Genomic DNA, 60,705 nt, shown 5'->3' with positions numbered 1-60,705 from the left:
TGGCAAAGTGGGAGGATCTCCCTATTTTATTGAGGTAGAAATAGCACCCCTCAAAATAATCTAGGTACTTCTCCACAACGCTAGAGGAGATCTGAGCCCCCAGTTTTCTCCAACATTTCAAAGGCCTCAAATATTTGTTTAAGGATTGTGATGTTTCAAATCATTCATTTGGTTCTTGGCTTCATTCACTTTACTGTTGTTTTCCTATAAATTGTTCTTTATTTCAATTAGTGAATCCTTTGTTTCTGACTGGATCTTTTTTATGCTGTTGTGTTCTTCACTAAGTTCCTTGAGCATCCATATAAACAGTGTTTTGAACTCTGCATCTGATAGAGTGCTTATCTCCATTTTATTTAGTCCTTTTTTTGAATTTTGATCTGTTTTTTTCCTTTGGGTCATGTTTCTTTGTCTCCTCACTTTGGCAGTCTCCCTATGTTTGTTTCGATGTATTTGATAAAGATGCTATGGCTCCCTGTCTTCATAGAGTGACTTAATGTAGCATGTGTCCTGTAGGGTCCAGTGGCATAGCCTGCCCTATCACCCAAGCTGGGTACTGGAGGTATGCCCTTTTTGTGGGCTGAGTATACCCTTCTATTGTAGTTGAGCCTTGGTTGTTATTGGCATGTCAATCGGAGGTATTTACCCAGACCAGTCATCTGCAAGAAGTGGCTGGTACCATTGACCACCAACCTCACCCTCCGTGGAGGATCAGCTATGCAGGGCCAGGGTGATAGTGCTCTAGCGTGGTCTGTAGCTGTCCACTGGGTGCACAGGCTCTGGGGTTTCCTTGGCGGTGCAAGCCAAGGTCATCCCCTACCTGTGTTTTGTCCAGGGCCACCCTGTCTGGGCTAAAAGAAAAATGAGATGGTTGCTACTTGCGCTGGGCTTTGAGATTCCCTGGCAAAGCCAAATTGTAAGTCTAGTCTGGCTGCTGCTAGTGCCATGCCTAGGGTCACTTAACGAGAGGTACAGGAACAGGGGGCTCACTGACACTGGCTGTAGCTTGTTTGAAAGGATTTAGGAAGTTGTGAAACATGAGCCAAGATCAGCCATTCAAATGGAAAAGTCTGTTAACAGCTTGGGTGGGCCTGTGTGTTTGATGGAACGGAATCTCAGGGGATTTTCAGGGCAGGACAAACAGTGTTTGTCAGGTTAATGGAGTCTCAGATATGGCACCTGCCTGCTGGCTCTGCAGCTGTCTGAGAGGAGGAATCAGAAAAGGAACAGTGGCCTTTCTGTCTGGAAGAAAGCTGTCCCCCACCTCTTGCCTTGATGCCAGATTCTTCACTTCTTCCCTGTATGCCACTAGTGTCTTTCAAGCTGCTACCCTGGTGCTGGAGCTCAGAGGGAGTGAGTATGAGTAGGTGAGTCCATGTGTGGGTTCTTTAAGAGAAACTGCTTGGGACTCTAGCAGCTTCCAGAATACTTTCATTTAAAAAAATGAAAAGATCTCTTCTGGCCAAGATGGAGGCGTAGACAGACACACTGCGTCTCTCTCCACAACTAAGAAGGGACACAACTACCTCAAAACTAAAGAAAACCAGAAATTCCAGAAAATCAAGCTGCATGGAAGTCTAACAAACAAAGATATAAAGAAGAAATAATCATCCAGACAGGTAGGAGGGGCAGAGCCGGGCAAAGAGGATGCGGTGTGGTGGTGGCAGCAGATGCGGCAGTAGTGGCAGGCCAGTGGAAAATGCAGTCACATATTTTAAAAAGTTGGGAGGGACACTCAGAGAGCGTCCCCAGCCCCAGACCGGGCCACGCAGCTCACAATCCCAGCACCAGGGAAAATAAGAGCTTCGTTGCTTCTGACTGTACAAACCAGTGGGGGTTGGGGCAGAGAAAGAAACTGCCAGTCTCTAGCAGAGTCGGCTTGTTTGAAGAGCCCCCATGGTACTAGAATGTCCGCAGACCCACAAACTCTGGAAATGATGGCCAGGACAACAGCTAGAGAGGCGCCAGTCCCATATGGAGGTGGGAGAGGTGACTGGAAGACAGGAGAGTGCTGAGCGGGTGGCATTGTTCCCTCTCATACCCCTTCCCCACATACAGGGCCACAGCATGGTGAAACAGGTTGCCTTGTACTGATAAATACCTAAGGCTCCGCCCCTTACAATGTAACAGGAGTGACAGCTTACGTGAGACACAGAGTCAGACAAACACAGGAGCCTGTAAAGAGAAGGAGACAGAGAAGTATGGCCCAAAAGAGGGAACAAATCAAGGTTCCAGTGGGAGAACTAAGAGATGAGAAGATAGTCAACCTCACAGATGAGGAGATAGCCAACCTAACAGACATAGAGTTCAAAACACTTGTGATAAAGATGCTCAGAGGCTTGACAGATATGCTTGAGTATGGCAAATGCACAAGGGAAGAAGTAAAGGCTATGCTAAGTGAAATGAAGTAAAATCCACACAAAACCAATGATGAAGGGAAGAAAACAGGGGTTCAAATCAATGATTTGAAACATAAGGAAGAAAAAAACAGTCAATCAGTACAGAATGAGGAAGCAAGAATTGAAAAAAATGAGGAGAGGCTTAGGAACCTCTGGGAAAACTTTAAATGTGCCAACATCCAAATCATAGGGGTGCCAAAAGAAAAAGAGGAAGAGCAAATAATTGAAAACTTATGTGAAAAAATAATGAAGAAAAACTTCCCAAGTTTGGTGAAGGAAATAGACATAAAAGTCCAGGAAGTACAGAGAATCCCAAACAGGCTAGACCCTAAAAGGACCACACTAAGACACACTGTCATTAAAAAATCAAAGGTGAAAGATAAAGAGAGAATCTTAAAAGCAGCAAGAGAAAAGCAGAGAGTTACTTACAAAGGGTTGCCTATAAGACTATCAGCTGATTTCTCAAAAGAAACTTTGCAGGCAAGAAGTATTCAATGTGATGAAAAGCAAGGACCTACAACCAAGACTACTCTATCCAGTAAAGCTATCATTTAGAATGGAAGGACAGATAAAGTGCTTCCCAGACAAGGTAAAGTTAAAGGAGTTCATCATCACCAAGTCATTATTATATGAAATGTTAAAGGGACTTATTCAAGAAAAAGAAGATCAAAACTATGAACACTAAAATGACAATAAACTTACAACTATCAACAACTGAGTCAAAAAATAAAAACAAAATCCAATTAAGCAAACCAGAATAGGAACAGAATCATAGGTATGGGGATCATTTGGAGGGTTATCAGCTGGTAGATGTAAGGGGGAGAAATGGGGAAATGGTGCAGGGATTAAGCAGCATAATTGGTTGGTACAAAATAGACAGGGGGAAGTTAAGAATAATATAGGAAAGAATAAAGCTAAAGAACTTATATGTATGACCCATGGACAGGAACCAAAGGGTGTGGGATTGCTGGGGGGAAGCAGGGTACTCAGCAGAGGAGAGCAAAGAGAAAAAAAAATGGGACTACTGTAACAACATAATCAATAAAATATACTTTAAATAAAGACAAAATAATGAAAAGATCTTTTAAAAAAATTTAAAGCAACACTGAATTTTTATTATAAGTTACTCATTATTAACACATTATCTAGGGTATAAATGTGTTGAAATTCATTGTGTAAACCTAATTTCTTCTTCTTTCTCTTTTAGATCTCCTTGTCCATGGTATGTTTATTCTGTTCTAGGTTCCTTGTGTTTTAGGTACACATGTGTAAGGTTCATCCTATCCTGCCTTATGGAGGTAGATCTGGAAACCAGGTTCTCTTTCTCTACTAGTAATGACTAATGCTCAATTTATGTGAGGTTGTGATTCCCTCTGATCCTACTCAGGTAAGTATATACTTTGCAAACTGTGGTGGATAGGGTATCTTTTTGAGTTCTTGATGGGGAGAGAAGCATTAGAAATCTCAATTATGACTTCAGGTCAAGTAATTTTATTAGTCCAACTTCACTATAGACATAGCCAATATTTTGATTATCTGTTTGACTTTTCTGTCTATTTCTAAATCAACTCTAAACTCTGAAAGGGAAATGGTTGTTTTGTCCTTTTGAAGCTCAATACATTAAGTAGGGAACAATGTAAAATCATATTTTTGTATGTTCATGGAACGCCCCACTATTAGGGGGCTCTTATTAGCACTTGTTCCTACTTAATGTCTCACTTTCCCTTCCTTCACTCATTCTCTGCTTCTCACCTATTGCTTCCAGGATTGTTAAATTCCTGGAACTCCAAATACTTTCTTTTTAATCTACAAAGTAGTGCTTCATCTCTCTCCTGCCTCTACATGCAAACCCATTAAGAGGAGGGATTTATGATTAGATAGAGCTATATAGTGTTACATAAACAAAAGGAAATCTACCTCTTTATAGGTTTAATCTTTATACAGTATTGACCCAATGACAACAAACCCTCAATTTTCAAGGATTTTAAAAAATCTTACAACAAGGCTATTTAGCAGTCTTCAGATAATCTAAGAAGCAGCAACAAACAAGAAGAGTCACAAAAATGGGGAGACAGAGAAACTACCCCCCCCATTGAAAGGAAAGGAGGAATTCCCAGAAAGATGCTAAATGAAATAGAGGAAAGCAAGCTATCAGACATGGAATTCAAAACATGGATTACAGGGAAGTTCAAAGAGCTCAGTGAGCTCAAAGAAAACTACGAAGAACTCCAGGGAAATGACAAGGAACTTACTGAGAATCACACCAGCATGAGAAAAGACATAGAAGCTATCAATAAGAGCCAGGAGGAAATGAAGAATGCAATTTCTGAATTGAAGAACACAGTAGAAGGAATTAAAAGTAGGCTAGAGGAAGCAGAAAATTGGATCAGCCAGCTGGAAGACAACATAGAAAAAAATTCCCAGAGAGTGCAACAAAATGAAAAAAGACTGAAAAAGATTGAAGAGATTTTAAGAGAGCTGCAGGACAACATGAAACATAATAATATCCATATCATAGGAATAATAGGAATACCAGAAGGAGAAGAAAAGAAAGGGATAGAAAACCTGTTTGAAAAAGTAATGACAGAAAACTTCCCTAACTTGATGAGAGAAAAAGTCATGCAAGTCCAGGAAGCACAGAGGGTCCCAGTGAAGATGAACCCCAACAGGCCCACTCTAAGACACATCAAAATTAAAATGGCAACATGGAAAGACAAAGAGAGAATCCTAAAAGCAGCAAGAGAGAAACAGCTAATAACATACAAGGGAGTTCCAATAAGACTATCCACAGATTTCTCAACAGAAGCACTACAAGCCAGAAGGGAATGGCAAAAAATATTCCAAGCAATGAAAAACAAAGGCCTACAACCAAGAATACTCTACCCAGCATAGCTCTCATTCAAAATGCAAGGTGATATATGGAGTTTCCCAGACAAAAGAAGGCTAAAAGAATACATTTCCACCAAACCAGCATTTCAAGAAATGCTAAAGGGAATGCTTTAAGAAGATGAAGAAACAGAGAGAGACAGAGAGGAACACAAGAATAAAGGGGAAAAATCACAATGAATAAGTTCCTATCAATAATAACCTTAAATATAAATGGATTAAATGCACCAATCAAAAGACATAGGGTAACTGAATGGATTGGAAGCCATGACCCACATATATGCTGTCTACAAGAGACCCACCTCAGAACAAAAGATCTGCACAGACTGAAAGTAAAGGGATGGAAAAAAAATATTTCAAGCAAATGGACATGGAAAAAAAGCTGGGGTAGCAATACTTATATCAGACAAAATAGATTTCATAGCAAAGGCCTTAAAAAGAGAAAAGAAGGACACTTCATAATACTTAAGGTAACAATCCATCAAGATGATATAACCATTGTAAACATATATACACCCAATACAGGAGCACCCAAATATATAAGGAAAGTTTTGAAATACTTCAGGAAAGATATAGACAGCAACATACTCATAGTAGGGGACTTTAATACCCCATTGTCAACAATGAGTAGATCTTCAAAGCAAAGAAACCCAAAGGATATTGAGGCATTGAACAACACTTTAGATCAAATAAACTTAATTGATATATATAGAACTTTTCAGCCCAAAGAATCAAAATATACATTCCTTTCAAGTGCACATGGAACATTCTCAAAGATAGACCACATGGTAGGACACAAAAGAAGCCTCAACAAATTCAAGAAAATTGAAATTATATCAAGCATCTTCTCAGATCACAATGACTTGAAACTGGAAATCAACCTCAAGGAAAAAACTCAAGAACACTCACACTCATGGAGAATGAATAACATGCCAATAAATAATGAATGGGATAACAATGACATCAAGGAAGAAATCAAAAAGTTTCTGGAAACAAATGATAGTGAACATACAACAACCCAAAACCTATAGGATACAGTGAAAGCAGTCTTAAGAGGAAAGTTCATAGCAATACAGGCCTAACTAAAAGGTATAGAAGAATCTCAAATAAAAAATCTAGCCCTACAGCTACAAGAACTAGAGGAATAACAACAAACAAATCCCAGAGCGATTGGCAGGAAGGAAATCATCAAGATCAAAGCAAAATTAAACGACATAGAGACTAAACAGAAGATCAATAAAACCAGGAGCTGGTTCTTTGAAAAGATAAAAAAATTGACAAGCCTTTAACCAGGCTCATGAAGAAAAAAAGAGAGAGGACCCAAATAAACAAAATCAGATATGAAAGAGTTGAAATCACAACTGATACCACAGAAATACAAAGTATTGTAAGAAATTACTACAAACAAAGTATCATAAGACATTTGAAAACCTGGATGAAAAGGACAGATTTCTGGAAACATATAAACTTCCAAAACTGAATCAAGAAGAAGCAGAAAGCCTGAATAGACTGATAACAACTAGTGAAATTGAAGCAGTAATCAAAAACTTCCAGTACACAAAAGTCCTTAATGATGCATAATTCGTCCACTCTCTCTCTATATATCTTCCTCTCTATTGTCTTCGTACTCCAAAACTTTTCATATTAAATAAGAAAATACGGTAACATGGGTATAGTGTTTTACGCAGTGAACACTTTGGAGTACTTAATCTTACTTGACTTCTTTGTAATATTTGACGTTGAACATTACCTCTTCTTTGAAACTGCCTCTTTTGTTGGTTTACATGACATACCCCTGATTATCTTTGTAAATCTCTAGCTGTTCTTTCCAGTCTAGTTCACCATGCCTCTTTCTTTATGCCCTATTTTGTCAAAAGTTCATTTTTGGTTCTCTTCTCTTCTCTTCTCTTCTCTTCTCTTCTCTTCTCTTCTCTTCTCTTCTCTTCTCTTCTCTTCTCTTCTCTTCTCTTCTGCCTTTCTATGTTCCAGTTGGCAATCTCACTCTCACACATGGCTTCTGTTATCCTCTGTACACTGATGATGACCAACCACACGTCCAGTCAAGACTCCTAAACTACAACTCTAGGTTCAAGAAGAAATTGAATAATATGTTCAAATTGTTGAAAGAAAAAAAGTTAAACTTATATTTCAAATTATCACTTAAATATTAGAGTGAAGTAAAAATAATGTGAGAAGTTCGCGGCCTTAGACCACTTAATACTCTAAAAATATTCATGGAGGAAAATCTCCAGCAAGAAGCAAAAAAAAAAAGAATCAATAAGATATGAAAAATAAATAATTTAGTAAAACTCCTTGTCTAATAGGTAATGAACAAATACAACAAAAATTTATTAATTCACAATTTAAACTCTAGAAAACATCAACAAGATGGAGGTTAGTGTTAGAATCCAATGAGAGACAAGAGCCTGGTAAGCACTTCTGTTGGAAGTGAAGGGGATAAGGAGAATACAGATATTGATAAGTGTTTGAATTCTATTACTATACAAAATAAATAAATGAATAATAAATATAAGAATGGGTCTTAAAAAGTTGAGATAATGACCAGAAGATGAAAATCATAATGTGTAATTTTCAAACCAACAGCGTAAAATTTATCTATTCGGTGGAAGTTAGGAAAGGAGGGGAACAGAAGAAACAAAAGGAAATATATAAAGTAGAAAATATGGGAAAAGATAGCAAATAATTTCTAACACATCATTAAATCTATGTGAATTTGTTCAACACACTTGATAATACAGATTCTCAGCTTAGATCTTGAAAAGATACATTAATGTGCTTTCCACATAGATACATTTAAAATGGTAATGTTGTAACAATTCCTAAGTTATCACCGTGTAACAGAAAATGTAAGAGAGGTGGGATACTTGTAACAGCTAGTAATAAAAAAACCAGTTGAGCCTGAAAGATTTTATTTTGCCTCACCATAACTTTACGCAATAATTTACTAGCTCAAAGACTGCAATATCTGTGTTTACAGAACCTCATGTCTCTATCCTGATTCCTCCCAATATACTCATATTCTACAGCACAGTCTTATCCTGCTGAAGCTTTTTGTGACCATTTCCCCACTGCCTACAGGATAAAGTCCAAGGTCCTTTATTCAAGGCCTATCTTGCTTTGTAACTTAGCTACTTCCCTATTGCTGCCCCACTCAGCCTTCTGTCCTCTCCACTTCCTGCTTTAGGAAAACAGAAAGGTTGACACATTTCCAAATGGAACATTCTGCCTCTCATTTTCATGCCTTTGTCTATTTGGCTCTATCTGACTGGAGTTTCCTTCTTCCCTTTCTGCATGTCCTTCAAGACCTGGTTGAGGTGCCACCTCTTTCATGATACTTTCTCCCTTATTCCCCTGTAATTATATGATATCACATCACATCACATCACATTACATTACTTTGTCTATCTCCCTGACTAAACTGTTAGTCACTGGAAGAGCAGGGACTACGTGGTCCCAGCCTCCATCATGATGCCTATCATACAATACAAATTGTTCTCGATGAATAAGTGGATCCACATCAACAAATATGTTCTAGGTGCTAGATGATACTAGACTCAGATCAGTAGGTAGGAAACAAAACTTTAGAAAATAAGTTCTTTGCATAAGGTAACAATGAATGGTTTGTTTTTTCAGTTCAAAAAAGAGAATTAAATAAAACAAGTTATTTTTTAAAATATTTATTTTATTGTATGAATGTTTTAGGCAGCACTCTGCATGTGACAGAAAACCAACTCTGTTTGTTTGTTTGTTTGAAGGATATTGGGCAAATCTCACATAGCACTGCAAAGGTGAGGTTATCTCTAGATCTCAAGGTCAGTGCAGACTGAAGAAATTAGGGATGCAAATTTAGCCAGGTTTTTGCTCATTTTTTGGCCTGTTGGCCTCATCACCTCATACCAGCTTCCCTATTTCAGCAGGAAAAATTGGACAGAGACTAGTCCTGAGCCTTACAATACTTACTTTTGCTCCCAGAGAGACATTAATTATCTTCCCTACTTCTGATTCAAAACTCCTGGGGAAGAGCTCTGATAAACTTGTTCTGAGTCAAGTGGCCATCCAGATGCATCAACTGCAGCCAGGAGAACATGCTTATCTGCCTGAGTCAGGTCCCTGTCCTGGGTGAATCAGTGATAGCAAGGAGGGCAGGGTCACATAGCAAAGCTCTGAGAAGTGGGGGCAGTCTCTGTCCTTGCCACCCAAAGTAAGGTCCTCCAGGGTTATCTGGAGGTTGTTAGAAATTAAGATCTTGGGTCCCTGAACCCACTGAACCAGAATCTGCATTTTAACTAGCTCCCCATGTGACTTATGTACACAAGTTTGACAGGCACAGGATGCATTAACCAGGAACAAGTAAAGTTGGAGAATTTCTTCTGAGGTTGGAGAATTAGCATTGACTTTAAGTTGTAGCAGAATGTATTTCAAGGAAATGTTTGTGAGATTATTCTAAGTGTTTTAAATATAAAACAGTGTTTTGAACAGTTTTGGAATTTTCTCTTTTGAAGCAAATTTTACAGAGAAATATCATTAATTATTTTTCTTAGGGATAGTTTGTTACATATGCAAAGAAATAGACATTTCAACTTCCTTTACTGTTCCATCATTTTTATAACAAACTCATCTACTCTTATTTCACAGCCCAAAGACTGACTACTGGCACCTAGAAATCCCCATTTCATAAACGAGTGATTTGTTTCCCCCTCAGGCCGTATTTCTATATGTTTTCCCCAGATGGATTTTATTCAACAGTTTGATATTGAACATGATAACTCCTAACTCCTGTGGTGATGTCAATACACATTCTTGGACTGTTATTACTATTGTATGACCTGCCGTATTATTGACCTGGATTATTCTAGAGGTACAGTAATTTTAAGGAATATGGTTTGTCTATGTTGAAGAATTTCCCTTTAATTTTATGAACACGTGGTTGTACTGTTTCCAGAACAGCAACTATCCATTTAAATTGTAATGAAACTAAAGTAGCCAAAGGCTCTTTCCACTTGGTCCAAGATTTACTGAGGCAGCTGAATTGTTTCTCCTCCAGGAAATAGGTCCTTGAGAGAACTAGGAACTGGTCCTACTGCAGACTATCCAGGAATGAATACAGGTCAGTTTTCCTGGCAACTTTTTCCATCTAGATCAGATACAGAAACTATCTGGGGGATGATGTCCTAAAGAGTTAGACGGTCCCAAGTGAAAACACCTTGGTTGGCAGATACATTAGTCTGCTATAGGCTGTTCTGGAATAACCAGTCTCAGCCAAACTGGTATTCCTTGTTACTATTTGTATGGATTTATGGCAGCCTTGATTGTCTGTCATCAGTCAAGAATAAAAAATTGTCACTAAAATTTCTAGATAACTGAAGCCAAACTCATTTAGTTTGAAAACTTAATTTTAATTATTTTCATGCCTATCTTTCTGAAAGAGAATATATGGTGTAGGATACATTGAACATAACTTGTGTAAGTAATGGGACTTAAGAATGAGTACAGGTGGCAAGAGTCTTTATGAATGCTGTCCAGTAGGCACCAGGACCACATGTTTCAAATTTTTATCCAAAAGGATGAATTTTTATTGATATACACAAATATTTTCACAGAAGAGAAGTGCCAGATTTTTAATTTTTTTAGTAATCAATTTTAAGTAAATTCATACAACAATCAGTTACGGGGAAAGGGAGTGAAAAAAGCTCATTTACTTTACATCTTCTCAGAGAGATTCTTAAATTTGCCCCTTTGTGACAACTTCTATGTATTATTAGAATTAGTTTAGCTGAAAACGCAGAATCATCATTTTTTAAATCAACATTTGGAGTCTCTGGAGGCAAATACAATATTTTTGAAAATTTGTTAATCTCAGAGTTGTATGCTGTACCACATGTCTTTGGCATGACGCACGGGCCCCTGAAGGCACTGCTGAGATGTTTTCCTTATGCTGCAGAGCAGTATATTCTCCATGCTCCTCATTTAGTGTTCTTTTCTGTCTTCCCAGTGCCCATTTTTTGTTTCCATTTTGAATTTCTGGCATAACCCCCCCCCCCTTTTTTTCTCAACATGTTTTGGCTTTTTTACTATGTAGATTGTACTGCTTATAAATAATACATGATTATTGTTAAAAAATGGGAAGACATTGCAAGGTTTAAGGAAGGAAGTTTTAATTACCTATTATATATTCTTTTATGAATTATTAAGACATACTGTGTATTTATTTTAAAATAATTTTTATTTATCAATTATAGCTGATATAGAATACTATATACGTTTCTGGTGTACAACCCAGTGATTAGACATTTATAACTTACAAAGTGTTCCCCTGATAAATCTAGTTCCCATCTGACACAATATATGGTTATTACAATATTATTAACTATATTTCCTATGTTGTATTTTACATTTCCTTGACTATTCTGTAACTACCAATTTGTACTTCTTAATCTCTTCGTCTTTTTCACCTATCCTCCCAAACCCACTTCCATCTGGCAACTGTCAGAATATTCTTTGTAGCTATGAGTCTGTTTCTGGTCTGCTTGTTCACTTATACATATATAAGTTGAACTTGTATGGTATTTGTCTTTCTCTGTCTGACTTATTTCACTCAGCACAATAGCCTTTAGGTTCATCCATGTTGCAGGTGGCAAGATTTCATTTTTCATTTTTATGGGTTCCATATCTTAGCTAATGTAAATAATGCTGCAATGAACACATGAGTGCATATGTCTTTTTGATTTACAGTTTTGGGTTATCGTTTTTTAAATAAATACCCAGAAGTGGAATTGCTGGGTCTTTCTTTGTCTTTGGTTCGTCTAGTATAAGCATTGCTACACCATAATTTTTTTTCCATTTTCCTGAAATATCTTTTTCCATTTCTTTGCTTTCAGTCTGTGCATGTGTCTTTCGATATAAAATGAATTTCTTATAGCCAGCATATGTAAGTGTCCCATTTTATTATCCATTCAAGCCACCATATGACTTTTGATTGGAGCATTTAATCCATTGCTTTTAAAGTAGTTGTTGATATATATGTATTTATTACCATTTTATTATTTGTATTTTTGGTATATTTTACTGATTATATTGTTACAGTATCACATTTTTTCCCCCTTTGCTCCCCTCTGCCCAGTACCCCCCTTCTCTCCAGCAACACCACCACCCCTTAGTTCATGTCCATGAGTCATGCATCTAAGTTCTTTGGCTTCACCCTTTCCTATATTATTCTTAACTTCCCCCTGTCTATTTTGTACCAGCCAGTTATGCTTCTTAATCCCTGCACCATTTCCCCATTTCTCCCCCTTCATCTACCAGCTGATAACCCTCCAAATGATCCCCATACCTATGATTCTGTTCCTATTCTGGTTTGCTTAGTTAGATTTTGTTTTTATTTTTTAGACTTAGTTGTTGATAGTTGTGAGTTTGTTGTCATTTTAACGTTGATAATTTTGGTCTTCTTTTTCTTAAGTAAGTCCCTTTGACAGTTCATATAATAATAGCTTTGTGATGATAAGTTCCTTTAGCTTTACCTTGTCTGGGAAGCACTTTATCTATCCTTCCATTCTAAATGATAGCTTTGCTGGATAGAATAATCTTGGTTATAAGTCCTTGCTTTTCATCACCTTAAATACTTCTTGCCAGCCCTTTTTTGCCTGCAAAGTTCCTTTTGAGAAATCAGCTGAAACTCTTATAGGCACCCCTTTGTAGGCAACTCTCTGCTTTTCTCTTGCTGCTTTTAAGATTCTCTCTTTATCTCGAACCTTCGGCATTTTGATTATGATGTGTCTTAGTGTGGTCCTTTTTGGGTCTAGCTTGTTTGGGACTCTCTTGATTCTGAGACTTGTATATCTATTTACTTCACCAAATATGGGGAGTTTTCCTTCATTATTTTCTCACATAAGTTTTCAATTACTTGCTCTTTCCTCTTCTCCTTCTGGCATCCCTACGGTTTGAATGTTGTCATGTTTAAAGTTTTCCCAGAGGTTCCTAAGCCTCTCCTCATTTTTAAAAATTCTTGTTTTCTCATTCTGTACTGATTGACTGTTGTTTTCCTCCTTATGTTCCAAATCATTGATTAGAACCCCAGTTTTCTTCCCTTCACCACTGGTTTTGTGTGGGTTTTCCTTCACGTCATTTAGCATAGCTTTCACTTCTTCACTCATGTGTCTGCTGTACTTAAGCATATCTGTCAAGCCTGTGAGCACCTTTATCACCAGTGTTTTGAACTTTTCATCTATTAGGTTGGCTATCTCCTCATCTGCTAGGTTGGCTATCTCCTTATCACTTAGTTCTCTTACTGGAAACTTGATTCGTTTCCCCTTTTGGGTCATACTGCTCTATTGCTCATCTTGACAGACTCCTGTGTTTGTTTGTCTCTGTGTCTTAGGTAGAGCTGTTGCATCTGTTACATTGTAAGGGACAGAGCCTTAGGTATTCATCAGTAGAGGGCAACTGGTTTCACCACATTATGGTGTTGTTCATGAGGAGGGGTCTGAGAGTGAACAATGCTGCTTGCTCAGTACTTGCCTCTTTTCCAAGTACTTCTTCCACTTCGTATGGGACTGGCACCTCTCTAGCTGTTGCCCTGGCCATCATTCCCAGAGTAGGTTGGTCTGCAAACATTTTAGGACTATGAGGGCCCTTTAAACAAGTGGACTCTACTGAGAGACTGGCAGTTTTATCCTCTGCCCCACCCCTCACTGGTTTGCACAGTCAGAAGTAATGAGGCTTTATTTTCCCTGGTGCTGGGACCATGAGCTGCTGCAGGCTGGTGTGGTGCTAGGAATGCTCTCCAGATGTCTCTCCCAACTTTATAAAATGGGTGACTTGCACTTTCTTCTGGCCTGATGCTGCTGTCGCTGCTGCCACCACCACACTGCATTCTCTCCACCCTGGCTCAGCTCCTCCTACCCGTCTGGATGAGTATTTCTCCTTTATATCTTTGTTTGTTGCACTTCTATGCAGCTTGATTTTTTTGGAACTTATGGTTTTCTCTAGTTTTGAGGTAGTTGTAATTTTTCTTAGTTGTGGAGGGAGATGCAGCGTGTCTGTCTAGGCCTCCATCTTGGTTGAAAGTCCCATTTAGTATCTAATATTTTATAAATAGTATTAGTATAATTGCAACTATGTTCCTGGAGTCAGCCTTCCAGTAAATCAACCTAGAATTACTCCTTGGTTATGGCAAAAGAACACCTGAATATCTGAGACTTTCACAGTGTTGGGCCAGTTCATGCAACTGGGCTTCTGTTTTGAAGGAAGTATTGTCACTCATTAAAAAGGTTGGTTTCAAGATTTTGAGTAACTCCATTTTAAATACCACTTATATCAGACTGAAGGCTAATCACTTCACTCTGAGATGACTTTCTTTTAGAGGGCTCTGGTTTGGTCCCTCTCCTAGCCTGGCTTCATGGGCATGAGACCTGTGTTACATATAATCCTGTGCTTGGTTTAATTAATGCTCAGCTGTAGTTGTCCTGAAATTCTTAACGATTTTGTCTTTGGACTTAAGTTTGTAAGTGAAGTCTGATAGGATAATACATTACGCATTTAAGTAGAGGGGATATATGCAACATGTGTGTCTATCATTTATTGCCACTCCATTTGCATGTAACATTTATGATGTCCCATGGCTACAGAATTTAGTTGGACTCACAATTTATTGGAGTTCAGGAAGACTCCAAGTGAGTACAAAGTGAACAGGTTACATTTATGACTGAGTAAGCAGTTCCCTGTCAACCCAGAGAGGCTTTGATTTCAATTTGAACAAGAACTTCATTTGAATGCAAAAAAAAAAGCAGTGACAGTCTGAGAAACACAAATGACCTAGACACTATTATATCCTTTTTTTGTTTGTTATTTCCCTTTGTATCCAACTACTTGTGTTGAAAATGACGACCTAGAAGGAAAGAGAAAAATAAGGCAACCTGTAGTTTTAGTCTTTTAGTCCTTCCTTACTTATCAGAGAGCCTAAGTTAGATGACATGTAGCAAGATGTGAAATTAAAAACACTTGAGTCAGTTTTGTACAGTATTTTCATTGTTTTGGCAAGAATGAAATATATATGCATGAACAAGCTACAAATTACAAGTTGTGTATTCCATGTACATGTTCAATGTCTTATATTCATATTTAGAATTGGCATTGTATAATAAAAAGATAAATGATAAAAGTTATATGGATACTTACAAATAACAATTTAAAAAAATTTAGTACAACAACTTTAAATAACAAAACTACCATGACAAGCTGAGAAAGATTATGGAAGAAAGGAAAAACTATATTTTAGTAGCTTTAATAACATTTTTTCCTGCTGCTTGCACAAGGTTTTCCTGCATTTTCATTTTGCACAGGATCCACCTAAACTAATGAGCTGGCCCTATCCTCTTTCTACGTGGTGAGCGGTCCATAGCACAGGACCAGGGATTGTGCTCAGCTAGTGAGCAACATTCCCCATTTCTTCTAGAACACACTGCAAATACCTGAAACTTGATATTCCCTCATAAGATTCTTTTGTGGCCTCCATGGATGCCAAGGCTAGTCCTGTTTATGGCAGGTTGCTCAACTATGTGTAAACTCCCAGGCTGGAGAGATGAACGAAGGACAACCATTGATGTGGCATGTGGGTTGAAGGGGCCACGCCCGTGCACATGAGGTGCCTGAGGGTGAGTGAAGGTGAGGACTGAAGTCAGGGAGGATAGGAAGAAGAGGGTGCTCCATGGATTATCTGTTCCTTTGTCACTATGTTCCAGCATAATATGAGAGGGGTTCAAAGATTTTAAATCTGAACTTGGCTTCCCAAGTCATAATGAAGGTGTATTTGTCAAAATAGGAGATAACACATTTTAACAGCTTGTTAGCCTCATTTATAATATTTGTATATTTAGACCATGCTATGTAGATTTCCACTTGTACTTTTGCTCATGGGCTCCTCAAATATTAGGGGAGGAACTGGATATGAGTATGTAGAATAGTTATTGCCTAGCACTTAGTAAAAACCCAGTAAATGTTGGCTATTATCAATATCAGATTATATAACAAATAACAATGATGATGATAATAATGCAACACCATTCTCTTTTTTGGTCAGGGTCTTGAAACCCTGCTCACCTGTCTCTCCCCTTACATCTTTTTCTCACTTCCAGTCGGTAGGGTGATAGCGGTAGTGGTAATATACTGCTTTCCTATCCCCAGATATTAAGGCCTTGTTCTGTACTGCTTGCCTGGATCTTTAGAGAACTGCCCTGGGTCTCACAGCCAGGCCTTGTGAGTACAATTAGCTGTGGTGAGTCCTGTGCCTGCCTGGATCATGCATGAGCTTGGTACACCTTTAGCAGTTTGAATTGTGCTGTCCACTCTGCAGCTAATCACGTGCTCCCCACCCCCTAATGAATTTGGAATTACTTTTGAAATTTAGGAAAAGTTTATCTCTATGATAGTTAAAATAGACTTAAGAACCATTTATCATATTTCACTTTTTTTATTGGGTGCCAGGAACTGAGTTAAAAAATTTTTTCTCAGTGACAATAACTATGAATTGCTTAGGCTTTGCAATTCAATGAATTTCCTGTCCTTATTATTTAATTCTTACCTAGATTGCCATCTTGGAAGGTTTCTGTGAAAATTTAATGTAAACCTCCTTGAACACTCTTGTTGATTTGTCCTCTCTTTGTTTTAATGAATCCCTCCAACAAACATACTTGGAAAGTATGTTCTTTGTAGAATCCATTGAGGCAGTATGTCAGGTAGTTTTTTAAAGTATAATTTAAAAAACAGAGTGCTTATATTATCTCTCCCATTCTTCTGCTGATGTGGATATCACCAGATTATTATTGAGTGAAAGAAAAGAATTAGACCCCTAGGTCACCCCAGAGTGCATCTAGTAGTAGATTTTGCCCAATATGTGAGATGTAGTAATATTTGGAGAGGTGGAGTTTTGATTAGAATCATTTTGTTTCTTTTCTTTCACTTGGTTTTCCCTCCTTATTTTATACTTACAGCCAGACATCATGAAAGTGGAAGCATCACTTCCCCTGGTAGACACCACATGTAAAAAAGCCTACCAAACTGTGGACTCTTGAAATAGATGTTTCTCCTAGTGCCTACATATGATGCACTGGTCATTGCCTGCTTGCTTATTTACAGGTCAATTGACTATAAACTCCGTGAGAACAGAAACCATCCCTGGCTTGATGGGTATCCTTGGCACCTAACACAGCAATTGCAATAAACATGGGTACTTAAAAATTTGCTGATAAATAAATGAAATCCTCGAGTACACAGCCAATATGCCTAATGCAAAGCTAGGGATTTTTTTGACAGGTGTAATAATAAGACAAGTTTATGAGGGAGTTGAAAGAACTTGAAATGACACACCAAGATATGCAAGGGCATTATGCAGGAAATAATGAACAGGGTAAGAAAAGGCAATCAGATGATGAGACATCATCATGAGATTACACAGCCAATTCAGGGAGGTAGTAAGCGAACAACTCAGAGGAGGTTGTGATGAGAGTAAGATACTGGATTTTAAGATTTCACTAGTGGAGCTATTTTAGGTTATTACTATGTCTAGATTGTGGCCTTGAAAGTATTAGATCAAACCATATGGATTTGCTAATACTCTCTAATTTTTACTTATAAAAGGTATTTTCATGGCCCAATCCAATAGTTTGCTAAAGTTTAGTGTGGATGGGGTATCATGAATTTTGAGGCTAAGATGTTGATAAACTTATTTATATAGATTCTGACACCAGATGGAGTGAATTTAGGAGGTGAAGTGGGGAGGAGTGTTGTGACTCAGGTGCCTATCTTGGGTGAGACTGGCAGATGACAGTGAGGAGAGGGAATGAAGGTTAGCATAGATCAATGGCATGGAAACTTGAAACAACCCCAACAAAGCCATGAGACCGTAAGAGTATGGCCTAATTTGTAAGTTGTAAAGGGGAGCTTGGAATATTGGGAGAAGCAGCAGAATCTTCTGGAAGAAAAGGAATATGTATTCCAATGAAAATTCAGGCCCAGTTAAGTAAAGGAGGCAGAGAAGACATTCTCAGAGGAAAGAGGATAAAGCTGTGTTTCCAGAAGAGAAAGCCTAGGTAGGAGAGAGGCTTTTATTTGAAAATTTTAAGTTACCAGTGCCTAGGATCTATTCACCAGATTTACTCACTAAATTGACCTATCAGAAAGTAAAAAGAAGCTAAGGTCATTGTGACGTAATGATGGCATAAAGCAAAATTGTGGTTATTTTATCACATATGACAATCCATATCTATTTTGTAACAAGCTGGCCTATAACCTAGAGGACATAAGAATGTTTTCTTTGCTGTTATCTACCTTCTGTCTTGTCTGTATGCTGACATTTACCTTATTTCTCTGAAGTAACATCATACATCCCTAAGCAGTTCCTCAAAGACACATTCCATTGAGTTTACCCAAATGGGAAGTTAAACATCTCAGTAGTGACTCAGAAATTTTCAAGGTAAAACCTATGGCAGCTATATTCTATGGGTGAGTTTGGGTCTCAGACTTATTTGTCCACATGGGGCAGGTGAATGGCTCTCTAGTCAGGCGTATGGCTCTCTAGTTAGGCACATGCTCTTCTTTGGTTTTGTAACTTTCAGAAGGTTTCAGTCTGACCCTCTGTCTATTTGGTTGGCAAAGCACCTGAATGTGTTCTCAATAAACAACACTAAATTTTGGGATATCAGTGTCTTCATAGCCTCAGAACTCTCTGCTGTTCAATTATTAAAATAAACCTGTACATAAGAAAAACTAGATGGGGGACTCATGTCACAAAGCCCACCTCCCTGGGAAGATGGGGGACTCATGTCACAAAGCCCACCTCCCTGGGAAGATGAGGGGCTCATGTCTCAAAGCCATCCTCCCTGGGAAGATAGGGGACACATATCACAAAGCCTACCTCCCTGGGAAGATGAGGGACTCATGTCTCAAAGCCTACCTCCCTGGGAAGATGGGGGACTCATGTCACAAAGCCCACCTCCCTGGGAAGATGGGGGATTCATGTCACAAAGCCTACCTCCCTGGGAAGATGAGGGACCCATGTCTCAAAGCCTACCTCCCTGGGAAGATGGGGGACTCATGTCTCAAAGCCTATCTCCACATCTTAGTGGAGGCAGAAGTTTTTATAAGGAGGGAGAGGGGAACAGAACAAAGAGATCAATGGAGTTGGTTGGAAAGTTCTCTATGCAGGCGAGTACAGTCCATTCCGATAAGTGATGGTTGGTGTGCGTCATCCAGGTTTAGTCACCCTGGCTTAGTCATCCTGGCTTCATGTCATCCTGGTTTCATGGCCAAAGGTCAGCAAATATCCTGGAGACCGGATGCCTGAAAGTTGGAGTTCGTATTTTTTGAAGTTAGTTTCTAAGATTCTTATACAAACATGGTGTTTATCTACAAGCTATGTATTAGTCAGAGTCTGCACTTACAGAAACAATGTAGTTGGGGTGGATTATAATTCCCCACTTTTATAAACATGTAATCTGTTCACTACAGATTTTATCTTTGGAGCAGACACAAGAGCTACTTGCTAGACTTACATTGTTTGGGCTCCTGTATAATTGTCTTTCCTGAACAATGCTGTGGTGTCACACTGCAGTGAAGTGTGGTTACAATGAAAGATGTTGCCATCAGCACATTATATTAAACTTGTGATTATTATTAAGGATGTTGCTCAGGCTACAGTCCTTAACACCCAGCACCCTAGTTTATTGAGGATCTGTAGATGAAACTTCACATGGGTCTCAATTAGAAAAAACCATTCTCCTGAGCCTCTGGTTTGTTTTTCATTGCAGTCTTTGTTAATCTTGTTACTCGTTTTGTCTCCTTTGTTATGCCAGCTGGGAAACTCAAAATGAAATGTGTGGTGTGGCTGTAGCAATTGTACAGAACATTATATTAAGCATTGGATGTGATGAACTTTTCTTTAGCTTTTATTATATATTCATTTCACTACTTTTTTTCTTAATTTTTTATTATGTTTATTGTGTATCTCTAAGGTGCCTCAAATCCTGTTTTGGAATAAGGATGATCTATAAATAAAGTAAAAAATTTGGAGTCTAAATAGAAATAATCTATTTTGTTTTCAATCAGCGAGCTCCTTATGCTAATGGAACAGAGAATTTGAAACACCTTTCATCTAAATCCTTTCTCTTGGAGGCACTGGTGTCTGTGATTAGTCCTTGGGGGGGGACTGCCATATTGTTAAGTCTGTTTGGCTCCGTTTTTCCTTTTCTTCTCCTTCTTCTTTTTTTTTTTTTTTTTTAATTGTTAAATTGTTTTATTTATTAATTTATTATTTATTTCTGATTTATTTATTATTTTTTTTTATAATTTTTTTATTTTGGTTTTTCAATTACAGTTGTCCCCTTTTCCCCCAATTTCTCTCTCCCACCCAACCCACCCCCTCTCCCGCAATCATATCCCTCCCCGTTGTCCATGTCCATGAGTCTTTTATACAGGCTCTTTAATTAAACCCTTCCCTTACTTATCCCCCTTCTCTCCCTCCCCCCTCCCCCCTATTGACTGCTATTCTGCTCTTTGTTCTATTTAGTTCCTTTGTTTGTGTTGTTCTTTAGTTTCCTGTATTAGGTGATTCTCCTTCTTCTTTAATCTGTCATGCCCCTAGCCTCTCCCACCCTTATTCAGTCCTTCATGTGGTCCTCAAAGTTCCCTTTCCCAAGCATAGTTCTGATTATATCTGCCCCCTGGTTTTTAAAAAAATAATCCTCAAAGTTTTTCTATTGCCTACGAGAAAAATAAAACAGATTTTCTCATCTTTCTGTACTCTGGACCTAGCATAGGCCTGGAATATAGTACGCAGCTGATGAATGTTTGTTAAATGAACTGAATTGTATTACATAAAATAATGCATATGGACATTAGTAGAGCACTTGGCACAAAAAAAAAATGTTTAATTCTCAATCACTTTCTCTTCATGCCTGGCATGGATTTACCTTTCCCACCTCATCTCCCAACACTGTGACTTTAATCATCACTGATTCATAATTTTATGCATATAACATACATTTCTATGCTCAGGGAGCCTTCATCATGGTGTTCTTTCTACAGTGTAATCTCTTCCTTAAATGCATCATCCTTGCTCAAATCCAGAGAAAATAATACATATTCCTAGTGATGCTGGTTCAAATCTTCTTTATAACAAGCTATGCATTTTATATTTAAATTGTTTGATCTGGTTGAGCAATTCTGGCATCTTTCATATGCAATTGCATGTCCTTTGTAGCCAGCAAAGCTCTTTAAAATGAATTAAAACTTGCTTCCATTTATCAATGCAAGCACCCCTTCTTTCTAGTATTCAAAATCATTAGTAAATAAGTGATTATTAAACTCTTGGATTTGAGTGGATAGTTTTTATTTTTAGATGTTATTTATTTATTTTTGGAGAGAAAGGAAGGGTTGAGAGAGAGGGAGAGAAATATCGATGTGCAAAAGAAACATTGATAGGTGGCCTCTTGCATGCCCCCAACCAGGGACCTGGCCCGCAACCCAGGCATGTGCCTTGACCCGGAATCAAAATGATGACCCTTTGGTTTGCAGGACGATGTCCAGCTTACTGAACCACATTAGTCAGGCTGAATGGATAGTTTTTATACATATCTATTGAGTTGTTCAGCATTTTATTCCATTAACTCACTCCTTTCAGGTAGTCTAAAATATATTTTAGAAAATATTGTGATCAAAGATGGATGATTTATTTAGCTCATGAAAACTCAACCCAAGGCTACTGACAACTGCAATTCTCCTAGCCACTTCCACATAATTTTTAAAATGTGAATGCCAGGGATGGTGCTGTTGATATTAATATCAGGACAAGGAAGAGAAGGACTAGGTGTCTCTGGAGGAGTCTGTGGGGGAATAAACAAAGATACTCGTGCAATGTTGGAGATTTCTGATATTAGATTGGCCTTATCAACAGCCTGAACAGCAATGAAGAGATCTGTGCCATTTTCAAAAGTGATGCCTTCTGGTGTAAACACAAAGACTTCCTCAGAGTTGGCCTCCTTTGGAAGAAGACTACTAGTGTTCACTTGAAATGATTCATTGAACTTGTCTCTGAGATCAAGGATACTTGTGCTTATTCCAATGATATACTTGTGAGCTGGAAAAAAAAAAAGACATGATTTGCAATTTGCAAGTTTTAAAAGGCTGTTAGAAACTATATCACCATCCATAAAGTTCCAATGAATAAATGTAATTGATGCTTCATTTTTACAAGTGTTAATATCTTTTTACATTCTTGTTTCTGTATCTCGACAGTCTGATACATGTAAAAGTGGATCAGTCTTGGTCAGTACCTCTGGGCATAGTACCTGGCTAAGAGAGGAATGTTCTTTTAATTTTACTATCTGTAGAGAAGTTTTGGTACTAGTGCTTCTCAAACTTGAACATACACACAAAGCACCCAGAGATCTTAAAATGCAGATTCTGGTTTGGTAGGTTTGGTGGGGCCTGAAGTTCTGTCTCTCACAAGTATTCACGTGGTGCCCCTGCTGCAGTCGATAGACCAGACCTTGAAAGGTTTCTTCCAAAGGAAAACTCTGCTCCATAGATATCTCTCCTTTATTCTCAATCCTCTCCAGGAGTCATTACTAAACATGGGGTTTATTAAAGGACACTTTGGCAAGATTTCAGGAAAATAAAAATAAAACCGAGGTTTGTCTTTCCCCAGTTGAAACCTCTTACACCTAAAGTCAGCCAGTTTTTCAGATTCTAAACCTCTTATCTTAAAATATTTTTTAAAATAATTTTTAAAATTGAGGTAACATTGGTTAATCATATTATATAAATTTCAGGTGTACAACATTCTAATTCTCTATCTGTATACTCTATTGCATGCTCACCACCAAAAGTCTAGTTTCCATTTGTTATCTTATTATGTGACCCACTTTACCGATTTTGTCCTCATCCACCCCCTTCATTTCAGAAGACATTCAAGATCTGTCCTGCCTTCTGCCTTACACATGCATCACAAAATGCTTGCCCACCTCACTCCCTTCTGCACCTCTGCTTGGCTGCTCAACTTCTTTACAAGGTCTACACAACATTCAGCTTACCTCTCCCTTGATCATAATCGTCCCCAGGAGCTGTCCATGTCAGACCAATAAGATTGTCCCCTTGGAGTTTTGCCTTCAGGTCAGTGATCTGACAAGGTGGAAAGAGATCAGGTATGGGAGCCTTTGGGACATTGGAGGCCACAAATGAACCCCCTGAGGATGTTCTGCTGAAACACACTTGCTTGCCTTGAAGGTCATCCTTATTAATTTCAGGTCTCGGTGGATTCCATTTTACTTCACCTGCATTAAAATATTTCTTAGTACGTGGTAAGCCGCACAAAATGGCCATACTTCCCTCTGTTTTGTTATTGGAGCACCCTTTTTCTACTCCTCCCTTCCCCTTCTTTCCTCCCACATGCAAAGTTCATTTTAACTATTTGGTGTAAAGATCCCAAACCAGATTACATCAGGGAGAAAAAAACAAAGAGAGAATCACAGTTCTTTATTTCACAGATATTTAGTGAAATAACTTTCATAACTTATTTTCATGACATTTGTCCTAGAATTGTTTTCTTTTCCATCTTTTATTCTATCCTGATAGTACCCTTTCACAACGTTGGTCTAAATACTCCTGTTTTAAACCTCCACAGAATGCCACAAGACATCTCTTCCACCTAAACAATACTGTGGGTTCCATTATCTTCACTTTATTTTCTAATTAATCACTTGGACCTTTAAGAATTGCCTTGATTATTCTGCACATTTTTCTCTTTCTCCATGTTTGTGTTTTATCTTTTTATTAGATTGTAGCTTCTCATGAAATGTTCTATGTTAAGGGTTCTAAAATTTTATGCTTTTGAAAACTTCTGATTTTCTCAATGAATGTAGGGAAACCTAGTTCTTGTTGCAGATTGACTTTCTCATAAATTCTACTTCCTTAACCCTTGAAATTTTTGCCTGTAAAGACAGATTTGTCTTCATACTCATTAATTTGGTCTTGGGCAAACATGAAGTAGGACACATTAGTAGGTTAAAGGTTACTATTAGATTTACCAGTAAAGACAATCTCTATTGGTACTAAGGTTCAACAGATATGGAGGGAACAAGATAGCTTCCCAATGCCAAGCCAGGTGCTATCATTATTAGTTACGTGAACCAAAAACTTCTCTATCTGTTAAATGGGATAATTAGGAGAATGTAATGTAATAATGCAATTAAAACACTGGCATAGGTCAGATACAGCCACTAAAGCAGTCCCCTCCTGCCTTCTTCCCCAAATCAAAAAGAAGGACAAGTGGGAATAAAATAAAATATAATATTTGATGGAGCTTTTTAAGCAATGGTGTCTTTTAAAGGCTTTTTTCCTATGATCACATTTGTATGAGAGGCACCATATGCCTCAGAATCCCCCCTTTACTAAGCATACACCTAAGTAAAGAGAACAGTGGAAAGCTTCTTGGTGGAGCTATTCTTACTACACCCTAGTGCTAGGAAAAGACCTGCCCAGGACAGGGTCATTTGATGAAGAACAAGTCCTGGAATCCACCATAACTCAGTCTTGGTTCCTGTTCGAGCTCTAGTATGGGGCAACTGTTCATAATTGAATGGTGTGGGACTCCCTGTTTCTTGGAGCATAATTTTCCCACCTGCTTACATATGGGCTCAGTGTGCTGGCTTGTCTGAGCAGGAGAAGAAAGGGAAAAAGGAAGAAGGTGGGCTTATGGTGATAATGATTTAGATAAGAAGCTCTAAATTGCTATTTTTTGATCCTATGGAAATGCCTATGTCAGTAGAAAAAACTTCATTACAAATAGTAACAAACATTTATTGAATGCTTACTGTTTACCAGCAATAGCTCATTAAGTATTGTTCCTTATTTATTCCCCATAACCATTGTGTCTATTTTACAACTGAGGAAAGCAAGGAATGAAGAGATTACCTAAAATAATTTATTTGACAGAGGGCTAGAATTTGAACCAAGGTTGTCAAAAGTACATTCAATCTGGTGTCTTAAACTGAGGGCTACTTTGCCCCCAGAGGATAGTGAAAGATATCTGGAGACATTTTGAATTGTTATGACTGTGAAGGATGTTTTGTTTCCTAGTGAGTAGAGGCCAGAAATGCTGCTAAACACCCTGCAAAGCACAGGACAACCTCTACAACAAATAATTATGTGGCTCAAAAGGTCAATAATACCAAGGCTGAGAAACCCTGATTTAACCTTGCACTATTCTCCCCAAAGGCTAAATGGTTTCTTCTTGATCCCAAACCTTTTTCTCAAGTCAGGTGTGTTATTACAGGTTACTTACCATCCTCAATCCAGCCAGGTATGTACATGGCTCCATTCTGCTGGGGTATAACTCTCCGCCTGGCTGCGTTCACTCCTCCCAGAGCCCGCACTTTTACACTATATCTACCATTTGTATCATAAGCTGTAAAATACCTTGAATAGATACCATCATCCTTAGTAGCATCAGCACCTTGATAAGGAAATGAAGGAATTAATGAATATCCTAAAGGTAACTAGGCATTTGTATATTTCCAAATCACATGTGGGTTAAAAAGTTTTAAAGCAAAGAGAATTCAGCATTGTCTCCAAGGGAGTTTAGGATTTGACTATGTAAAGGATGATGTCTTCTTTTACAAGTGTATATGTGTGTGTTATGTGTATATGTGTTAGTTTGATGTGTATATCTTATTCTCCTGAATTGTAGTCTTTATTTTTGAAATCAGAGATCATGTCATGTATCTCAGTACAACAGTAAGTATCTGTTGCACTGAATCGAATTGCTGTATGTTACCGAGGAGGAAAAAAGTTATGTGATTATTTTTCAAAAACTCATGATTTCTCCACAGGGTAGATTTAAGAAGGAAATACATTTACAAAATTTGTTCTAATAAGATTACTTGCATCACAGTAAGCCATCAAGTTCCTCCTAAAAAAAGAAATGCGTAATTCTCTTTCTCTTTCTCCCTGATAGATTTCTTAAACATAAAAATAATGGGCAGGATTTTCATTTTGGGAACAAGATAATAGAGACTCTGCATAAATATAGGACTCACATATAACTGTACTTGAACCTGCCTCTGCTGCTTTCTAAATGTGAAAGCTTCGGTTTCTTCATTTGTAATGTAGGGCTAATAATATCTCAAAAGTGTGTGGTGAAGATAAAAATGAGAATCTATATATCCCTAATACAAGACAGGTATTAATTTTTCAGAGAGTGGAATACTCTCTGACAACTCCCTAAATTCTCTGAGCTATTGAGCTTGAGCCACCAATATATTTGGGCTTTGCAGAAGCTAAAGGTAGACCTTTTTTAATGTTTTTCAACATTTTAAAATATAGAAATTGGGGGCAAAGCAGAAAATTCTCCCAACAAGACCCCCAGGGCTGGACTCCCTGCTTCTAAGTGTCCTTCCCAGGTCATGCCATCCTGCTATTTTCAAATTTCTTGGGTGGTTACCTGCTCCATTGTCCAATAAGTCCAAGGTAACTGTTTTTCCATTCACTGATTCAATCAGGGCTGTGACACTGGCCCTGAGAATCGGAAAGGCTCCTTGGTGAATCTTTGCATAAACGACCATAGGGCTAGGGAATTTGCCCATGTCTTTGTTCATTTTTGAGGTCACTGTAACTGGAATCAAGGCAGCACTTGATGCGCGGGAGGTTACAGTCAAAGTCAGGGTCTGTGAGCTTGCTTGTAGACTGTAATTCCAAATGCCAAACTGACCATAACAAATGGAGACATCCAGTTAGTATCTATATGGCACATTAACTGACTTCATTGCCACCTAGAGGAGGATCCTCTCTGATACAAGCAAGTTAGAAGCATATCTCAGATGGTCTTTGATACTCTCAGCCAAGCGAAAGTTTGGTATGTTTGAGCTAACTACGTGGTTCTTACTGTTAAGAAAATCCTAGTTGGGGAAAATGAAGTCTGAAAACCTGGTTTTTCAAGGGCAGGATCATATTAGTGAGTTCCTGAAGTATCTGAAATAGTTTTCATGATCCTGAAACTTCAAGGATTATGTTTCATCTTGACCGCTATGTAATTTGAAGGTTCTCCTTTTAGTACCTGGAGAAAATAACACCAATGTCTTTTCTTTTGATTTGCTGTAATACTGAGTGATTTCCTTTTGATGGAGATATTTTCTTGTTTTCTCTTTCATTCAATACTGACTTTCCTTTTAGCAACTACCCACAAATAGCAAGCTATGATTATTCTATAAAAACTTTATCTTATCAAATTGTGAGAAGGAAAAAAGGCTGACTCCATACCATGGCAGTGCCTGGGATTTGGAGGTAGGCCACTTTGGTGTGTGTGTCCACTAAGAAGCCATCTTGTCTCTTCCCACTGGGATCCCAGAGAAAGATTTGGGGAGGCTGTATTGTCCAGGTGACGAGAAACAAAGTGTCGTTTCCCACAGTGCTGTCCACAATCACTGTGCCATTCATCCACTGACTGTTCTGGAGAGTTAATCCCCTACTCTCAAGCTGTTGAGAAAAAAACAACTCTTTAATTTCTGGAGAATACAGCTCCCATCACTGAGTCTCTTCCATTCTTCCCCCCAACTTTCTGTTGCCCCATTAAGAAGCTCTTATTGCCTAAGTTCTTGGTTTGGTATTTAGCACCTATTATGATCTCATTGTAAATTACCTTTCCAGCGTTAGCTTCCACAATGTTGATTTCTACACCCAAACCAGACCACTTCCCCAAATGACTCTCATGACTATCATACTCTCATTTTTCTTGGAAGTCTGCATGCTCCTCTCTATTTGTTTAAGCTTTACTTATCCTTCAAAAATCATTTCAAAACTCACTTTATCAATGAAGCTTTCTCTGCTGTCCATCTCACTTGCCAGCTGAGAGTAATCTCTTCCTCCTTTGACCTCCCATAGAATCTTATTTCTGTCAGTACTTTGACATTCTCACATTGTGTTTTGCTTTAAACCTATGAGTATACAGAGCTCATTTTGTTTATTAGACTGTAAACCTTTAAGGGGAGTGATTGAGATGTAGTTCCACCTATATATGGATTGTTTGAATTGCAAATAATTGGTAGGTTGAATGTTATGCAGTCCCTGTGAAGATAAATAAGTCAAAGGCCAGCGCTGATTTGTTGTTTGGAGTAGAATGGAAGAGCCGAGGGGCAGATATTGAGATGGGGAAGGCTAGTAAGACTTTTGTAGAAAGTGGGATTTTGAGGATTATGGCCTAGATAATTACTTATTGTCTTTAAATTGAAATCTATTAGAAGATAAGGTGGTCTGGTCATGGAGCCAGACTTTCTAGTTGCATGGGGAGATCGTGTTCTTGGATATGAAGAAAGTGAGAGGCTCTTAGTTCTGATTCTCATGGCAGGTGGGTAAGTGAATCATACTCATTTCTCTATCTCTCTTCCTATTTCTTAGATACAAAACTAATGAGCAGAAATTGCTTGATTGTGAACTTGTCCTTTCATCATTCCTCCCATTTCTCAACCAGGTTCTTAATTTTCTGAATTTGAACTAGGACAACCCAAATGAGTATAATTGCTTTCTTCTTTGACTTAATAAATTTTATATTGGTAGACCAGAGAGCCTGTTGTTTTGAAATCTGTCAGTATTTGGCTTTGACATCATGTGTTCCTTTTCCTTTATCCAAACTTAAAAGTTACAATTCACACAGGTATGAGTACTGATTGTTTACTCCCTCTATTTTAAAAATTATGTGAGTAATTTTTACAACTATTAGATAAGAGAACTTTAAAATGTTTGTTCTATTTTTTAATAGTGCTGTAATTTTTTAAAAGAAAATTTGCTTTTCTTCAAAGTTTAGAATCAGAAGGGTCTATGGACATTTTCTGGTTCATATCTGACTGAGAAACTGAGGCCCAGAGGGCTAAAGTTCTTAGCCCATGGTCACAGAGTTAATGACAGACCCAAAACAAGGATCCAGCTGCCTGGACTGACAGTATGGGCTTTTCATGGTACAAAGCACTTTTCATCCATTATATGAAAATCTTGGCCAGTATCAGAGATTGAGGTAATGGAAAAACAGAGCAAGTAATTCCTGAACACTTGCCCCAGAAAATTTGTATTGAGATGATCTACTCTGAAGAAAATTCTGAGCCAATTATATTGCTATGGGTGTTTGTTAACAGATGTTAAAAAAACGAGTTCTTGGACCCATTATATTTTATGTTGCTGGTTTTTATGAGGACGTCACTTAGTACTTTTCCCAAACAAGTAAACATTATTGCCTTGTTTAAATGAGTAGTGTTGTAGTTTAGGAATAATGTTTAATATCAGCCCGAAACTTCTATTTTTACTCATAACTAGAAGAATGTAGAACTTAAAACGTTTAACCATTAAACTCTCCATCTTTGCAATAATTATTTAAAAACATGAAAAGTTGAAGAGAAAGAAGTCTGACCTGGATGGAGCGCTGGGAGGGAGCTCCATTTCCTGATGAAAGGGCCCCAAAAGCATCAATGAGGCCATTGTTCTGAGCCTGGTCTGAAGCATATGTCTGTAGACCTCCTAAGAAGCAAATTACATTATCAGAAGTTATTTTGTAGAAAGCAAGTATTTGCAACATTTTTGCTATTCTTAAGGTAGCAGAATACACAAAATGAATATCCTACTGTGTTATTAAAATCTTAATAGATCATCATCAAATGGTATCCAGATTAACTCAGAAGTTGATACTAATTTTTTGATCTTAGTAAGTAATAGTGTCAGCAACATCTCCATTTGTATGTTTACTTCAACTACCTACCTGCAAAGCGGCCATGAATTTCTGACAGGCCCAAACTGATATCATAAGATTTATGTTTTATGTTTTAATGGCCATGCACTTTCATATAAGAGAATCCATGAAGCCTTACTCTAAGCCTGTTGATTTATTCTTATTTTGAACATAATCCTAATGAGGTTGACTTTTGAGTTTTCTCCTAAATCAGAAGAGTTATGCATGTAACAAAAGCAAGAAATGAAATCTGACAAGGATCAATCATAGAAAAGTACAATATGTAATAAAAATGATATTATACCCCATTCCCCCTGGCTGGTTTGGCTCAGTGGATTGAGCGTCGGCCTGCGAGCTAAGTGTCGCTGGTTCGATCTTCCAGTCAGGGCACATCAGAGAAGGAAAACTCTGACTCCAAAAAACCTCCGCTGCCTTGCGGCATACCTCTTCAGGGGAAAGGCTAAGGGAGTAAACCCCGACAGAAAATCCGGAGCCGGAGTCCCTAAGGCGGTTTGACGTTGTAGTCAACACCGGCAACTCCTGCGGCGCACCTGAAGCCAAGCTGTATTGACTCCGTCTTTCCCTTGGATCCTTCAGCTGCGAAGAGAGGGGGGGTCTGCTGCATGGGCAACAGCAGACCCTCCATATCACCCTGCCCAGGCTCTGTAGCTTTAGCTTCACTGGAGAGGACACTCCAGCATCATCGCAAGATGTCGATTCAACACGGGAGGAGACAGATACCGTGTCACTCCCGAGTCGGACTGCACAGCCATTCTCGGCGGTGCAGATAGACTCTTAAGAAGCTACACCATCATCTCTCGAGACGGACGGCTGCCGACGACCCCAAGCCTAGCAGTCTTAGGCTATTTAGAACAGGTGTAACTAAGATAGTTGATATGAAAGTACTTTTAAACTATTAATACCATCCGAAGTCTAGGGAAAGTATTTTGATAATACTGTTGGTGCCCTCCCTAGATCCCCTTATCTAGGCAAGTACATCTCTTCTCAGCTATGCTGATAGCTGCTCATGATATACAGCTATCTCCTTTTCCAGAGAATTGCCTTAACAAAAGGGGACACCCAAGCTAGAGAAATAACATGCCCTCTCACCTCTGCCCTGCCCTGACAGTCCAGAACCAATGACTGATGGACACAGTGGCACAAAAGGCCAGTCCTTTTGCTTTAAAATTGGACCAAGTTTGTGATGCAGTTTCAGACCCAGAGTCCCCCGTGGAATCAGACTTCAGCTGGACTCTAAGTCCAGTCAGACCCATGTCTAGCTTCTTCCCCTGCCCTATCCTACTTTTTTCCCCTCCATTCTCCTGACAACTCTCCTCCCTCTATAAGTCACATGCATCCAAATCCCTGTTTCAATCTCTGCTTCTAGGAAACACAGCCTACTACAGCTAGTATTAGGAGCAAACAGGCTTGTCATTTTAGCAGCCTCAGAAGGCAACTCAGCATAGTAATTGATATCCATACACTGGCCCTAAGTAAAACAAATAAATAGAAATAAATTGTGCCCACTTATTCTATTTTAACCACCTGTTGTGTATGCGAGTTAAAGGCACAATATATTAATGTTCTACAGAGAAAGTGCATTGTATTCTACATTTTCAGAGTGACCTTCCACCTGGTGTAGCAGGCCCTTTGCTCTCCTACTGCTACTCTTTGTTAAAAGTCCCAACTCAGATGTCATCTTTCTGGACCATTCTCCTTATCTTCTTTGTGCCTTATACCTTTTATTGCCAATAGAGCACTTGTATCATGGTGTTGTGTAGTTAGTGGCTTGTCCTCTGTCCTTCCTGTATCTCTTTGACCAGCTGCCAACTAGAAGTGAATGGTTTCTGGCTAACCTATTAGATTCTTTTCAGTCCTTATAAAGTTCCTAGGAAGAGAGTCCCAAGTACTCATTAGAGTGGCATGCTGGACCCATATTCTCCATACTACCCTAATCCCAGAACAAAGGCCTTAAAATAAATGGGTGGAAAAGGTTATAATGGTTATTGGGGTAAGGCAGTTGTTTGGCTGATAAGATTACCTCTACCTCTTCTTTGGAACATCCTTTCTCTGCCTGTTTCATAAAATTTCACAAAAATTTAATATAGATCGTACAGGAAAATTTCTTGGTTAAATCTTAAAGACAAGAATAAAACAAATCTATACTACTTCACTTTCAGGTGTTTTTCTCCCTAGGTTTCTTAGGTAGTCTGTAAATTTATGTATAGTTTATTTTACTTAGTGATTAGTGTTCAACTTCAGCATCCTATGGAAGTAGTATGTGTAGTGGGAACAGGGTTATTTAAACTGCTTCCGCATTTTCCTCCCTCTCAGGGCAAGTAGTCAAGTTTATTTAAAGGTAAGTTTATTTAAAGGCAAGTAGTAAAGTTTATTTAAAAAATAAGTGGGGAAGAAGTGCTATATAGCCTGAAGGTGACTGGTAAGGGAGGGAGCTCAGATAATGAAAGAATATGTGGCTCTGGAGAGATATTCAAGTCACACTGGAAATGAATGGAATCTGACTCTTATCTTTTTTACCCTTCTCCCTGGCTTCAGGCTTGGATAAGGTGTCAGGTGTCAGGTGTCAGGGGTGTGCAGGGAACCTTCATAAATTGACATTTTCTAACGTGAAACAAAACAAAACAAAAGAAATAATAGTGCTTGGTACCACATGCTTTTGAGGCTTAAAAGCCTACTAAATAAACATGCTGTGTCCATTGTTGGGGGCATTGCATCGAGGTCACTTTTTAAATAAATGTCGCTGGAAGAATCTCCTCCAAGGGAGAGTGAAATCACTCTCCCTCCCCAGGAGCCCTGAAGGAAAAGGCAGACAGATGGTAATGCCCCCTACTTGTGGGAAGGATCCCCTTTCTCTGGCGATCTCCTGCAGACCTGGCCACATCCAGAGGTCACTGGGAGAAAAGGCAATGCTCATCCTCCATGGCGAAGTCTTTGATCTTCTCCTCCTGGTTGCCCACTTTTCTCCTATCTCACCTTCCCCCCATTCCCCAGTTCACTGGAGCCCACAGTCCAGTGGAAAAGACAACACAGTGGAACTCAGCAGGCTGCTTCTCACCTGTCATTTTAGACAGCTGCTCTAGTTCTTTTGCTGCATCAGGCCCCAGAGCAACTGTGTGAATGATGGCTCCACTCTGTTTCACCTCATTAAAGCACGTGCTTATAGTGGTGTCCTCTCCATCAGTCAGCAGCACAATTTCAGATCCATCTGTTGGGTATTTCTTCCTAATCAGCTAAGGACATAATTCAAAGCATGAGTTATTAGACTGAGGGCACCCAAAGTGTTTGTGAAAACTGCATTTATAGGGAACAAGAAGAGGAATTCCAGAGAGAATAAACAAAAGTGTCTGGGAATGGTCAAGTATCTCTCCGTGTTGAACTGATACAGTTAAATGAGAAACATTCATGGAACTTGATGTGGTCTTTACCCTTGGCTAACCTGCTCTGGAGAGGGCTTTATAAAGTGGGATGCAGGAACTTCCAGGGATGAGCAGCACTGGGAAGCAGGAAAGAAAGTTTCCTTCCATAATCTCTCCTTCAGATGTTCTTAGGGGTCCCAGAAGCCTTCCCAAACCATCCTCATTGAGTGGGGATAATAGCTGGGCAATATTAGACCTATGACAGATTTTAGCTTATATGATATTCACCAGTCTGACTGCACCAACTGTTTATGTGTGGCATTGGTCCTGATTGGTCAATACCAAGATCACATGAGTTGTTAAAAATTTTAATATCCCCCTATGACTAAAGCAAACAATTTTATTTTTATTAATCCCAGTTCTTAGTTGTCCTATGACACCTATGTTTTAACTATTTCTGATAGACACAGACTATATTTTTAATATGGTGTAGAGAAGAAAAGTTGACTAAAAGGAAAATTAGGTAAAAGAATAGTATTATCCATTTAAGAAGAAGAAGGCAAGAGTCCCCTCTTTCCTTAAAAAGAATGGCAGAGAGACCCAGACTCAGGGGAAATGAACAATCAAGCCTAAGTAACCACCCTTCTCAGAAAGGGATGGCGTCTTAAGCAGGTTGAAAGGAAAACTGAGAGCAGAGATTTGTCTTCACTCTGTTTGAATTCTGAAAGGAGGCTGTCACACAAGAGAGAAGGGCAGAACTGGGACTGTTGCATGTGAAGGGGTCCAGAGCCCAGGAGCCGTGATGGCCATGGCCTTCATCTGATGGAGCTGTAGGGTCTTAGAAGCCAGAGAAAGGGCTTAATTTAGATTCCCTTTTCAACACTCTCCATCACGGAAACCATGCAGACATTCTCACATACACCACTGAGGAGACAGAAGACAGCTGTGTTGGGTTGGCAGGCAAGAGAACAGGTATCTTCTATAGGGGCTGAGGGATGTGCAGCTTTCCTTTGGGGCAAGACGGAGGACATGGGTGTGCTCAGGGCTCTGCCCCAAAAGTGAGAGTCAGGGTGGGGCTGAGTTAGCTGGGAAGGACAACTGGGTCTTGATCAAGACAAGAGAATAAGCAAAGTACAATGGCCACACATCAGCAGACACAATTACCAGGAGCCCAGGACAGACCTGACCAGGGTTCTCTAACAAGGACCAGTGGGAATCTTGAGGACAGTGTAAGATCCAAGGCCCTTTACTTCATCATCCTGAAGTCACCGACATCTTCTCCCACCCCACATGAAGAGCATTTAAATTCCAATTGTGTCCCTTATACTCTCTCACCAATCTGAGTGGAAAACACAGAACCAGACATTCTCTCCACATCACCAGGCCATCTGGCATTAGTCATCTCCCTTAGGGTTTTGCATAGTTTAGGATATGTCAGTGATTTCACTGTCAGCTTCCCTTCCTCATTTGCTTTTTTAATCAAAGCTTGAATGAGTGACAGAGCAAGGGAACCCAGATGCATACAGGCGCCTGGCAAAGGGTCTTCCAGCTGACTGTGTACACAATAGAAACCACTTTCAGGGAACTAGTCTTCAAGGTAGAATAAAAGGGGCAGAAGGACAGACTGAATCTGTCCACAAGGAACTCAGTGTTTCTGCCACTGCTTGGGAATCTGGAACAGCCCCATTGATGTGTTGTGTCCACAGCAGACACAGGGCAGACCTGCCCAGGACGTTGCTGAGATTCCGAGACCTTTGACCTGCCAGCCTCTTTCAGCCTCCTATTCTTTGTTTCATGGGGCTGAATAGCCTCTAAATAAATACAGAATATTGTATTCTGTGTTTAGAGCAGTTAAGCATCAGGTACAATTAAGTAATTTGATCTTATTTATTGAAAACCTTCTGTATAAATGATATTGTGCCAGTGGCCTGGGAGGTAAAAAGACATGCCTTACTGCTAAAGAAGTTTTGCTTACAAAATAAGAGAGAAGAGCCTAGAAGTCATGTGATATATATTTATATACATAAAATAAAAGGTCATAGCGTTCAGAAAAAGAGAGTCTGAACAATTAAAAGGATCAGGAAAGATGTCAAGAAGTAGGTGGAGTTCTGTGATGGTTGTTTGAAGAATAGGGGTGATTTGAGGTACACAGAAAGTGGGAGAAAGTACTCTAACTGGGGAGCTAGGCTGGCAAAGATGTAGACGCTCTAAAGGACAGGTGATCTAACTTGCTTAAACAGAGGACACCTGAAAGAGAGTCCCTTGTACTTAAGCCTGGAGAGGTAGGTAAGGGCTATCATATGAAGACCCTAAATACTAGAAAGAGAAATTTTTACTTAATTTTATTGAAAATGACAAGACATTGATATTATCTAAGTATAGGGATGACATGACTGGATGGTCAGATGGGATCTTTGGCTATACCCCCATTACAATTATAGTTACAGTTTCTAAGGCCCCCTGCTTCAATAAATACACCATTTTCTTGTCCAAGAGGAGGTCCTTCTATACCTAGAAATTTGGAGTGTTAAGTTACCTCAAAGTTTAACCATAACTCACAGCTAATATTTTTCTCATAGAAGGTATTCTTTCATATCCCTGCATACTTTCCTTCATAGCACTCATTATAGTTATAAATATACACTTATTTGTGTGACTATGTGGTTAATGTACAATATCTCCCCAATAAGATTATAAGCTCTGGGACAGGAGGTATGGTGTCTCTCTGACCCTCAGGGTATTCTTTCTTTTCTTTTTTTTTTTATTTTTTATTCTCATCAGAGGACATTTTTTGTTGCTCTTAGAGAGAGGGGAAAAGGGAGAGAGAGAGAGAGAGAGAGAGAGAGAGAGAGAGAAGGAACATCGACCAACTGCCTTCTTGTAGGCAGCCTGACTGGGGTACATGCCCCAACCAGGGACTGAACTTTCAATGGGTATGTGCCCTGACTTGGAATCAAACCTGCTACCTTTTGGTCTATAGGACGACACTCCAACCAGCTGAGCCACACTGGCCAGGGCACTCATGGTATTCTTAATGCCCAATGCAGTGCCTTGTAGGTAAAAGGCACACATGAACATAAATGCACTGATGTAGAAAAGCACAAAAGCATAAATAGTTAACAATAGCTGTGGGAGCCTGTGTCTGTATCATATGAACTATTGCTCTGCCCTTGGTTGTCCAATTCAACTAGACACTAGGCATGCATGGAAACACTGGAAAGGGGCAATCCCTTAAACATAAATTGTAAACATTGGCAAATGACAATGGAGGAACTTGTCTTACAGTAAATGCTGATCGAAGTCCAGTGCAGATGGATGTTCCCCCCGCAGCCGCTGTGGGTAACTTTCTGATGAGCACATCCCTTTCCGTGCCACTGTTGATCTGTATGAGTTCACTTTGCACATAGGCAGCACTGTCAAACATCACCACCCCAACCCAGGACCCTTGCTCAACCGTCTGCAGCAGGAAGAGTTTGCCTGCCTGATTCATTCGTTTAAGGCGGTCACCAATCTGAACAGAGAAGCAGAAGAAAAGCAGTCAGATTGCATTTAGATGGTCCGACTAATATCAGAACTGTCTACAAGGAATTTATTTGGAAGTGGTTGTCTCAACTTAGAGTAAAGGGCAACAAATTTACTCAAAGTATATCCTTCTATGAGAGAAGCTTTCTCCTTTATATTTAGTAGTATTTTGGAGTAGAATTATAGGGCTTTTGTGAAAATAGCCCTGAAAGATAAAGTCAGATCAGGCTTTAGTTCAATATTAGTTCAATGCTTCAGTAATAGGTCAGTAAATTTACATATTGCCATAAACACGCATAAATGTTAAAGCTGTGTAATTCATCAGATCTTTACTCATAAATTGAAAGCTAAATTGATCTGGAAATGAGACGATGCAGAGTGTTTGTTGAATAAAGTGGCAGTAGGCATTTCTAATGGCAGTGTTCGTGTTGTAACGTCTGGCTCTCTGGGTTGTGTTTATTCCCAGGAGTTCCAAGTTTCGGTCTAGATTATATTGTATGTATATGTGAGATCTGCATCCGGAAGATCAAGACTCATTGCACGTACCCGCATGCTTCCAGACTTATCGAGGACTAAACACACAATTCTTTGTGCGACCTGCAGCAGTGAGAAGGTAGGCTTGGGTGGCTGTGTTGTCATAGGATTGGTTTTCTTAAAGTCCTCAGAATCGCGAATCACTTCCCATGTGCTTCGGAGATTGCACTTTTGGTTTTGCAGGTTTGGGGCTTCTTTATTGTGGTTTTTTTCTGCACAGAATTCAACCACCTGAAATGGCCAATAAAATGATATAGATAATGGTAAACTACTGGTTAAAAAATCTTTAATAATTTGGTTAATTTAAAATATGTTAATCCTTTGACCTCCTCCCTAGTCTGCCTTACTTATCCATAATCTTAGCACAATCCCACAATCAATGCCAAGCACTGCTGGGGAAAAATCACAGTCATAATTAATTCAGAATTCCTATATCAAAACATGTTTTCAACCTTGTTGAAAGCTTAGGGCTCCATGGCAACCATTTACCTGCTTTTGGCTTCCTTCTACTTCTCAAATTTGCCATTTTGAGCCATCACCACTCTCTTCAAGACACCTGCATCTCAACATTTCTTTCCTGGTACACTCTTATCTCTCTGGCCTTTCACTTCCCACTCCCTTCCTTACTTCCTAATCACTTACCAACACCTTGCATTACAACTTTCAACACCCAATATTCCAGCTCTTTCCAAAATCTGGTTGGGTGTCCCACAGACTCCTCAAGCTGCGCATGCTCATAATTGAACTCGTCACCTTTCTGCCAAGTCTGCTCCTCCTTCTCATATATTTCTAGCTTAATGTCATCATGATCCACGCAGTCACCTAACTCAGCAACCTGGGAGCTTCCCTACCTTCTTCACTCTACAAAATAACCAAGATCAATACATTTCACCGTCTTTCTGGTTCGTCATCTTTTCTCCTTTTCCAATGGACTCTCCATTGTTCAAGCCCTCATGGTTCCTCCTCAGACTATGGCAGTCTCCCATCTGACTTTTCCATCTTGCTTCCTCTCTAGGTGGTCCACTCCACAGCTGCCAGAGGCATCTTCCTTCTTCCTCCTGTATTGAAGACCCTTTGGCGGCTCTTGATTTGTCTCACAATACAATAAGGACTACTTCACATAGCAAACAGCGATCTCTATACATAATATGCGTTCTTCCTTCTCCCTATCCTTACTCTGGCTGTGCATTCCAAGTCTTTGATTTCCCCCATTGTAGCCTTCCTTGCCAGACTGTTTTATACCTCTGTGATGTGACTTTGCTCATGATTTCCATTTTGTCAAGGAGTTCCTCTGTCTTCTGCATTGTGAACTTTACCTTCATATGTCAGCCAAAAGTTAATTTTCAAAGTATTTCCTCATTACCTATTTTTCCCCTAAAGAATTTCTACTCAACCCTGTGGATTCACAGTATCCTGTAGTGACTTCAGTAAGGCCCTTTTAACATCGTAGTGCATTTATTGAGCTGTCAATCCATCCATGGCAAAAACCTGTCTTATTAAATTTTGCTTTCTGTAGACCTAGTCTGGTGTCAGGCACATAATAAAAACTCAATATCAGTTTGTTGTTTTTTGAGTAAAATTAACCAATCCGCATATCAGTTTTTTAATCTACAAAATGTCAGTAGTTACTATGCAAAAATTACATAAACGCATATACAATAGGGCCAATACAAACACAATTAATTAATGATAGTTTTTTTTCCCCCTTTCTTAAGCATTTATACCCTAGCATTTGGGGGATTAAAAAAGAAGCATAGCATCGGCCTCCGAGCAAAGTGTCGCTGGTTCAATTCCCAGTTAGGGCACATGACTAGGTTGCATGTCAGGTGCCCTGTTGGGGGCGTGAGTGAGAGGCAACCACACAGCGATGTTTCTCTCCCTCTCTTTCACCTTTCCCCTCTCTTTAAAAATAAAACAAACAAACAAATAAATTATTTAAAAAAATAGAAAAATAGAAAAGAAGCATAATATACAAAATAGGTATAACATAGGTCCTAACTCTCAGTAATTTTACATTATTATCATTTAATTAAAATCTTAAATATCTAGCATTTTATAAGTTAGAAAATAATCATTAGCTTTAAAACACTTTTCTCTTTGCATTTTTCAGGTCATTTTGGTAATGTTTCCATATTATCATTATGTCCACTTTTTAGCAAGGGGATCTCAAAAACTTCAGTGTAAAACCCCAGGCCGAGGTTCCCAAACTTCACTGTACATCAAATTTAACTGTGTAGTTAATTTAAAATATGATCTGGAAGCCTCTTGGAAATTTCTGAAGGATGGACCTGGGAACCGTGGTTAATCACATTTTTAGAACTTGTGCCACATTGCTATCAACAGACTTTTGTGAGTTGCTTCACCCTCCCCTCCAAAAGGAAAATAAAATTTTATGTAAGAGACTGAAAGATAAAAGACATCTTCACTAAAGTCAGTTAACTTATGCATTTAATATTAGTTGGTGCAAATTCACTATGTACATATTTAGCATTAACAATGATAGTTTATCAAGTTTATCTTATGGCCAGTTGGTCATTAAAAACCATTAAGAAATATTTTAAAAACTATTTAAAGCTATTGAAACTATGTACAAACTCCTAAAAGGTGCTGACACTTAAAAAGATAGAAAATTTCTATCTTTCTCTCAGAAAATTAAATTAAAGGCTACTTGATCATGTCCTTATTAACTAATTAAAAGAAGCCCCTGATCCCTGTGGGTAAACTTTTATTTAACTAAGAAATTTTCTCTTGTCTGCCTTTAAAGATATTTGAAGTAATTCTAAGCACTTAAACTAATAGCTAGTGGGAGGGAGATGATGGAGAAGCAAGAATGGACCTAAAGAAAGCAGAAGGGGAAGATAGGACTTTACCCCTGATTTTGTTCTACCAACTTGTTCCACAGAGAATCAGCTGCTCGGTGATGATTTCCTAAAATTTGATCCTCTGCTACAGCATCTGGGATAAAAAACTTCATTAAATTCATAAGTATTAAAAAAATGTTACTTACAGAATTAATACTTTGTGAAAACATTATGGAAGCCTTCTCTCTCTGCTGGGAGTGAGGTATAAACTCACATCCTTCTTCATACAGCCCTGTTACTCTGTCAATTCTGCATGATTTGCTGACACAGCTGCCTCCTTGACACTTCTTTACTTGAGGTTTACCAGTAATAGCTGCTGAACATCTGAAAATATATTAAGGTACGTGTTTAAGAGATAAACAAAGGGCTAGACTTTGTGGCCAAGTTCTACAGATGACCTTGTCCATGAATGATTTCCTTTTATAATTCAAGAAACAAATCCATCCTTAAATAGAAAAAATATTTAATTCTTATCAGAGTCATTTCTGTTTGCCAGAAAGGATGGGAAAGTCCCCAAAATGGTATTAGAATTTGTTTCTATGCAACAGAAAAGCTAAGAGGTTTATAGTGGTTGTTAGAATTATCAAGTATCAAAGTTCCGAGGCACCTCCTAATCTATTCTCCTTCATTTCTGGAAAACCAGAAGGCCTCTTTTGTTTCCCTCAGAAGACTTGCTGACATTTCCTGCATTTTTCTTAATTAGTTTATGTCATAAGTTTTTATATAGTTCTTGTATGTTCATAGGTATTTTAGATTTTTCTTTATATGCTTATGAGTCTTGTTGCTATTATAAATGAATGCTTTTTCCTGACATATTATTTTTTAGTATGTAAACAATATGTGAAACTACAGAAAATTTGGAAAATTACAAAAAACTATAAAGAAGAAAAGAAAAAATTATGTCCCACAATCAGAAATAAACTACCATCAGCATGTTGAAGCATTTCCCTTTCTATGTATCAGAATAACATGGCACATATACCTTTACTTCATGCTTTTAAAAAACTTAAGTAAGCCCTGGCTGGTGTGGCTCAGTGGACTGAATGCTGACCTGTGAACTGAAGGGTCACTGGTTCGGTTCCCAGTCGGGGCACATGCCTGGGTTGTGGGCCAGGTCCCCAGATGGGGGTGCACAGGAGGCAACCACACATTGATGTTTCTCTCCTTCTCTTTCTCCCTCCCTTCCCCTCTCTCTAAAAATAAAACAAATAAATAACTTAAGAAAATAAATAAATAAAATCTTAAAAAATAAAATAAAAAAACTTAAGTATGTTAATATAATGAAAATTTTGATAATTATAGTTTATAATATTCTTTCAAAACGTGGTTTTAATAATTCCATGTTTTCATATTATAAAAAATAAGTTTCATTTGATTTATTTAATTTGATTTCTACCCAACTTAGTACTAAAAATAAAACTTCAGCCCTGGCTGGTTGTGGCTCAGTGGATTGAGGGCTGGCAGCTGATTGCTGTATCTCTTGGACATCGACATTTCTCTGCCTCTCTTTTTGCCTCCCTTCCCCTTTCTTTAAAAATAAATAAATAAGTAAATAAAAATTTTAAAAACTTCAATGAATAAATAAAATTTCACATACAATTTTGACTCTATTTCCAAGTTTGCCACATGATTGGTTCCCAGATTAAATGATCAGGTCCAAAAGTATGAATATTTTATAGGTTGCTGATACAGCTTATTCTGTCATATCTCTTAAAATGAATTTTTAAACATGAAATTATTGGATTAAGAAATAGGAATTTTTTTAGAGATTTGATATGTGTTGCCAAATTGCTTTCCAGAGTTGTGCCAGTTAGGCCCTGAACAACCTTCTGTGGGAGCTCTCACCCACTGGCACTAACTTACAAGGTAATACACGATCCTTATCTCTGTCAGAGGTGCACCACTAACACCTTTGACTAGATGACTAGTCAGTCCGAATGCTTTTTATGTTTATTGACCATTTTTATTTCTTCTTTTGTGAATTATTTATTCTTCTGTATCTATTTCTCTATTATGATGTTATTGTTTTCCTACTGGTTTTCAAAAGTATTACAACTCAGTTTATATTGATTTTGTTTTAATTCCTTTAGCAGAATTTTATAGTTTTCTTCAAATATGACATCCACCTTTCTTAGGGTGTCACACTTCATTATACCTTTAATTGCTATCTTGAATGTAATATTCTTTCCATTATATTTTTGAACTGGTTACTGTTAATATTTAAGAAAGCCATTTGAATATTCATTTTATATCTGTTCAACTTATTGATTTCCTGTCAATTTTAATTTCTATTTATTCCCTAAGGTTTTCTAAGTGCAACATAGATCATTTGCATAAAACAATTTTGCTCTTCCTTTCGAGTAGCTCCTCTGCCCCATTTTTACCTGCCCAGTCTCATGTGTTATGGCACTGGCTACAATTTTCTAAACAAGGTTGAATAACTGTGCTAATAGTGGGCATCCTTATGTTATTCCTGGTAATGTCTCTAGAAGTTTCCTATTAAATATGATGTAGGCTCTTGGCTTTCAATTAATGCTCTGTATCGTATTAAGTAAATAACTTTGTATTGTGGACAATATTATCATTTTGTGATTGCTTCTAGACCTTTACATACTTTAAATTGGAAGATAATAAGCAATAAGTTATTAATAGGTTATAATAAAACTTCTTTTTAAGAGGACATAGTAATTAGCCACATTTGCTAATGTTATCTGTGGAAGGAAGAACATGCTGTATATGCAGATATTTATAGAATATCTCTAGAAAGGGATATGTATTAATCAGCTTTTCTCTTGAGAGAATATACAGTGCCCAACTGTACAGGAACTTAGAAAAGAGAAATGGGAAAGGTAAATGCCAGGTGTGGAATGGCATCTGTTGGTTGAAATTTTAGAGGCCAATCCAACAGATAGTCACATCAGAGAAGTGACCCTGGGTTGTGGTTTATATAATGCAGAGGGAACAGCTAAAGGAATCTGGTATCCTCTGTACACATTACTGTAGGAGGCACTTATTGTCTATTTGTGTCTGATACAACAATGAGGAAAAATATAATGGAAGTGGTCCAAGTTGACCGAGTTTTAATGTAATGAAGAAAGGGGAAAGTGAAGAGTAGTAATGTCCCTGTGGGAGAGATGGAAATCTGAGGCTGAGCTCTAAGCCCAGTGCAGCTCCTCTTGGAAATAAGTACAACATAAAAAGCAACTAAGCCAAAGCTGAGCACTTCTTAAAGAGCCATCAGGCAAGCAGAACTGGAAGCAGAAATGGAGAGGGGTGTTGTACTGTAAGGGACAAAGAAACTGGTGACTTTCAAACCAGTAGGAAATAATTAACAGCAAAGGACAACTGTAATTGAATCTTGAATTAGGGGGTCGGTCTCTGAGTCAACAGTAAAGCCAGGGAAAATGTTAGCATGCAAGTCAGGAAATGACATTCCGTGGCTTGTCACAAATGTCTCTGAGATCAAGGGGGAAAGATATTCATCACCAAACACAGGGAAATGGGAAAATATAGCTAGACAGCTCAGCAAACAAGTTAGGGAATCTTCAAGTGAGAGCTGGAGACAGACCTACAACCGGATTACCCTTAGTTAATCACTTCTCTCTGTTAATTCAGTTAATTGCATTAGATTGTAACTCTGGAGTATCCAGCATGGAAAAGGAGGATGAGGAGAAGGAGGGAGGGGGGAATAGGGGGCTACACGTGTTCGTATAAAACCAGTTTGCTTTTCCTGCCTTGGCATGCATGCACCTTGCTGCGCCCAGCCCTGCAGACCCGTGAATAAACAAACACCTTGTTTACTGCTGAAGTCCTGTGTCCCGGGTGTTTTTATTGCAAGTGTTTCTCACAAGTACTAACTCCTAATCTTTAAAAACAGGTTGTTATTTTCTAACTCAGAATAAGCATGCAAGATTTTCAAATTCTGTTTGTGAATCTATTGGAATAATTATTTATTTTTCTTCTTGATTCAAAGACTATATTAATTACCTAATATTACAGCATTTTTGGATTTCTGGAAGACATCTTTCTTGACCATAGTGTGTTTGTTATTCCCTTAATTATGCCAGGTGTAACTTGCTGTTCTTTTTTTTAAAATATTTTTAGAAAGCTATACCTACAGAATTCTTTTTCATGCCATCTGTCAGGTTTTAGTATCCGAATTGTGCTAGCTCTTTAAAATAAATTAGGACGTTCTCTATCTTTTATGTTTGTACTAAAGTGGTTTATGTTTACTGAAACTCTTGGTTGCAGGAACTCACCCAACAAACTATGACAGCCAGGAGTACTTTCCAAGTATTCAGTTTGCTTTCTACTGACATCACATAGGGTTTAATACAAATTGGGAGGAGTTTTCTGTTTTGTTTGAATATTTGGATTGTCTTTCAGGTAAGTTCCACAATCCCTTTCAGGCCCATTCATGCTGACAAAGTCCAAGCAGATAACATCCTGCCCTCAAGGCACTTGAAGAGCCCCATTATCTTTGTTAATATCACTGATTCTGATACAGGAAAGTGGAGTCACTGAACATATAGCCCCTGGGGGTTTCTTATGGGTTTACACACACACACACACACACACATACACACACACAAACATGCAAACACACAAAGGGGCAAATAATTTGTAGCTGCAAAGTAGACAATTCATCTAATTTAAGTGCTTGTAACCTGAGCAAAAGTGATAAGTTTGCGCAAATCTGAAACATGAAGAGAGAATGAAAGAAAACAAGGCAAAAGACTGACATTTAAAAGTGGCCAAGAAAAAAATCGGTTGTGATTTAAAATAGTTGGAGAAAAGTTAAGTCAAAATATCCATACCTTACTGCTTCCTTTTTCCCCTTAGATAAGTAGAATTTCTGGTCATTGTTGTACTCATCAAATACTCCCCATCGTAGATGAGCCCATTCATGGACAAATGCCCTTTCTGTGAGAAAATATATGAAACATTTGATTACAATAAAAATGGTAAAAGTACATTCTCACACCAGGAGAAAGTAATTATTCTGAACTTCTATTATGCTTTGCTATGTTAATTTTTTTAAGTTTTGATTTTTTTGGAAAGACAAACCTAATATGCCAACTGCACGTTTCTGAAAAATATAACTATTTTGGCTCACCAAATGCTAATTAGTCACATAGTAAGTGCCAGGAAGTTAGTTATACAAAGGCAAAACAACTGCCCTGTCTTCACGTGGCTTACAGTCTAGCAGATGACACAGAGTCAGATAACTAAAATCCTTAGTGGTGCAAGTATAGGGATGGAGGTTGGCGCCCGCTGCTATGGGAGCTAGTGGCATTGACAGGGCAGCCAGGACAGCTTCCCCAATGACTCATATCTGATTAAACCTTAATGCCTGCCTACTCCACTTCTGCTCAGTTCTCTTCTTTCCAGTCTTATTGCCTGCCACTTACTCCTGATTTCCTGTAATAGCCACCCAGCTGCCCTCCATGTCTCCTGTCTTCAATGGCTTCCCTATGGCATTCAGGGTTAAGTCCAGGTCCTTATTATAGCTAGCGTACAAGGTCACGGCCCTGCTCCTCTCTGCAGCCATATTTCTTGCTGTTCTCCATCTGCTTCCAAAACTATAATCACAGTGAATTTCTGAACTCCTTTTACTTTCTAGAGCCACACCAGACTCTTTCTCATCTCTGGTCCTTTTTGTGTATTTTTCCTCTGTTTGGGATACTCTTTCCCTATCTCTGACTGGATAATTGCTTCTCTTCTCTCAAAATCAAGCTTATATCCACCTAGAAGCCTTAGCTGACATCCCTAGGCTAGGCAGGTTACCTCCTTCACAATTTTATTACATTCTATTATGGCACTTTTGTTATAATTGCTGCTTACTTGCCAGTCTCCCACACTAAATACTTGTCTCCATGAGGATAGGCGTCATGACTGGGCACATAGTGCCTAGAACTTAATAGGCATTCAGTGCATATTTGTTAAAATTAGATGAATTAATGACTTAGGTATAGCTCAATTTTCCTGGAATGTAAATTCCTAGATGGGCTAAATTTGGAGGGTAGGTAAGGGCTACAAATGAAGAGACTCTAGTATCTCACACTAAGGATTTAGACTTCATTCTGTGGATGCCAGGGAATAGCAGATGACCTCTTAAAGGTAAGGGAAGATTGGGAGGGAGCAGGAGCAGAGCCACAGTACAGAAAGGAGAGATAATAAAGGAATGATATTATATCATATATGGTGACTCTGGTGGCTGGAGTGGGCTCAGGAGTGAGATGGGGCAGTTAGGTAAATCAACTCAATGCATATTTATTGAGCCACACATCAGGGATTTTCTGTTCCTGTTATGGAGGTGAAATAGAATATTGTAGAAGCACAAAGAGGTATGTCTGACCCTTCTTTCTGATAAAGTCTGTAAGTGCCCTAGTGAATGTGGGGTAGGGCATGGAGGTGCCAGGACTCCTGTTTACATGAAAAAAATCAAGCTGGTTCTAATATTTTCAAGATAATAGAGATACCTAATACTAGTTATTAATTAACCTAATTAACTAATACTAATTACATGTGATTATACTTGGAAAATACATATTATATATACTCCATTGCTTGTTTCTTTTAATATTTTCTCTGAAGATTGTTCTATATAGCTCACATGGGGATGATAAAGTTTATTTTGTGAAGGAAAATTGGATTTTTTTCTTTAGTTGCTGTTTTTTGAGAGCTGAACTGCGAGGATATTCTCTTTGTTACTCAAAGTGAGGACCATTGTCAGGTAGTATCAGCATCATCTGGGAGCTTGTTAAAAATGTAGATTCTGAAGCAGAATCTGATTGTTAACAATCCCTGATTACAACTTGCGTGTAAAGGTCGAGATCTGAGAACACTGTGAGTCTCCACCATCTGCTGACTACTATGTGAATTGCAGGCAGGAGATTTAGGTTTGTTCAGCAGTCTCCTTAACATATCCATAGAAACCTAACAACATTTTTACAGTTACTTATGATACTAATAATTTTTTAAAATTAAAAACACTGTATTTACACATTTATGCAGAATGTTAAAAAATAAAATTTCTAGCTGAGAAATGCACTATTCTGAACCTCTGTTTTAAGTGAAAATAAATGCTATCAGTTTATTTGGCTTATATGCACTTATTCAGAAAGATAATTTATTTTGATCTACTTTGAATATAAAATTACTGTTATGAAAAAGACAGCAGTATGTTTCACTTCTACCCATACCTTGTGGTCCATATTGAAGCAACTTCTTCCCTGCTATGAAGTCGGGAGTGAAATGAATCCTTTCCCCCTTCTCTCCACAATTTCCCATCTGTTCAGTATAAGGCTCATCATTAGCTGGAGGATTAGGTTCAGCAACTAGAACATCAGCCTGCAATTTAAGAAAAAGATTTTATCATTACAAAATTTCGGCAAATAAATTGACCTTATTCAGACTGGATTATTTTGAAACCATTTTATTTGGTTCTAGAATATTATGATGAAAAAAATCTAAAGCAGAAAAGGAAATTGAATTTGTAAAAAGAACTTGACATTCTCACATTTTTGTAGGTCTCCAGTTTTGGCCTCACATACTCTGGTTTTGTTTTCCATTTTTCAGGAATCAAAATGGCAACATTTTTGAAGTAGAATCTTTTTTCTGTAGCTTCAAACAGATATGGAGATGCCTGAGTCACCATGTCCTGGGAAAAAAAGAAAATGTAAATAGCAAGCACAATTATGACTGTAGACTGCATTACCAAATTTACATCTGTATTTTACATTAGGTTATTTATCAAGATCAGAAGTAACATGTAGAAACACCTTTTTAAAATAATAATAGCTAGCCTTTTTCTGAGCACTTACCACATGCTCTGTGTCACAGTGTAATGATTGACAGCTCAGACTTCAAAGGCTGACACTAGTCCTGGCCCCTGCACCCATTGTGGGTCATCTGGCAATTGCCTTGAGTCCTCCTGAGCCTTAGTTACCTCATTTGTAAAATGGAAAACAATATGGTGACTGACTCCTAAGATGATGATCAAATGAAGTCAAGAAAGCACTTCGCACCATATTTACTTAGCACCAATGCTTATGAAATGTTATCTATTGGTACCATCTTATTTGATTCTCTGAGAATCAATAAACCTTCAAGGGAGAACCTGAGAATAAGAATGTGTAAGTCTCAAGGTCTGACACCAACTAATACTGGAGAGAAATTCAAATTAAAATGAATGTGACTGTGGTAATTTGGGGGTTAGCTAAATGTTATGATAGTAAGTAATTTTCAGTGTAGTACTAAGTCTCAGATATAAGAAACTGGCACAATTATATAATTTATTTTCATACTGCAGCTAACTTTTTTCTCTAAAATAAAAGAGCAGTAATGTTAAATTATAAATGCCCCTGAGATGCATTACAAAGAGAGTAGAGAGGGTATTATAAGAGATTTGTTGTTGAAAAAGTCATTACATCTATTAGGACTGAAAACCACTGTCCTCAGAAGTGAGTGTAGCTCTGACTGGTGTGGCTCAGAGGGTTGGGCATCATCCCGCAAACCTAAAGGTTACAGGTTCAGTTCCTGATCAGGGACATGACTGGGTTGTGGGCCAGGTCCCCAGTTGGACGTGTGCAAGAGGCAACTATTCAATATTTCTCTGGCATATTGATGTTTCCCTCTCTTTATCACTCCCTTTCCCTCTCTCTAAAAATAAATACAATTTAAAAAAAGAAATTGAGTGTAGACCAAGGAAAAAGAAAGGCTAAAGACTGAAACCTGGGAGCCACCAGCATTTAGTGGTAGGAGGAGTCAGCCAAGGAGACTCAGAAGGAGCAGCTTGTGCATGGGGAGGAAATCAGAAGGCATGAAGTGAAGGTGTTTCAAGAAGAGAGTGATCATCAACATCAAATGCTGCTGAGAAATCAAGAAAGGAAAAACAAATAAACAAAAACTCATAGACACAGACAACGGTATGGTGGTTACCAGAAGGAAGGGACTGGGGGGTAGTAAAGAGGGTCAAATATATGGTGATAGAAGACGATTTGACTGGGTGGTGGGCACACAATGCAATATACAGGTCATGTATCTGATTAGCCAATGTCACCCCAATAAATTTAATTTAAAAGAGAAAAGTAAGAATAAGAACTGACCATAGTATTTGTCATCTTGGGTAAGCCATTTTAGTGGAATGGAACCAACAGCTCCATATGAGTGAATTCAAGAGAGTGGGAAGTGAGGGAGTAGAAGCAGTGAGTATAGACAACAGCTCAAGAAGTTTTTCTGTAAATTCAAGGGGAATGGAGACATGATGCCGTAGCTGAAGGAGTACTTCAGGGTGAGGGAATTTTGTTTTTTATGTGTGTTATTTTAAATGGGAACTATTATAGCATATGCATATGCTGATGGAAAAAAAAAAACGAAACAAAACACTGATAATGCAAGAGAAAACAGGAACCATTACAGGAGGAAATTTCTTCCAGGAGCCGACCAGGGTGCCTAGACTCCAGTGCCTAGTGAGGTTGGCCTGAGGAGTAGAACCTTTTCATCTTTATATGGGGAAGCAGTACTTCTGTATTGATGCATGGGTGAGTCCCTCTCTGCCATTTCCTAACGGGATAAACTTGGGGAATTTATTTGATCTCTCTGAGTCTCAGTTTTCCTCTTTTAAATACTAATAATGGTTGCCTTCCTAGTTTTTAAAAAGTTCTTATAATGATTTGTGTCTCCTTTTGCCAAAAGGCCAGATTTTTATCAACTACTGGATGATTTAATACTGTATTATTTTAAAAATAAAAACACTGAGTCAAGGTCACCAAAAAAGTTAAAAAGTAGGTATAAAGCTTTCTATGTTAGAATATTATATTACAGTTTGACTAATGAATTATGAATTTTCAGTGTCTCCCAGGAAGAAAAATAAGCAGCATGAAAGGCTCTTGTCTTCCACGTTTTAACAGAAACATTAATAAGGGATATTTGCTTTGGCGTCTGTTCTGATTTTGAGGAGGTGACCTCATACCCAAATAGACATTTAAAATTTGAGGCCTGGAGAGGTTGGGGATGACAGCTTATAGGATCAGCTAGAAATTCCTTAATGATAGGGGTGGTATATGGTTCACCACTGGATCTCTGGTACCTGACATAATGTAGGTGCTTTGGAAATATTTGTTGGATGGATTAACAAATGAATGCATAAATGAATGAACAAATAAAATGATTGTGATGATTGGCACACTGTCCACAAATGCCAACATGGGAGGTTCTTGGACTTGCATGCATTGATGAGGACTTCGAGATACAATACTCTCATTGTGTATTGTATATGTGTGTGTGTGTGTGTGTGTGTGTGTGTGTGTCAGAGAGAGAGAGAGAGAGAGAGAGAGACAGAGAGATAGAGAGAGAGAGAGAGAGAGAGAGAGAGAGAGTTTCATCCTGACTCTCACTTCCTCATTTTATGGTGTGTGCTCTCTGCTTCTACAACTCATACTGATAGGGACAGGTACAATAAATACATGCAGCTTGCAGTGGAGAAACGTTAAGAACTGTCATGAGGAAGAAAGTATTTTTTTAAATTGAATTTATTGTGGTTATATTGGTCAATAAAATTGTATAGGTTGGTTTCAAGTGTATAGTTCTGCCCCCACCCCCTCTTACCTCTGGTAATCATCATACTGTTGTCTGCGTCTATGAGGTTTTTTTTGTTTTTTGCTTAATCCCTTCATCTACTTCACCCAGCTCCCCATGCCCCCTCCCCTCTAACAACTGTCAGTCTGTTCTCTGTATCTGTGCATCTGTTTCTATTTTATTTGTTTATTTTGTTCATTAGATTCCACATATAAGTGAAATCATATGGTATTTGTCTTTCTCTGATAGGCTTATTTCACATAGCATAGAGCCCTACACAGAAACAAGTATTTAAGAGCTGACTGAAAAGCTTCTATCCCCACAAGGGCACCAGTGGGGACAGTCTCTCCTCAGAAAACAGAGTGAGGGAGGGCCAGGAACAGCAGAAAAGTCCACAATAAAGGTCCTTATCTCTGTGGATCTGGAACATCAATAGGGAGGTGCTCACTTTTATTAACTACTTAGTGAAGGACTCTGAGCACACTATTGCCCTTAAATCTTTTATTTTATTTTATTTTTCAATTATAGTTCATGTTCAATATTGTTTTGCAGTAGTTTCTGGTGTACAGCATAGCGGTTAGATAATCATGTCCTTTACAATATATAGAAACCAACTTACCTCACATCAAATTCACTTAAGACTCATACCAGAAAGCCAATTTAATAATTGTAGGAAGAAGTATATTTCTCAGGAGGAAGCCCCCCAAAAAGTGAGGTAAAAGCAGTCTTAAAACTCTAAAGCACCATGTAAATATGAATGAGTATTGGCTTTAGAGATCAGGAATTTATGTTCTTTTGACAGGTTCCTGACTGCCCAGCCAGAGACAGACACACGTTGGCTCTGTTTTTCTCCCACACTTGATCCGTCTGTTGCTCCAAGTAGCACTTTCATTTTTGCTAATGCCATTTCTGAGGTTAGAGACAATCAAAAACTTGATTGTTGAGAGATTTCAGAAGGTATGGATTTCCCTTTCATCAATGGCAGTAGTATCTGACAGTCTTCTGTTTAAGCAGATAAGCTTCCCCTCCTCCCTCAACTACTGCAGTTCTCCAGCCCCCAAATCCTCTTGGAGGTAGAGATGGTTCTTTCTCCAAACTCTATTTTTCTGGGTTTGGTTCTGCTTACTTAGAGCAAGGAACATTGGGGGCAACCACTGGGACTCTTGCACTACTAACATTTTTATTAAAAAAATTTTTATCCTCCCTGGAGGACATGCTTATTGATTCTAGAGAGAGCGGAAGGGGAAGGGGCGGAGAGGAAAGTTGATGTGAGAGAGAAACACTGATCAGTTGCCTCTTCTTTGTGCCCCAGTGGGGACCAAACCTGCTTTTGGACCAGGAATCGACCCCACCACCTTTAGGTTTAGGGGACAATCCTCCAGCCAACTGAGCCACATTGTTCAGGGAACAGTACTAACTTTTGATCTCACACTCAGGAACTTTGGCTTCATTAAAAAGAATGGGCCCTTTTCATCTAGAAGGATTAAAAGGGGGACTGGTGACTGATGGTCACGCCCACCATTAACTGAGCTCTTGCTACGTACCAAACACTATGCATGTATTTCTGAGTTCCTTAAAACTACTTTAAGTTTAGACACATAAAACATGCACAAATGGTAGAGTTCCCATATAGCCTTCACCAAGCTTCCCTTATGTGCATGCATTGTTAGATTTAATCTTCACAAAATTCTATGAGGAGGGTGCTTATTATTGCCCCATCTTACACACCCGTACTTTTCCTCATACCGCAATCCTGCCTCTGGATGTGCTAAAGCCAGATTCCAGGGTGGTCATTCATAAGGCACTTCCCTCTTATTCTTAGCTGTTTGCTGTTATACCTGATGTCTCCCCCTTACAACAGTTAAATGCCTCTGCCCAAGATAGGAAGCATCTTCTCTAGTTTTTCCTTCCCTCACAGAAGAAGTAACAAGTAAGGCGAGGGCACTCAGCAACCTGAGAGGATTCCTTGCATTGGGGCTGATAAAATGCAAGGTTTCCTTCCATTGAAAGGGTCAGGGTTATTGTTAAGTAAGAGATTTGCATCCTGGGCTTCTATATTAGGTTCACAGAGAAAAGGGTTACAATTAGGAGAATAAAAAGAGAATCTGATACGAGCCAGTGGTAAAATCAGGCAAAGGAATTATTCTCTGTGCATCTCACAATATCCACCAAATATACCTGGCTCTGCCTAATGCAGAACTGAATGATTTTTAGTGGAATCATCCACAGTCAATAAATGTGAGCATCATTTATTAAGCACCAACAATATATGAAACCCTTAGGTGTGTGCATTGCATTTATTATCTTATCCCTCAGAAGAACCCCAATGGTTGATGGCTATTATTTCCATCTTACAACTGAAGAAACTGAGGCTCAGAAAAAATAAGTAACCAATATCACACAGCTAGAATTAGAGAACTCCTGTTTGCCCTATTACAACATTATGCTTAATTTTATGCTTAATTTTTTTAAAGCATGGATAATTACCATTTTGAACTTACCTTTATATTTTGAATGAGTGTTTCATCTTCTGGCACATTAGGGTCAATTGCAATAACAATGCCTTCGAAGCCATTATTATTCAGCTGAATGAGTGAATTACTCAGGGCTCCCTCCAGAAAGTGAAGGACCAAGATGAAAACAGAACTCTTAAATGACCCCATTACTGTACATCTCCCTTGGAATATTCTCTTTGGAAAATCTTGATTTTAGTGGCATCTTTCTTTACCCCTATTTATATGACTATAGAGACATATATTGTTACAAGTTATCAGAGGAGTTTATCACAGAACTTTCACCCCTTGACCAATTGCTTCACTTCTCATTTGTGCCCAATATGAGGAACAATAGCTATATCTTAGTCTTAAGTTCTGTGTACATTAAATATTTTACTTGAAAGGATCGTTAGCCTTGTCTTCACCTTTGCCAGATGTTGGCAAAAAGGGTGGGAAACCCACACCCGGTTCCCTGAAGGACTTACAGGTGTCATGCGGCTTGACCATTGAAAGATATTTACTTCTTACAAATGATTGCCCAACCTGGGCTTCTGGCTCCCACAAGGCCACCCTCCAACCCCTTGTTGCACAGTGGAGGCCTGGCTGTTCTATGTATTCAATAAGTGTTCATTAGGTATATATCATATATCCAGTCATTATTTTTATACTCATTGGTCTTGACATAACCCCAACACTTTTTAGTGCTTCCTTAGACAATCCACTCATACCAAAAGCATTAGCAAGCAACATAGATATTATTGAATATTTTATATTGGAGATAACAGATAGAAACTTATATCTCACTGTGCAAAGCAAACTTTCAGAATTTCTCATCAGACCTGTATTGCTCGATAAAATTCAAATGAACAACATTACATTATTTTACTGAAATTAAATGTCTCTCAGAACATGAATTATGGGCTGCCACTTACTGCATAAGTTTGCCAAACCTCAGATGAAAACTCAAGAAAGACCACCACTTTCCTGTCACATTCAAATTACTTGAAGTCATTTCATGACTTTATTTGATCTTCACATGGTGCTGAGCACGTATTTCAACTTGTCTGCCCTTTTCTTTGACATTGGCTCATAAAAATGAAATTAGTACTTACTGCTAATAATTAATAATTATTGTTGAAATTTGTAGTATTTACATAATCAAAAGTGAAAAATTTAATAGAATGGATGTACTCAATTTTAAAGTGGTTATACAGATGATCCAAATACGCTTTTATATGAAAATAGTGTTTTCAAATGCTTAGTAAATAAATGTGTACATTTACTATACATATTACATAACATTTTTAGATTCTAAAATATTTTATATCCCCAACCACATGTATTTTTCCTGGGTTTCCTAAAAAACATAAGACAAGCTTGTGTTTTAATGATTTGAGAGTTTAATCCCAGAGCAGTGAGAAAGAGGGAAAGGGGAAATGAGGGAAGGTTGGGAAGCAATGAAAGATGGAGAGTTACTCAGCTGGCTACTGTAGTACAGTGAAGACACCCAGCAGGTCAGCCTGCTGGTGCAGCTGCCCTGTCATCTGGGATGTCTTCTAAGGGGCTATGAAAAGAAACCATGCATTGGGACAGACAATCAAAGGGAGGAAGGGAAGGTGTTTGGCTCCTTCTCATCTTCTACAGGTGATGGACTTCCTGAACTTCCTGGCTGTGTCATCCAGCCCCTTCAAAGAGCTCTTGTAAAGAGAGATCCTATGCCCTGTGGTGCAAGAGGAGCCAAGGATTCCAAGCGCTGCCTGGTTGATCTCTGGTAGTGGAATAACTCAGGCATGCAAAGAGCGTGTAGTGACTGAGGTGGAGCAAGTCCAAGGGTCCAGTAGATCAGAGGAAGCCAAGCCTGGGGAGGTTCAATGAGATGAGTCTAATACAACTCATTGCTTGGTCTGCTCAGATCCACTCATGCCTCTTCATCATATCTTGCTCCAATATTATAATGTAGAATTTGCTTTGTGTGTGTGTGTGTGTATGTGAGCACAAGTTGTCTCACTTTTTTCCTGAGAGAAAGGAGTCAAATCATTCATAGAATCTTCTTTCAAGTGGTGGCCAACTGCAATCTCCTGAGATACCTAAAGCAAGAGTTATTGAAATAAATTGTGGTGTCTGCTGCTACAGCATGTCTCAACACCATATATATATTTATTACCTTCTTCCTTCATCACTGATTTCCCTCTTTTAGCCAGCATTTTGGCTGGTCTGTGTTGTTTGTTTTCTCTTTGCTGTAACCCAACCCTTTATTTCTGAGGGTTCTAAACTTTGTTGGGTTATAGCTGCTGCAGTTGCTTATGACAGTAGTCACTTGGTATGACAGACCCAGTTTAGGTGCCTCTCCAGCTTTGCTTGGCCTTCCCTGCTGGCCCTTTGCCGCTTGCTCAATGGAGAGGCCTTGCTGCTACCACAGTTGCCTCATCTTGTAACACCAAGGGCTTGTCTCTTTGTCTGCAGGGAGAGGGCCTAGTTTAGAATGTCCTCCAATGGCAGGCTGCAGTGGCAGTGCAACAATCCCTGGTGCCCAAGTCCAGCCCGAACAGATTCACACAGGCTTTGACCCTCATAAAGCGTTGCACCATGGCACCTGGGATCTAGCTTTACCAGAGGCAGCTCACATGGGCCAAATGACACAGACTTGAAGAACAGGAAGTTAACGCCCTGAGAGACCAACTTTTACCAAAGACATAGAATGTTTCCAACATTCCAGGTCTCTTTTATGTTCCCTTCTAGTGAAAATCCCCAAATGGTAATCACTATTCTGACCTCCGTTGCCACACAGATTAATTTTATTTGTTTTTGTACTTCATATAGACAGATATATACAGTATTTCTTGTGTCTGGCTACTTTCACAGAACATTTTTTTGCATGAAATTTAGCCATGTTGATTTATGTAGCGTAACATGTTCTTTTTCCATTGTATTTCACTGTAAAAACATACCACAATTTATTTACCAACTCCTGTTTGTGTACATGTGTATTATTTCCTGTTTGGGCTATTATAAATAAAACTGCCATAGGTGCAAGCATTGATTTCATTTGGTTATGTATCGCGAGAGGACTCGCTGGGTCACAGGCTATATGCATGCCTAGCTTTAATTGATCTGCCAAGCACTTTTTAAAGTGGTTGTACTGGTTGCTCCACATTCCTACCAGTCCACAACACTGCCAGTCTGTGTCATTTTAACTACTCTGGTGGGAGTGTAATTGTGTCATATTGTGGTTTTAATTTGCATTTTTCCTTATGACTAATATTAAACACCTTTCCATATACTGATTTCATTTTTACATACTCTGTTGTGAAGTGCCTTTTCAAGCCTTTCTGTGCAATTTTTAATTAGGTTGTCTTTATCTTATTGATTTATAGTAGTTCTTTATATGTTCTGAGTATTGAGGTCTTTATTGGATGTATGTATAACAAATATCTTTGCCAAGTTTGTAGTTTGTCTTAATGGTGCCCTTGAATGAACAGAAGTTCTGAATTTTAATGGAATTCAGTGTAGTCTTTGTTCTTTAAAAAAAAAATTAATCATTTGTTTGTTTGTTTGTTTATTTATTTTTAGAGAGAGGGGAAAGGAGAAACAGAGGGAGAGAAACGTCACCGTGTGGTTGCCTCTCACTCGCGCCGCCAACTGGGGACCTGACATGCAACCTAGGCATGTGCCCTGACTGAGAATCGAACCAGCGACACTTGGCTCGCGGGCCGATGCTCAATCCAATGAGCCACAGCAGCCAGGGTAGTCTTCTCTTATGGGTAATGTTTTTTTGTGTTCATATTTAAGACAGCTTTCCCAAGTTCATAAAGATACTATACAATATTTTGTATGAAAACCTTATTGTTTTACCTTTCACTGTTAGGTCTATGATCTATCTCAAATTATTCTTTTGTGTTTTATGTAAGATTCAAATTTTTTTGTTTTGTTTTGTTTTCCTTCATAGATAGCAATAGGCCCATAACATTTTTTGAAAAGACAACACTTTCTTCCACTGAATTGCAGTTGTGCTTTCGTTGTGAATGATGTGACTACAAATGTTCAAGCCTGTTTCTGGAGTCCCTATTCTGTTCTGTTGGTCTATGTCACTATCCTTATCTCGGTATTTTATTGCGTTAATTAGCACTACTTTGTAAGTCTTCATATCTGGTAATATAAACACTCTAGATTTGTTTTTCTGCATGATTATTTTGGCTATTTTAGATCCTATTAATTTCAATATAAAATTTAGACTCTAATTGTAAATTCTACTCCTGCCCTTCCCCCGCCAAAAAAAATCTGCAGGGTTGGATAAAATTGCATTAAATCAGTTTGGGGAGACTTGACATCTCTATAATATTGAGTATTTTACTCTATGGACAGGACATATCTCTTCATTTTAAGTTTTATCTAATTGATCTCAACCATGTTTTATAGTTTTCAGGGTAGAAGTCTTGTGCATCTTTTATTAGATTTATTTCTAGGGGTGTTTTTGGTGCTATTATAAATGATATTTTTATAAAATTTTATTTTCTAATTGCTTATAGATGGTATATAGAAATATAATACATACTTTGTAGGTTCTCTTGGACTTTTTATGTTTATAATTATGTAATTTGTGAATAATAACATTTTTCTTTCTCTTAATCTCGTATTTTTTATTTTGTTTTCTTCTGTTATTACATGAGCTATGACTTCCTATGAATGTTGAAACAGATGGAGAAAATATCTTTTCTTTTCTTGTTTTCAATCCTGTGTGGAAAAGAATCCTATATTCCCCATTAAATATTTTACTATCTAAGGACTTCCAGCCAAGACGGAGGCATAGACAGACACGCTGCATCTTCCTCCACAACTAAAAAAGAATATAACTATCACAAAACTAGAAACAACCAGAAGTTACAGAAAATCAAACTGCACGGGAGTCCAGCAAACAAAGATATAAAGAAGAAGTACTCATCCAGACAGGTAGGAGGGGCGTAGAGGATGCAGTGTGGTGGCGGCAGCAGTAGCAGCCGGTGGAAAGTACAGTCACATGTTTTAAAAAGTCAGGAGGGACACCTGGGGAGCATTCCCAGCTCCTCACCGGACCCCGAAGCTCACAGTCCCAGCATCAGGGAAAATCAAGCCTCATTGCTTCTGAATGTGCAAACCAGTGGGGCTTGGGGTGGAGGCAGAAACTGCCAGTTTCTCAGCATAGTCCGCCTCTTTAAAGGGCCCCCATGGTCCTAGAATGTCCGCAGATGCACCCACTCTGGGAACGACAGCCAGGGCAGCAGCTAGAGGGGCGCCAGTCCAGTGCGGAAGTGAGAGAGGTGCCTGGAAAAGGGGCAAGTGCTAGGCAGGTGGCATTGTTCCCTCTTGGACCCCTCTCCCACACACAACGCCACAGTGTGGTGAAACAGGTCGCCCTGTACTGACAAATCCCAAGGCTCTGCCCCTTAACCGTAACAGGATCCACAGCTCTAACTGGGAGGTGGAGGCAAACAAACACAGGAGCCTGTCAGAATGAGGAGACAGAGAAGTATGGCTCAAAAGGGGGAATGGATCAAGGTTCCAGTGGGAGGACTAAGCGACAAGGAGATAGCCAACCCCACAGATGAGGAGATAGACAACCTAACAGATGCAGAATTCAAAACACTGGTGATAAAGATGCTTACTGGCTTGACAGATATGCTTGAGTACGGCAAATGCATAAGAGAAGAAGTGAAGGCTATGCTAAGTGAAATGAAGGAAAATCCACACAAAACCAATTGTAAAGGGAAGAAAACCGGGGTTCAAATCAATGATTTGGAACAGAAGGAAGAAAAAAACAGTTAACCAGTGCAGAATGAGGAAGCAATAATTGAAAAAAAAAGAGGAAAACTTCCCAAATTTTGCGAAGTAGATGAACATACAGGTCTGGGAAGCACGGAGGGTCCCGGGTGAGTTGGATCCAGAGGGGACCACACCAAGACGCATCATGATTGAGATGCCAAATGTGAAAGGTAAAGAGAGAGTCCTGGGGGCAGTAAGAGAGAGGTGGAGAGTTGCCTACAGGGAGTGCCTATAGGACTATCAGCTGGTTCCTCAGAGGACACTTTGCAGGCAGGAAGGGACTGGCAGGCAGTATTCAATGCGATGAAAGGCAACCTGCAACCAGGATTACTCTATCCAGCAAGGCTACCATTTGGAATGGTAGGGCAGATGAAGCGCTTCGCAGACAAGGTGAAGCTAAAAAGAGTTCATCATCACCAAGCCATTATTATATGAAATGTCAAAGGGACTTACTTAAGAAAAAGAAGATCAAAATTATGAATGTTAAAATGACAACAAACTCACAACTATCAACAACTGAGTCTAAAAAATAAAAACAAAATTCAGCTAAGCAAACCAGAATAGGAACAGAATCATAGGTATAGGGATCATTTGGAGGGTTATCAGCTGGGAGGTGGAAGGGGAGAAATGGGGATATGGTGCAGGGATTAAGAAGCATAATCAGTTTGTCCTAAATAAGGGGAAGTTAAGAATAATATAGGAAAGGGTGAAGCCAAAGAACTTATATGCACAACTCATGGTCATGAACCATGGGAAGGAGGGTACTGGGTGGAGCGGAGCAAAGGGGAAAAAATTGGAACTACTGTAACAACACAATTAATAAAATATACTTAAAAGATATGTTATTATCTAGAGGTATTTCATAGATACTTATATTATATTAAGAAACTCTTCTTCTATTCCTAATCTGCAAATAGGTTTCATTTTTTTAAAAAATCATGAATAGGTCCTGAATTTTATCAAATGCTTTTTATGCATCTATTGAGATGATTGTGTGATTAAAAAAAATTCTGATAACATAGTGAGTTACATTACTATATCAAACTTTCATTCCTAAAATAAATCCTACCTCAGCATGTAGTATTTTTTTCAATGTGTTAGTGTTTTGTTTAGGATTTTTGTACCTATGTTCATGAGAGAGATTAGTTTTACTTTTTCTTTCTTATAATGTCATTGCCAGATATGAATTGGGACACATTTCCTCTTTTTCTATTCTCTGAACAGTTTGCTTAAAACTGATATCACTTCTTCCTTAAATTTCCTTCTGACTATTGCTCTAGCTTTACCATGGAAGTTTTTTTTTCTTTCCATTTTTAAAATTGTTATTCTATATGAGGCAAATCTTCATTCTTGCTGATTTCTTGTTTGCTTATTCTTTCAATTACTGAGAGAGGTGTGTTAAAATCTCCAATTATGATTGTGAATTTGTCCATTTCTTTTTTTTTTTTTTTAGTTCTATTAATGTTTCCTTTATATTTTTGG

At 38.6% G+C, this 60,705-nt stretch overlaps 1 protein-coding gene across 1 annotated transcript; it reads right to left on the bottom strand.

Annotated features, from left to right (window-relative positions):
* Positions 1-21,929: 21,929 nt before the first annotated feature.
* Positions 21,930-53,647, bottom strand: CLCA1 (chloride channel accessory 1). The gene is made up of 14 exons (XM_090269684.1): positions 53,434-53,647; positions 47,874-48,014; positions 47,557-47,704; positions 45,169-45,274; positions 40,498-40,675; positions 37,503-37,721; positions 36,718-36,945; positions 33,134-33,308; positions 29,743-29,849; positions 27,606-27,821; positions 26,791-27,052; positions 25,633-25,803; positions 23,384-23,623; positions 21,930-22,428 (listed from the first exon to the last, which is right to left on the bottom strand). Exons 1-14 carry the CDS (start codon positions 53,593-53,595, stop codon positions 22,040-22,042), a joined length of 2,742 nt encoding a protein of 913 aa, XP_090125810.1. The 5' UTR covers positions 53,596-53,647; the 3' UTR covers positions 21,930-22,039.
* Between the last annotated feature and the right edge of the window lie 7,058 nt (positions 53,648-60,705).

The sequence above is a fragment of the Furipterus horrens genome, unplaced genomic scaffold (genome assembly GCF_987537825.1).
Source record: "Furipterus horrens unplaced genomic scaffold, mFurHor1.1.pri manual_scaffold_3, whole genome shotgun sequence".
Lineage (NCBI taxonomy): Eukaryota > Metazoa > Chordata > Mammalia > Chiroptera > Furipteridae > Furipterus > Furipterus horrens.
This window is presented reverse-complemented; position numbering and strand designations above follow the sequence as displayed.

Excerpts from the sequence above, each read along its gene's own strand:
- CLCA1 (XM_090269684.1), bottom strand. The coding sequence starts at position 53,595 with ATGGGGTCATTTAAGAGTTCTGTTTTCATCTTGGTCCTTCACTTTCTG. Across the intron at positions 48,015-53,433 it reads CACTCATTCAAAATATAAAG|GACATGGTGACTCAGGCATC; the intron begins GTAAGTTCAAAA and ends TTTTTTTCCCAG. Across the intron at positions 33,309-36,717 it reads GACTTCGATCAGCATTTACT|CTGATTAGGAAGAAATACCC; the intron begins GTAAGACAAGTT and ends TTATGTCCTTAG.